This window comes from Pyrgilauda ruficollis, unplaced genomic scaffold (genome assembly GCF_017590135.1).
Source record: "Pyrgilauda ruficollis isolate IOZ18807 unplaced genomic scaffold, ASM1759013v1 scaffold21, whole genome shotgun sequence".
NCBI classification, from domain to species: domain Eukaryota; kingdom Metazoa; phylum Chordata; class Aves; order Passeriformes; family Passeridae; genus Pyrgilauda; species Pyrgilauda ruficollis.
This window is the reverse complement of record NW_024520318.1, coordinates 347487-408434: the sequence shown is the minus strand read 5'-3', so window position 1 is coordinate 408434 and position 60948 is coordinate 347487. Positions and strand designations below refer to the sequence as shown.

Here is a 60948-nt window from a genome sequence, read left to right as displayed (position 1 = left end):
CCACAGCAGCTGGCTAAACTGAACTCAGGGAAAGGAGGCACGGCCCCCTGCTCGGGCACTGGGTGTGCTCAGCCTGAGGCAGCTGCTGGGGATGGAGCAGGAGGTGTGGAGCACCACGAGCAGAGGCTGTGAGAAGCTCCAGAGAACCAAAGGAGAGCTGCAGGCAGTGGCCAGTCTGGGACCAGGAATGTTGCTGTTTACAGAATGCAAAACTCTTAATCCGTGCCAGCTGGAGAGGGTGGCAGGTTTTCCTAAAGAAGGACAGTTTTAAATTATACAAACTTTGCAGGATCAAGCAAGGGGCTGGCAAGACATGGCCTCAGGGCTAACACCTTTACTGTTTTTCCTAGAAAGAAGTGAAATCAGACTCCAGTCCATTACATTTACCTGTAACAAATTTAGGAGAAAAGATGTATTCACACTCAAAAGAGGAACAAGGGCTCCCCATTTTCCCCTCCTGGGACTGCTCCTTTTGGCACAGCACTGTGATTTCCCTGGGTTGACACCATCATGTACACACAAAACTGCTGACACACACCCAGCTGACAAAGGGTGCTCGTGGTTCTGTGCTTGTCTTACCTGAGTGACTTGATTGTGCAGGGATGCACGGAGCCCTTCCCTTTGCTCATCCTGACCCTCAAGGCAAGTGAGTACCAGTGACAGGAAGGGCTGCTGGCTCAGCAGGGACCTGCTTTAGGAGAAGCAAACACAGCACTTCATTAGTGAAGTTATTTTGATACTTCCCATCCTCGCTCCCTTCCCTGTTTTGTCTACCCGCTTTCCCCTCCAGCGGCACTGCTGCATCTCTGCATTCTATTTCAGTCGGTTGAAGTCCTGGCAGAGGCACTCAGGAGCATTCAGGAAGGCAGAGCCCCAGCCAGCCCAGCTGCAGGAGCTGCCACTGAGATCCCCCAGCTCGGGGGCCCTGAGGGAGCCAGAGCTGCCCCACGCCTGAAGGCCTGACCCAGGAACACAGCAGGTTATCCCAAGGCTGCCCTGACTAACCAGGGATGTCATCTTGGTGGAGATAAGGCAGCTAAAGTTTCTAACCCATGCTCATGGTCTGAAGCAGGTCCCAAGTAAGTTTCCCCTAAAGGCTCTGATTAGAACAAGAGCTGCCCTGCTTGCTCTAAAATTCCAGCATGGACTTAATTCAATGGAATGTCTAGCATAACCCCAAGAAAGTACAAACACATTTCAGTCATCGTGGAAGAATATTTTACTGCAGGAAAGTCAAAAACCATTAAGTAATTAAAATTCTCCTACATTTGGAGCTAGAGATAAGCTTAAGCTAAATTCCCAGCAGGAAGCAAGTGACATGACAATGGTGGGAGCTTAACAGCAAGGAAATCTCCTACAGCCACAGGAGGGAAGAGACAACAAGTGCTCTAACTGTTCCTTTAATTCCCCAACATTCCCCACCACCAGGCCCAAAGCAGCCCCTGGCAGGTGGGTTACAAAGCTGCCACATTTCTTGCTCTGAAACCAATGGCATTTCACCAGACCAAACCACATCTGAACCCTCAGCAAAGCCCTCCACAGGACTGTTCAGCTCCGTGTGCAGGGGCTCCCAGTGCCATTCCTCCTTTGTTTCTGTCTGTCTCTCTCCTTTACAGATGGCCCCAAGTGCTGCCCTCTCTCCAGCTCCTCTCCTGCAGCTCTCACGGCCCTACCTGGAACTGAGGGGGCAGTTTTGCAGTCAGGGGGGCACCAGCCACACTCCTCACTCAGAGGAACTCGCAGCAGAACAAACTTACTTCAGCCAAAATATTTGAGCCGTTCTGTAAATGGTTTTAGCTGTTACAAGACTGGGCTGCTTCAACACAGCAGTGATAAAATGCCTTTGGAGCCACCAGTGAGGACTGAGCAGCCACAATTTCCCATGTGCAGAAAGTTCAAGAATAGCAACTACATCTATTGTTACTCAAAAGTAAACAGAAGGAACCTCAGGTAACCATTTCTGTAATTCCTGGCTCAAGTGCAAAACAGTCAAGGCAATCTACACACAATTAAGCATCATGTTGGCTAAAAGAATTAAAAGGTGCTATAAAAATACTTTGGGAATGTCTTTTTACCATTCTGTCTTGTATTACTTGTGTCAGCATTCCCAAGAGAGTTTGGACAGAAGAGGCCTATACCAGAGCTAGAAGAGTTATTGTTTAGCTCAGGGGCTGCTGGAACACCTCCCCTGTGGCCTTTGTGATGTTATCCAACAAGCTGCTCATTCCAGCCACAGCCCCAGGCAGTCAAACACAAGTACACTAGCACTTTCATGGCATGTTTGCTCATGGACTCTGTCAACATTCAACATACTTTTTTTTTTTTGCATTAAACATTTAAATCAGAAAGTTTGGAAACCAGTACTCACAGGGTTCTTCACTGTTTGAGCAGGAGCTGCAGCTCCAGCCAGGACTGCCACAGAGTCCACTGGTCTAAGTCCTAGGGAGAGTTCACATTACAAATGTTAACTGTTAGTATTATTAACACTAAAGTCAGCACTTTGCAGGTCTGAAGAAAATAAATAAATTTCATCCTTTAACACAGCATGTGCAGAAACCTCCTCTTACAAGCAATCATCATAACCACTGATCTTTCTAATAGTTAATGGCATGCCAGAACATCAGACCAGGGAGGAACAATGTGCACTCCCACACCTCTCAGCTGACACTGCTGCTCAGTACTCTGAACCAAGCAGCAGGGAACACACTGCTCTCAGATGCCCTTTCTCCAAGGGCTCTCTCTCCCTTGGATTTATTAACATTCTGTATCCAAGAGGTAAGTCTGACCAGTGGCCCCTCAGTCTCACTGCCAGCCCACACCTTTACCCAGGAAGGACGAGAGGGAAGGAGCTGGCAGGGAGACAACACAAAGAGCAGAGTGGCACGAGGCCACCTGAACCCAAAGCCATCCCAGAAAGTTCTGATAAAACTGGAGCTGCCTCCTCAGCTCAGAACTGCAACAGCTACCATTTATCTGACGCTTTTCTTCAGCAAAGCCAGTAAAAATTTTGAATTACTAATGCAGGGTGCCAACGAGCTGAGCCAGTGCCAAACCAAAGGCAGTTCCTTGTTTGGGAAGTCACACTCACCTTTCGTGGAGAGCTGCTCAGAGCGATGCTTTTGCAGCTTTTTTCCACAATGGCAGACACCCAGGATTTGTGGCAAAAGACAGAAAACTCACCCTATTTCCCTTCTGTATTTGAGAGGGACTTGCCTGGGTTGAATTGTACTGGGACTCGGGGGTGGAGGTCAGGGTCAACATCTGCAACAGCCGCATGTGCCCACGGCCTCTGCACTGGGGAAATCCCCAGGGAATCTGCCTCTGACCAGGAGCCTGCCCTCCCCACGTGCTCCCTGCAGGACACCCGCATTCCTCCCTCCTTCTCAGGGCTTTCTTTCCCAGGAGCATTCCCCCAGAACTGAACTAGCACGGGCTGTTTCCCACACAAACACTGGCACAGACACGTCACACAGCACTCTGCACGCCCTTACCAAGCACCAAAATTGCCTGCAGGACTGCAAACACAGCCCCCACTTCGATGCTGTTGTGAGCAGCAGCCAAGAGGTGACAATCACGAGAAGAATGAATTCCAAAAAATAATTTCTCTGTGGCAAGAAGGGGAAATCTTGTAAAAAATGGGTATTTTTCACCAACTAACATTTTCTTTGTAAAAATCCTCCTCCATCTAGAACAGCTACAGAAGCTCAAGAACTGAAGAAAGAACTGAATCTTCTGACATTGAAAGTGCAGCCTAACAGGTAAGTGATTAATTCAGCTGGGGTTTGTGGTTATGATGGATTAATATCAAAATAAGCTGTGGGCACTGAGATAGACAAAGGAGCCTGTTGGTTCACTGTGTCCATGTGACCTTAACCACAATGAGACACTGAAGTCTATGTTGGTTTTGACACCACAGATTTAGGAAATTACTTCCCTTACCTCACCTGCATGACAAATGAGGCAAAATTAAATGATGTAAATGCTTGAAATCACACTTACTCTTCATTTCCATGTAAGGCTCCCAAACAGCACAGTGTGTGTCCCTGTCAGTGCCTCTGCCACTGCCCTTCTCACACTGCCAGCTGCAGAGAATTTATAAGCTCCAGCAACTCCCTCTAGCTTTACCTGCACCCTAACCATTTCCCAAATAATTAAGATTACTGGTATCGACTCCTCAGTAGTGAAACATCTGCAATTTTCAGCTTGCACTGTGGATATCTTCACTGAAATTACGCAGCCATCAAAGACCAACTGTGGGCTCACTTTCCGCAGCAGGAGGATGAGGGAGCTGACAGCTCACCTGTGTGCTGGGGAAACAGGCACACCTGGCTGTGCTGGAGAGGCACACCTGGGCTGTCCTGGAGAGGCACACTGGGCTGTGCTGGAGAGGCACACTGGGCTGTGCTGGAGGGGTGCAGGAGAAGCTGGAGGTCACCCTTGCCCCAGGCTCCCCACAGGCTGTGGGAGGTGGGACATGGACACAAGGGTCTGCCCAGGACCTCACGAGCCCCAGTGCCAGCCTGGAAATGTCCTTCCTCACAGCCCCATTTCAGTGGAAATGCAATGATTTCAGCGACGGGAATTAGCACTGATGGCCCTGAGAAGAGCAGGAAGGTGTTTGAGGAGCAAGGGCGCGGGCAGGGGCCGGGCTGCTGGCAGCAGCACAGGGAGCAGCCGTGCCCAGAGCCCCGAGCCTGCAGGACCTGCTGGGCACCGGCACCGCCGCGGCTGCCCGGCCCTCCTCGGCCAGCAGCAAGGCTTTCGTCCCGGGCTTGTCCCTTGGAGCTTCCCTGGCAGCTGCCGGGAGGGAGGGCAGTGCCGCGGGAGGACAGCATCCTCCGGGGAGGAGCGCTGCCGGCGGCACACGGGCCGGGGAGGCGGGGCAGGACAGGTGACTCACCTGGGGGACAGCCACACACCTGCGGGGACAGCCACACACCTGCAGGGACAGTGACACAACTGTGGGGACAGCCACACACCTGCGGGGACAGCCACCCACCTGCGGGGACAGTCACACACCTGCGGGGACAGTGACACACCTGCGGGGACAGTCACACACATGGCAGGGACAGGTGACTCACCTGGGGGACAGCCACACACCTGTGGGGACAGCCACCCACCTGCGGGGACACTCACCCACCTGCGGGGACAGCCACCCACCTGCGGGGACACTCACGCACCTGCGGGGACAGTCACCCACCTGCGGGGACAGCCACACACCTGCGGGGACAGCCACACACCTGCGGGGACAGTCACTCACCTGTGGTGACAGTCACACACCTGCGGGGACAGCCACCCACCTGCGGGGACAGTCACACACCTGCGGGGACAGTCACCCACCGGCGGGGACAGCCACACACCTGCGGGGACAGCCACACACCTGCAGGGACAGTGACACAACTGTGGGGACAGCCACACACCTGCACACCTCTGGGGACAGTCACACACCAGCGGGGACAGTCACACACCTGCAGGGACAAGTCACACCTGCAGGGACAGGTCACTCACCTGTGGGGACAGTCACACACCTGCAGGGACAGGTCACACACCTCTGGGGACAGTCACACACCAGCGGGGACAGTCACACACCTGCAGGGACAAGTCACACCTGCAGGGACAGGTCACTCACCTGTGGGGACAGTCACACACCTGCAGGGACAGGTCACTCACCTGGCAGGACAAACACTGCAGGGTCTCGCGCAGCAGTGCACACACCCCGGGTGTGAGGCACCCCTCCCCAGCTCATGCCACTGTGACAGGTCACTGCAGGACCCTTCCCCCTGCCTGGCCAGCACTGCCATCAGGAGGGAGACAAGCCACAGAATCCATTGGCATTAAAGAGTTTTACTTCAGAGATGCCATACGGTGTAATGTGGGATTTGGGGCATGATTCAGGTTTATGTAACAGCTTAACAAACAGCAGAGTTGACTCAGCCCAGTGCAAGTTATGTTCTCTCTACTCTAGAGTGAAACTCGTTTGGCTGCATTTAGATGTTCCCTTTTGTGCTCTTACAACACTGCTTCCTCTCAGCTGCTCTGCCCTGCCAAGGATGCCCCACACTCCAGAGAATCCCAGACTGGTTTGGGTTGGCAGGACCTTAAATCCCACCCAGTGCCACCCCTGCCATGGCAGGGACACCTTCCCCTGCCCCAGGTGCTCCAGCCCCAGTGTCCAGCCTGGCCTTGGGCACTGTCAGGATCCAGGGGCAGCCACAGCTGCTCTGGGGTCTGCCCACCCTCCCAGGGAAGAATTTCTCTTCTCGTATCCCATGTAAATCTAGTCTCTGCCAGTTTAAAGCCATTCCCCCAATAAAAATTCATATTACTTTTAACAACCAGATTTTTCGTAAACCTATGTAGACTTAATCCATAAATTACACATTTAATAAACAAAACACCCATTGTAACAGTAGGCAAGGACCTAATGCAGAACCTGCCCTCATTTCCAGACTTCAAACAGGCAAAGGTTGTCCTGAGCTGTTCAGCCTGGAACTGCACAGCTGCTGATACCAAACTGCTCCTGTCTGACAGCGAGCGCCTGCTGCTCCTCCCTCCCTTCTGAGAACCTGCACAGACTGATTCAACAAACTAACTGAGAGTGCTTTACACATTTCCAGCACAGGGATGAAAGTGACAGCGATGGCAAAGGCAAGGCACGGACAAGCAGGCGGCAGGGATGCCTGCAGAGCCCAGCAGGGTCACCTGCCCAGCCTGCTGCCCTGCAGAGCCCAGCAGGGCTGCCTCGGCACCAGGACCTTGCCCAGCACCCAGGAGTTAATGCTGGGGGCTGAGGGCTCTCCAGGAAATCCAGTATGAGCTCCGGATCCCGCTGCAGGCTGGAGTTTGGGGGCTGGATGTGGCTGCAGATCTTCTGCTCCACCTGGGAACGCGCACTGCTGGGGACCAGAACCTGAGCTCTGCAAATGCACACGGCAGGAAAGCTGCTGCATGGCAAACCCTGCCTGGTTAGCACTTCTCACACATGCCCAAACCCTGGCTGGTTAGCACTTCTCACACGTGCCCAAACCCTGCCTGGTTAGCACTTCACACACATGCCCAAACCCTGAGTGGTTAGCACTTCTCACACATGCCCAAACCCTGCCTGGTTAGCACTTCTCACACATTTTCAAGCTCATTTTGGATAAGCAGCATCTACCAGATAATAAGGCTGATACACCTAGTTCGTTCAAGTTTTCCTGCAAACAAAGCCTTGAACTTCCAAATCACTTCTTGGACACCTCTAGGACTGAAATTGTGAGCAGCTGGGTAAGGCTCCTCAGCCTCCTCCCCAGCACCTTCCTGGGACATCAGGTGTCCCTACAGGCACACAGCCTCACTTCCCAGCACTGCCACCCTCTCCTGTGTCATGACCCAGGGAGCTGCACTGGGGCAGAGGGTATTCATTAAGGAGAAATGAGAAAATTTATCCAAATTAAAGGCTATATTTGATAATAAGATGATGTAAGAAACAGGGTCTGGAAATCAGTAAATAGAGAAAAGACACTTGAAGCTCATATTTTGACATTAATGATTAGACACAAGGGCAAGAACTGTCCCAGGCCAGGAACACCACTATGTGAAGTGGAGAAAAATAGGTGTTAGTGAGGAATGCAAATTTCACACCCAAAATATTCCAGGAGTGTTTGTCTCCAGCACAAAGTTTTATGTCACAGGGACAAATGTCACTAATTAGCCCAACTGGGAAGAGTTCCTCATTACTGAAAAGAATCTATGAATTGAAGTTACCTTAAAACATCTCCTGCAGCCCTGGGACCCCCGTCACTGCCAGCCCTTGCATGCTGCTCCACATCCTGATACCCCAGGGCAGGAGGACGAGGTCATTAGCAGGGTAATTAATTACAAGGACAGTGCCTGATGTCAACCCTCTGCTCTACAGCCAGTGCAACAGCACAGACAGAAATCCACTGAGTGTTCCACTCTGAGACACACGCACCAGAAGCAATACTGAAGGAGTGGTCAGCAGACAGAATCTTTTCAAAAAGTGAAAGAATTCTTTCAAAAGAGGAAGTTTAGGGAAGATAAGTAACTGTTCCAGGCACACCAAACCAAACACACCCCTCCCTCACTGACACGCTCAGAAGACACTGCAGAGGAGAGCAGGGCACCGCAATCCACAGAGGGTGAGTCTCTAAATGTGAGCATTTGTGAATTGTAATTTATTATTGCCTCAAACTGACTGAGGGAAACAGCTGGGCTTACAGCAGGCTAGAAAGGAGCTGAAAATGTTACTGTCAACATGCACGGGGGCTGGGTGCTTTGAAAGGAGACCAACAAGCTGTTTCAAAATGTATACATAAATTTTAGTAACAGTTTTCAGGAATTTCTAACTCCACTTGACTAAAAAAAAGGTCCTTCCAAACAAGTTCTGTGTATGATATCTTTAACAAATTCTTTAATATCTTGTATCATTACTAGAGCCTGTTCTGACTTGTTATTGTAGATCAACGTTAACAAAACTTATTTTTGTTGTGTTACTGAAGTTTAGCTTGTAAGCAGAAGAAATTAACATAGAGCTCAGACACTTGTGCAGTTCTATATTTCCTATTTCTTTTTCCTGGTGTTTCTGATTAAACCCTACTGCTGCCAGGTGTCTGTAAGCCTATTAAAATATTATTACTGAGAAATACTTTCCTGCTCCCTATGAAATGGAACCACAAACCTGAACTCTGCAGAGCCCAACTAGGGACACAAACCAGGAGGGGAAACGGCAACTGGGGCAGTTTGTGAGCATCACAATACGTGGATTTGCATCTGAAAGTTTTCCATTCCTCCTTTACAAAGTCAAAGCCAAAAATATGCCATACGGGAACCTAATTATTTTTTAACTTAAAAACCAAGGAACCGAACACCCAAGCATAAAGCTTCACAGACTCAAACACATTAGTGCCTCTCCCCGCATCAAAGGAAGCCCTTAGAGAGCAGTGCAGCGGCGGCAGCTCTTCCAGCCAGCGCTGCCTGCGCTGCAGCCGAGCTGCCCCAGCACCGAGCCGGGCGCCCCCAGCCCGCGGGGGCAGCGGGGTGAGGGGCCTGATGCCGGGGCTCGGCTGCACCGAGAGGGTCCCGGGCTGCGGGCAGAGCAGCCCCCGAGCACAGCCCCCGCTCCCCGAGCACAGCCCCGGAGAGCGAACATCCTGCGGGACCGAACATCCCCCGGGGACCGAACATCCTCAGAGACCGCACAGCCCCCGGGACCGCACAGCCCCAGAGACAGAACATCCCCCGGGGACCGAACATCCTCCAGGGACCGCACAGCCCCCGGGACCGCACAGCCCCAGAGACAGAACATCCTCCAGGGACCGCACATCCTGCGGGACCAAACATACCCCGGGACTGCACAGCCCCAGAGACCGAACATCCCCCGGGGACCGAACATCCTCAGAGACCGCACAGCCCCCGGGACCGCACAGCCCCAGAGACAGAACATCCTCCAAGGACCGCACAGCCCCAGGGATCGCACAGCCTCAGGGACCGAACATCCTCTGGGGACCGAACATCCTCAGGGACCGCACAGCCCCAGGGACCAAACATCCCCCAGAGACCGGACATCCTCAGGGACCGCACAGCCCTCAGAGACAGAACATCCTCCAGGGACCGCACAGCCCCAGGGACCGAACATCCCCCAGAGACCGAACATCCTCAGGGACCGCACAGCCCCCGGGACCGCACAGCCCCCAGAGACAGAACATCCTCCAGGGATCGCACAGCCCCCGGGACCGCACAGCCCCAGAGACCGAACATCCTCCGGGGACCGAACATCCTCAGGGACCGCACATCCTCCGGGCGCCGAACACCCCCCAGGGACCGCACAGCCCCCAGGACCGCACAGCCCCAGAGACAGAACATCCCCCGGGGACGGAACATCCTCAGGGACCGCACATCCTCCGGGCGCCGAACACCCCCCAGGGACCGCACAGCCCCAGAGACAGAACATCCTCCAGGACCGCACATCCTGCGGGACCAAACATACCCCGGGACTGCACAGCCCCCAGAGACCGAACATCCTCCAGGACCGCACAGCCCCCGGGGACTGAACATCCTCAGAGACCGAACATCCTCCGGGCACCGAACACCCCCCAGGGACCACACAGCCCCAGAGACAGAACATCCTCCAGGACCGCACAGCTCCCAGAGACCGAACATCCCCCGGGGATCGAACATCCTCAGGGACCGCACAGCCTCAGGGGACAGAACATCCCCCCCGACACCGCACCTACTCAGGGATCGCACATCCCCCGGGCACTGCACATCCCCCCGACACCGCACCTACTCAGGGATCGCACATCCCCCGGGCACCGCACATCCCCCGGGCACCGCACCTACTCAGGGATCGCACATCCCCCGGGCACCGCACATCCCCCGGGCACGGGCAGAGCAGCTGCAGCAGTGAAGCGAGGGCTGCAAAGACCGCGGCGTTTCCACGGGATGCAAAGCAAAGGGAAACCGCAGCAGCCCGCACCAGCCTGTGGGCGGGGTGACAGCAATTCCTTCAGCACCCACCCGAACAGGTCTCCAAACGAGCTCCTCAGGCGGCTGCAGGGCACGTACAGGTTGTACAGGTAAGCTAAAACATCGTTCTGGAGAGGAACCCCCAGAGGGACTCACAGCGTGCTCACCGCCCCACACAACCTGCAAACAAAAGCACCCCGCGTTTGCCCGATGCACCCGAGAATCGTGTCCCAAACTGTCACAGATCCCACCGACCCCTCTGTCCGCTGGGGAAGGTGACAGCCCCGGCCTCACAGCTGGTGCCACCTGTGGCAGAGGCCCCAGGGAGCCAGAGGGGGCCAGGGGCAGGAGATGGGGATGCACACCCCCTCGCTGGCCAGGGCTAAAACGGGGGGGGACCCAGCAGCCCTGGCAGTGGCCACAGGCTGTGAGACACGGCCCTGAGCTCACCTGCAGCACTGCCACACCTGTACTGAACCCAGGGGCTGAAGAGAGAGCAAACCCCTTCTTCAGAGAGGCACAGCTGCCAGCAGCCCTCGGAGGAGCTGTGCAGCTGCTCGGAGCTGGGCAGGAGCAGGAGGAGGAGGAGGAGGAGGCCACCATGCTGACACCCAGCCCGTGGTGCAGCTCAGCCTCCAGCAGGCTCCGCTCGCTCAGCAGCTGAGAACACACACCAACAACAAACTGAAAGTAGTGCCAAGTATAGCACCTAAAACAGGAGCAATAACAACCCCCAAAACACACTACGGATAAACTGTGTGGCAACAAAAAATGCAATTCACTAGAAAACAAGGAGAAGAGGGAGCCAAATAAATGGTTAAAGTAGAAAAACCACCCCTCAGAGCTACTCCTCAGAAATCCACAGCATTGCAGGCAATCAGATGTGTTAGTGAGTAATATCATGGTTTGGTCAAAAACAGCAAAGCCCATCCTAACAACCTGTGTGCTAAAATAATCTAGAATTTTATTAATTTTGAAAGATTTAAAAAGAAAATGCATGTATTGATTCCCCACAGCTATCACAGTACCAGAGAAAGGAGAAGTGCCTGGCATTCTGTTTCAGAGGACAGGAAGCTGAAACAGACACAAGCACATGGCACCAAATCTGGGGAATTTGCAGTCCAGACCTTGGGGTTTTTCTGGCTTCGTAGAAAATGTACTGCAGCTTTGTCCTGGCATGACTCCTTCGAATGAGCTCTGCTCACCTGTTCTGCAAAGTCTGTGAGCCCATTGCTGCTCAGTGCTGGCTCCACGAGATCCAAGAGGAGCCAAGGGCAGGTGGTGCGACGTTCCTGAGGCAAAGCTGGGCATCTGCTCGTGGAGATTGCTGGAGGTCTGGGAACAGGAATGCCAGAAGTCAGAGGTGACTGAGGGCCCCTCAGGTACAGCAGCACCCCGAGGGTCACCGTTTGCCACACTACCTGAGATGGCACCTGATGTTCAGCAAAGTAGGACAACTGCTGCAGTTTTGTGAGCTGGTCTCCTCTGGTTTGGTCTTCCCGGCCTTCTGTCCTTCACCCTCAACTGAACAGATATAAATGGTTACCTCAGTAATTTTATATTTCATGGAGCCCTAGCACGTTTCCATTGTTACTGATTTAAAAGGCAATAAAAACCTTAGTAAAGGTGTACTCACGACTAGACAAACCCTCCTTGCCCCAGTTTTCCATTATAATTGTGACAGACACACCAGAGCATGAAACGCTGTCAGAGCTACCATGAGGTTATCCCAGAGCAAAGAGGTGACAGTCCAGAAGAGCTGCAAGTGCCACCAGGAGGGTAAGGGACATGGATCACTCACATTCCAGGCTTCAGCCCGCACACACTGTTTGCAGCCAGGTGCTTCAATGGAAAACTGGGATTTGTGGCAGCTGCTGGTCATCCCCAGCACCATGGGGCAGGGCAGCAGCTCAGCCCTCTCCCCGTGACTGCCAGGAGGAGAAAACCAAATTCTGGGATGGATCAACACTCTGCAGCAGATCAGCAAACAGAAGACAGAGGATTAGAAGCTGACACTTACTACATACAAATCCATTGAAAAAAAGATGCAGATCTTAAAGTGGTGTCTTGCACATCCCAAAGAAATTGAAATGTGTAGTTTATTTCATTGTAACTGTTGTTTATTTCATTGTAACTGTTTATATTCAGTCTTTCAATTACATGTATATATCATATAATGTTGACTTACTGTATGTAGCTTAAAACCTGAAGCACTGCCCTACAAGTCACATAAGGAAGAAATATTTCCTTAAATAATATTCCCCAAAGAAACAAATCACTACTTCTTTCAAGTGCTTTAAAAGTTTTAAGGAACAAGGCTGTGTACAGAAATAGCATTCAGGACTCACAAGGCCAAAAGGGACAGACAGGAACGCAGCTCCGTGCTCAGAAAAGTTGCACAATCTGACAAATTCCCGCTCCCTTTATAAATAGTGCCTCTGGGAGTCAGTCAAAGGCAGGAAGCAATCTGCTAAATATTTCTTTGAATTTCATTTCTCTCTCTTTTCTGCAGAAAACAGAAGCAGAAGCGCACGGTGCATCATCTGGAATCGGGAGCTGTCTCTGGCCACGACCGCCGCCCAGAGCCGGAGGCAGCTCTCAGCCCCAGGCCTGGCATCTGAGCTGCTCCTCCTGCCTCTGCCCGCTCCCAGGGCCACGCTGGAGGGCTGCAGGGCTGCCAAGGACCCCCTCGCTGAGAGCAGCCCTGCCAGCAGCTCCGGCTCCTCCCGGCACCTGCCCCGGGCTGGGGGCACAGCCTGCCCAGCTCTGCCCACAGCACCGGCCTGCCAGAGCAACCTGCTCCGTTCTGCAAAGGAAAAGACAGCTTTCAAAGAAAAAGCTGGTTTTTTCCTACTTCCTAGGAAGAAATTAGACTTTGTCAGGGATTTGGGCGTCAGCTGGGAGCACATCAATTCCCCTGAGTGCCTGTTTTACACAGGCAGAGGCCAGACACAGAAACTGGCACAGAGGCAGCTGCACACCACACACCTGAGAGCAGCCCACCAGCAGAGTGCATTTGTTCACAACACAGCCATTCAAAACTGACTGAAAAGGCTGAAGCCTCATAAAAGACAAAACTCTCAATTTCTTTTTTTTCCTGTTTTTTTTTTTTTTTTCTCCAGGCAGAAGAAATAACCACAATGCAAATGAAAGCCACAATCCACTTCAGCTCCTTCAGGAATGACAGCAACTGCACCAGCGACAGCAGGATCAGCCAAGTCATCTTCCCCTTACTCTACACATTTCTGTTCCTGGTGGGGACCACGATGAATGGCCTGGCAATGTGGGTCTTCTTTAAAATATCCAGTAAATCCAATTTCATCATCTTCCTCAAGAACACTGTGATTTCCGACTTCCTCATGATCTTGACTTTTCCATTTAAAATCCTCAGTGATGCAAAGCTGGTGTCCTGGGTGTTGCGGGGGTTTGTGTGCCAGGTCACCCAGGTGGTGTTTTACTTCACCATGTACATCAGCATCCTCTTTCTTGGTCTGATAACTATTGATCGCTACCAGAAGGCCACTTCCCCTTTCAGAACATCAACTCCACGCAGCCTTTTAGCTGCCAAGATCCTGTCCACAGCAATCTGGGTGTCAATGTTTGCTCTCTCGCTACCCAACATGATCTTAAATAATAAGAAGAAAACACCCAAGAACGTGAGGAAGTGTGCTCTCCTGAAATCAGAGTTTGGCTTAGTCTGGCATGAAATTGTGAACTACATTTGTCAGCTCATCTTCTGGGTGAGCCTAGCAGTCATAGTGGTATGTTACATCCTCATCAGCAGGGAACTGTACAAATCCTACAAAAGGACACGATGCACAGGGAAGGCATCTAAAAAGACTGTCAATTTCAAGGTTTTCATAATAATTGCTGTGTTCTTTATTTGCTTTGTGCCATTCCACTTTACCAGAATCCCCTACACCTTGAGCCAAACGAGAGATGTGTTTGACTGCTCTGCTCGGAACACGCTGTTCTACCTGAAGGAGACCACGCTGTGGCTGACGTCCCTCAACGCCTGCCTGGATCCCTTCATATACTTTTTCCTTTGCAAATCATTTAGGAAGTCCTTGCTGGACATGCTGTGCAAGCACAGGGCAGGGGCAGGGCTGGGGGCACAGGCCAAGGGGCAGAACGAGGGGGATGACACCGACGAGACGCCGCTCTAGCTCTCAGGGCTGCACGCCCCTTCCTGGCCACAGACGCTCACCGAGGGTGGCAGGAGCACAAATCCAGCAGGAGCACCCAGAACTCCACCCATTTCTCTAGAAACAGCCCTGCAGATGGAAGCACGAGCCCCCTGGAGCCACCACCACTCCTGCAAAAATAGAGAGCTACATACCAGAGGAGTCCCCCGGCCCCAGCCCCCAGCCTTGCCAAACCAGGAGCTCCCAGACCCCAACGCCTGTCAGGACTGCTGGGAACAAGTCTGAACTCAAAGGTGGAACTGTCAGGAAAAACCTAGAACCATGAAATGCTACAGATGATACCATGAACTGTAAAGATTTTGCAAAAATAGCTAAACTTGGGCCAGAGTAAAGTTCACGACAACACAAGACCTGAGAAATGCAGATAAAATCCGCAGTAGATGTGATTTTTCAATACAGGGAGTTGTCACCTTGTATGCAACTGGCAGACAAACAGAAACTTAGAGACAGCCATTTGGGCAGATTTTTGGTAACAGAATAACACTGCTTATCTCATTCTATGCTTGCAGTTCCTAATCCATTGACCAATAATTAATAGTTGTATTTCAGAGGAAATTATTTCATAATCAGGCTTATCTTGATATTACTAAATCCCCAAATCCTTCCCTTTACTACATAAATAAACAAAACTGTATGTTTTTACAGAGAACTTTATATCAGAAAACACAAAAACACTTGATTTACATCATACTGAGATCCTGGGGAAAGACAGGCTCATGGTAACTCCTTTACTGATAATTAAGGGCAGCTTTTTCCACTATACAAAATACTCACCCACTTCCGTTTTAGCACTTGGAAAAATTGAAAAAAGTCAGGGAAGTATTTTTAAGTACATGACATTTTGAGGTATCACAGCAACTGCACATGAAATAGATTGTGGGCTATTGGGATATGTTGTGGTTCATTTATCCCCTCTGCAAACAGCTCCAGCTGAGCAGTGGGTGTCCCCACCACACAAGAGCTCATCCTGCCAAAGCCACGGCCTGTCCATCCCTCCTGGGACATGTCCCTGCCTGCCAGGGCTCTTCTGCAACCAAAACACAATTTCCTAAGAAGTCAAAAGGCAGCTCACTTGTTGCTCACCTACCGCCACCCTCGGCCTTGGGGTTTGTGCATCTCTCCAGCCCGCTGGGATGGATTCACCCTGCCCCAAACTGTGCCCGCTCCAGCTGAGACAGACCGTGCCTGGGGTGCAGCCAGAGCACCAGCACTGCCCTGGAACAGTGCCCAGCCACCCCAGAGCCTGCTCCCCCAGCAGCCCACAGGCCCTGGGCAGGTCAGCTCCCAGTAGTGCCCAGGGAGGGAAGTGCCACATGCCCCACTCCCACCCAGAACTCATTCTGCACCTATTTTGCACCTACACGTGGAGAGAGAGTGGCAATTAGCCAGGAGCTGCTTTCCCTGGTCAGGTGAGCTGTCCAGACAACAGACACCACACACACCTGTCCCCAGAGCCACCACGGGTGGGTGTGCACAGGTACCTGCTGCCTCTGACAGCGTCAAGGGCTCAGCTGGGAAGAAAGCACGGAAGGCACTGCCTTGGACACCAGTGCTGGGCACTGCAGGGGATGTGACACCCTTACCTGGGCACCAGTGGGGAGCAGAAGGCAGGTCTGGTGGCCAGGGACACATCACACTGGTGACAGTGCTGAGGGTGACTGAAGCCACCCTCAGGGCTCCTTGCTCTCAGCAGCCTTTTGACACTGACACCAGCACCCACATTAACCAAAATATCCCAGGTCTGATGCACAGACTCCCTGCCACAGCTGCAGCCTGAGCAGCTCCTGGAGCAACCCACACCTGCCAGGAGATGGCTTGGACAGGAGCCACTGCCCCCGTGGCAGGAGCCCTGAGCCAGGGCTGGCCCAGCAGCAGGAAGCAATAAACCTACACAAACAGCTCTGCTCAGAGAAATGCACCCAATTCCAGCCTGTACCCAACAAACACCACCAGACCACAGCTCTCCACGCAGCAGCAGCTCCTGCCAGCACCAGGAAGGGGCTGTGAGCAGCACGGAGCATCCCCTGCCTGCATGGGCCAAAACACCCACCAGGAATCCCCTCTGGAGAGCCAGAGCCGAGCCCTGGCCCCTGTGTCAGGGCAGGAGAGGGGCAGCCCCCGAGCACCACTGCCAGGTGGCTCTGAGCAGACTCTTGTAACGCTTTGGCAATGACTGGTGCCATCCAGAACGTGGAATTCACACACAAACTACAGCTAGGAGCTACATTTGAGGGTTATCCTGTGATGCTGCCAGGAAACACTCTGTGTTTGTTCATCCTACCAGCCCAGGTGCAGCAGGTCTGTCCCACGCACACACAAACCCAGAAATGTGTCTGTCTTGAGAGGCAGGGTCAGGTTTCCTTTCCTAGTCTGGGAGCAGATGGTGTGCTTTCTCACGCAGAGCAAAGGGAAGAGACAGAAGCAACAGCAAATGTGACTAACTCAGGCGACACTGGAAATGAGGAAGGAAACCACACACCAACAGAAAAAGGTCTCATCTTTCTACATTTCCCCACTGTTAGCACTTTGCTCGAGGCTTCTGCTGGCAGAGGAGCAGCGGATGAGGTGGGGACAGCCACAGAGGGCTCTGTGACAGCTGCTGCAGGTTTGTCCAGGTACTCACAGGGTCAGGGTGTTGGGGTGGCATGGGGTGCTCGGGCAGCTGGGCTCAGGGCTGGGAGCCACCTGTGTGCATCTGATCTTGGAAATGCTGCCTAAAGCTGTGCTGAGGAAGGAGAAGAGTGGGTGCTTGGAAAGAATTACCAGAAGTCCCTCACCCAGGAATGGCTGGCTTTTGGGCCACAGCTCTAACATTTCCATTCAGTGCTAAAATACATTTCCATGGAAAGGCCCACAGTGCTCCAGGCAGTCTGTTCTCATACCCTGCTGACAACACCCTCAGCCTCCAAAACAAGTATGAACCTTTTTAACTCTTCAGCGGATGCTAGCTTGCAAACAATTTAAATTTCAGCAAAGATTTAGGTTTTCCATGAACCAGAAGATGAATTGTTTGGGCTGTTTAACACACGCTGGGGTTTTGTGTTTATTCGTGCAAACCTGCTGTCACTGTAAGGAACATGTAATACTACCTACAGAAGGTTGTGTTTTGTGTTCTCTCCCTCCTTTTCACCCAAGTCTGTTTCCAGCCATGGGAGACCCTGCAAACACGAGCTCTGTGGGTAACAGCAGCGGGGCACCCTCCCCTGCACAGTGCCACCGTGACACCAGCGTCACCCACCTGCTCTTCCCGGTGCTCTACAGCCTCATCTTCCTCCTGGGACTCGTGCTGAACAGCCTGGCTTGCTGGGCTTTCTTCCACATTCCAAGCACATCAACCTTCATTGTCTACTTGAAAAATATCTTGGTTTCTGATTTTATAATGACCCTGATGCTTCCTCTGAAGATCCTGACGGACTCTGGCCTGGGACCGTGGCAGCTCAAGGCCTTTGTCTGTCGCTTCTCAGCCGTGATATTCTACGACACCATGTACATCAGCATAGTGCTGCTGGGGCTCATTGCTCTCGACAGGTTTCTCAAGATTGTGAGACCTTTTGGGAAGTTCTGGGTGCAAAACCTGACCTCAGCAAAGATCCTGGCAGCTCTGGTCTGGCTCTTCTTCCTCGTTCTCTCCCTGCCCAACATGGTCCTGTCCAACAAGAGAGCGACGCCGCAGTCCGTGAGGAAGTGTGCCTCCTTGAAGAGTCACCTCGGGCTCAAATGGCACGGAGCTGTCAACTATGTCTGCCAGTTCATCTTCTGGACCGTCCTCATCCTCATGCTGCTATTTTATGTCATTATTGCCAAAAAGGTATATGAGTCCTATGTAAAAACACAGAAGACAGGCAACAGAAGCGAAAAACGGATCAAGGGGAAAGTATTCATCATTTTTACCGTGTTCTTCGTGTGCTTTGCCCCCTTCCACTTCAGCAGGGTGCCCTACACTGTGAGCCAAACCAGTGCCCACATGGACTGCCACCTGCAGAACCAGCTCTTCGTGGCCAAAGAGAGCACCCTGTGGCTGGCAGCCACCAACGTCTGCATGGACCCCCTGATCTACATGTTCCTCTGCAAGCCCTTTGTGGAGAAGGTCTTCTACAGGAGGGTAAAGGCTCTTCAGAGAGCAGTCCAGACAAACCCAAAAACAGAACTGGACACACGAGTGTCTCCTACTGAGTCTTGATTCTGCAGCTGCACGCTCTGCTCTGCGTGTTCATAGAGAACTTGAAAAATAGTTTGGTTTACTGCTGCTGAAGAGCACAAAAGGGTGTTTGCCAAGTAACATTAACATTCAATAAATGCAGCAAAATGGATTTTCTAAGAACACCCACTGCACAGCCTTAATGGCCAACAGATTCTTGTTCAAACCGCCCAAGACAATCCACAGGTTAATTCTATCTGCTTTAAACTAAAACAACTCACTTGCTAACACCTGAGCAGCTTACTGACTCTGGCTGCTCCGAAGGGCAGTTCAGCTTTATTTGGGAGTAAACCCCGGATCTGGTGACTGTGTATGTCAGTAATTCCTGCCCTGAGTGTCAGCCTGGCTGCACATCAAGAAGAGGAGGAGCAGAGGGAAGGACTCTGTCCCTTCCCCTCCCTCCTGGCCTCTCTCACACATGCCATTACTTTCCTGTTCACCACCTTTCCTCTGCTCCCAGAGCACCCTGCTGGAGGGAGGACAGTGCTGGCAGCACCCCTGTTCCCCAGGTTCCTTGTCTGGGTGAGCAGAGCACCCCGGCCTGCATCCCCCACCCCAGAGCCATGAGGTGCTCTCACCAGGAACACCCAGAGATGTCCCCCCTTGGTGGCACCTTCACCCTTCCCAGTCCCGACAGCAGGCAGGGAGCAGGGGACACTGCCTGAGCCTCCCCATCTGGGGAATGCCCCTCAACAGCTCACCAGAGCACTCACACAGCTCTCCCCTGGTGTCCCACAGGGCTGTGCCTGCACTGAAACTGCTTTCTAACCCCAGAATTTGTGTCACTGTTTCAAGACAGCAGCGTCCCTTATCCCAAACCATCCTTCCCCTCCAGCTCTCCTGCCAACGTTACCCTCTCTCACACGTGCCAGACACTTTGATCACCACTTGACTGCTATTTTTAGAAATTCATTGTTTACAGCAGCCTAATCCAATCCAGCAGGTTGCTCCATAAAGCTTGATTTTCTCAAAGCTGCTTTAGATTGCTGTGCAGTAATTATATCTGCCTCTGGGGTTCCCCAGCCTCTGCTACACAGGGAGATGTACGTCTTATTTAGCAACTCCTACCCACTGCATCTTCTTCACCAGGCATGTTGCATACCTTCCACAGCTGTAACACCCTTCCTAACTGAAAACTGAACTAAACTCCAACCAGCTTTCAACTGGTTCTGAATTTCCCAATAAATCCGTGTTATCTCAGCCATTGTCTACCTCTTGCATTAAATGCTGTTGCACTAAAGGCTCTCCCCACACACATACACTGTTAGCAGGATTAACTTTGCCCCTTTAGGAAAAGTAAATAAAATAAATTCTTAGCTGCTGAAATAGCCAGCCCTTCAGTAACTGCTTAGAGGAACATACAGGAGGCTGGAAATGCTCCTCTCAACCTGCTGACACAGCGTGGCAATTAACAGAGGGGCCTGGGCTAAACACTGGCAGAAGAGGGTCTGCACACCAGCCGTGGCCTTCCACAGAGCACAGCTCACACAGAGGTCCCAGGGACTCCCAGCACTGGCTGCATCCAGCTCTGCATCTGCAGAGCAGTGTGGCAGTGAGAAACTAAGAAGATGAAGAACAGAAATTTCTTTTACTTCAATTTCTGCTTGTGATCAAGGCTCATCCAGCACTGCACACACGCTGGCAGCTCACACAGCTCAGGGCTGAGAGCCTGTGCGTTAGGGTGGGTGTAACCACAAAATGGGATGAGTTGGTCCTTAAATAAAGGGTGTGCCAAAGGTTTCTGAAGAGCCTTAATCATCTGTTTTTCAGCTGTTGCTTCTCAGGCAGGTAAAAGGGAGCCAAAGCCACCAAACTCTGCAGCAAAGAAGTGAAGGTGACTGCAAGGACAGAACACCTGCTTGATGCACTTAGGGAAGAAAGCCCCTGAATACTAGCACTTGGGAATTTGCACACTTTCTCCACAAAGATTTAGACCACTGCCTCCAGATGGAGTAAAAATCACAACAGTCAGAATGGCTCAAAGTTTAGGTCTCTGTTTTTGAAGCCCCAAACAAACACCCCAGCAGTATTTTGCTTTGCACGTGACCAAGCAGAGCCGTGTTTGGAGAGCAGCTCTGCCCTGGCAGGAAGCCCAGAGCAGGGAGGGAGCCCAGCAGAGAGCTTGGGGCTCCTTCGCTGGGCTCCCCACATTCCTGCAGGGCAGCCCAGGGATTTGTGGAATTCTGCAAAGTTTGCCAGCATACTCCATACAGCAGTCAGCACTTTCCCAAAGCTGATTTCTCTCCCAACCCACCTGGAACGTGCTGGTGCTGCCCTGAGCAGACCCCTGGCTGTTCCCTGACACAGCCGCTGCACAGGGCACCATTCCCTGCTCACTCCAGCCCATCACACCACCAGGCAGCAGCAGGGCTCTCCCTTCCCACAGACAAATCTTCCCTTGTCCTCACCCCAGAAAACCTAGAAACTGAAAACTGGCACGAACCCTTTTGCAGAAATGACCCCTGTCCCAGGCTCCCATGGGCCAGCTCCACACAGAGTACTGACACTTGTCCTAAACATCTCTACAGGTCACTGGGTTACTGGAAAGGGAACTGCAGGGCACTCAGCAGGTGAGTTTAATAGGAAATCACTCATTTGTATACATAGAGGCTTATACAAATTTTTTATTTTCCTCGTGTTTCAGAAAAAGGAAGTATTTTATACATTCACCTAACACATGTGCCCTGCAGTCTTTGGACTGCCTCTCCTCAGAGGGACAGCCTGCTAATTCCTGGGTACCCAGAGACAAACTGCTCTTCAGAGACATCCTGACCACTGGCACAGCTACACACATCCCTCCATCCCAGCTCCCACAGCTCTGGGTACTCTGGAAACTCTCATAACGCACGGAGTGCTTCCATTAAATAGAAATGCAAACCAATGATTTGCATCCTGAACAAGAGCTGGGCAGACAAGTCAAGCAGCCGAGGTCTGACCCACATGATGGCACATGCACAGAGCCAGCAGGGCACAGGGGAGCACGGAAGGCACCAGGACAGACCCGAGCCTACAGACAGGTCAGCCAGCCAAGGGCTGCAACTCCAGGCTCCCTGTCAGCACACAGCGAGGAACTTGAGCACAGAGGGGAAAAGAATTGAGCTTTTAAAGTCAGTTCTTAGTTAGATACTTTCCTCCTTCTTTCCCTGTTAGTGACAGGCATCAGAGTGACTGGAGTAATCCACATCAGGAAAGGGGAAATGTCAGAAATGTCAGCTCTTCCAAGACTCTTCCCCTGACAAAAGCGCCTCCACCTTCACATCTGCAGCTCTAGCACTGCAGAATCCTCCCCGTGTTGCAAGCTCTGATCTTGCTGACACTTTTCTGCTCAAAAAACAGAATCAGCCCGTCCTGTGCATTACCCAGGTGATGAATCTGCTTTAACACAACCTTGCAGTTCACATTGCTAAATATGGCAGTGGAGACGTTTCAGAATGAAGCAACACGGTAATTGTTGTAATAACGTTGTTCGGGCTCTTGTGAAACCTGAGAGCTGCTCTCTAATCATCAAAACACCAAAAGGGACATCCAGCCTGTAAATAACGTGAACAATAGTTAAGTTACAGGTTACCTTCAGCTGTTCTTTACATCAGACCTTCTCAGTTCTGCGCTGTTTTTACGACGAGCTCCCCACACCGCAGCGCTTCGTGTGTCAGCTCGCCCTGACCTGCTCAGCCTGGCAGCAGCCAGCAGCACGTCTGCACTCAGCCTGCTCAGGGATGCCAGGCACCGGCTTCCAGCCCACCACCTCCTACTGGTACACCGAAACACAGAGAGTTTTAAGAAAAATTAATGTGCCTTTGCAACAAATTCAAAAACTGAACGAACTAAAACCACATCCTGGTGCAGATTTTATTTATTATTTGAGCATTACTAACACACCGGTTTTGGTGTGTAAACTCTACTCCCAGAGTGCCAACCCCTGAACACCTGGGTCTCTGTAAGCAACTAAATCACATTTTTTAAACATTTCAGTTTTCACTTTCAATTTCTTCTCTCTTTCCCCATGGCACGTCCTGCTGCGCTGGCTCTTAGACCACCAGCACTGGCAGAGTTGAAAAGCAGCAGCACAAATGTAGGCAACACATGCTGCTGTGCCATGCCTGGACTGCAGGAGTGGCTGCATTCCCTGAGCCCAGCTGTGCCCCCTGAGCCCAGCTGTGCCCCCGGATTCCAGCTGTGCCCCTGGATTCCAGCTGTGCCCCCAGAGCCCAGCTGTGCCCCCTGAATCCAGCTGTGTCCCCTGAGCCCAGCTGTGCCCCTGGGCAGGGACGCAGGAGTTGTGCTCTGCACAGCAGTGGCTCTGGAGCTCAGTGCCTCGTGCAGGGGAATGTTCCAGAAGGGGACAAACCCCTCTGAGCTTTGTTCCCCTACTCCAACAGGCAGCTGCCAAGCCCTGGAGCACAAGGGACAGACAAAGGAAGGAGAAGGGGAGCACACACTGTCCTACAGTCGCGTGCAAGGCAAAGGCTTCATCAAGTCTCCCCTTCCTCGCTGCAGGGAAAGCCTTCTCCATCCTCAGGGGGTGCCCGTGCCTGCAGCAGGACCATCCCTGCTGTCAGGGCATGCAGCTCCTGGGATGAGTTTGGCAGCCTGCAATAATAAAGCTGAAAACACCACGGAGTGAACCCGTGTTCCTGCAGCTTCATCTGCATGGGTGTGCTTTGCCTTGCAAAAGCTGGGCTTCAAAGGCGAGCTGTGCCAGCAGCCTGCTGCGATCAGGGACTGCGCCTGATTCTGGGGAGAGCTCCTGGGGCAAGAGGAAATTTCAGAGTCTGCCCACAAGCAGAAATGTGGGATTTAGCACAGGGTTCCCTGGACAGAGGCCAGCAGAAGCTGCTCAGCACTGCGGGGGCAGCAGGTGGGTCCTGCCCTGGCTCGGCCCCTGTGCAGCTGACAGGGCTCCTGTGCAGAGGGGCACTGGGAGCTCAGCCCCTCAGATACTTGAGAAAAAAATTTAAACATGTCTATGGAAAAGTCCAGGCAGAACAGACAGAAAATGGCCTTGGCAGCCACTGCTCTCAGAGCACTGGGATTATTTTTTCTTTTCTCCTGAATTTTTAATGAGAGAGATGGGAATTTGCTTTCTTTTAAAGAAGGCAGCAGATATGGAAAATTACCCTCTTCATCCTCCACTGACATGAAGCAGAACTTTGTCCCGGTAGAACAGTCCCAGTATAATATGTCCCAATTTTATCCCATGATTATTTCAGCGCTCTAAAGGCACTAAATTGTAAACATAAGTACAGCCAGGATCACTGAGGCAGGGCTGTGAGAGGCAGTGGGCTCAGCCTGTCCTAAGGAGCACTGTGGCAGGAAACACTCAGGGCACTTTAGCTGCAACTTTGAGTGACAGACCTGGAGTTCTACTTCCATCCAACATGCCATTTAGATGGAAGGATCTGCTCAAAGCACAACACTAAAGGCAACCTAAATATAATCAAATTAATAATTGACGAGAGAATCTTGATTAGTAGATATTTTCATCTATCCAGCAGCAGACTTTTGAGGCTGACACGAAATCACGGGCACGCTGCAGACGCCGTATGCCCCGGGAGGCAGAGGCAGGGCAGCAGTGAGCAGCCTGCAGCTCTGCACCTTCCCCAGCACGAACCCACCTCCCAGGTGAATCACTGTCTGCGTCCCGGGCGCCCCAGCTGCTCCGGAGCCAGGAAGTGAGCGGAGCGCTCACCTACCCTGGCATGTGAGTCATTCCCAGGAATGAGAAAGCCAGTTGCTCCAGTTGCTCCTGGCCAGGGGAATTTTGACTCTCTGAGCAGGTATCACCGAAAAAAAGCCATCGGAAGCCCAAAAATCCTACTGCCAGACATGGTTTGCTCAGCTGCCCTCTCCCAGGAAATACTCTCCTGCCCACTGTAGCTCCAGGACGTTCTGCAGGAGTCTGAGGCACTTTGGGGATGCAGCTCCGAGGCGAGCGGAAGGCGACGATGGTGACAGGTAAGTGAGCTCTGACCATCCGAAAAGCATTCGGTAACTTGTTCAGTGAATCTGCTAGCACTTTCTCACCCTTGGCTGAGAAAAGAGGAATTAAGATATAGTTGCTGGAAAGCAGACTTGGAACCATGAACTGAATGTTGGATCAATTCAAAGCGTGAAACGTTCTCAGAATAGCATGCCTTTACCAACCTTTTATTCACTCATACATAGTCCTCGTGGTGGCAAAAAAAAAATTGGTGCTGTCCCCGGGCCCCAGACCCCACACCGGGCTGTCCCGGGCTCCAGACCCGACACCGGGCTGTCCCCGGGCCCCAGAGCCGACACTGGGTTGTCCCGGGCTCCAGACCCCACACCGGGCTGTCCCCGGGCCCCAGACCCCACACCGGGCTGTCCCGGGCTCCAGACCCGACACCGGGCTGTCCCCGGGCCCCAGAGCCGACACTGGGTTGTCCCGGGCTCCAGACCCGACACCGGGCTGTCCCGGGCTCCAGACCCCACACCGGGCTGTCCCGGGCCCCGCAGACGCGGGGAGGGTGGCCGAGCCGGGGCCAGCCGGGCAGCAGGGCTGAGCGGGGCAGGATCCGGGACGGGGCAGCAGGGATCGGGCAGGCTGCTCCGCAGCACGGCAGGGCCCGCAGGCTCCTGCCCGCTCACCGCACAGAGCCCTGCAGCACACAGGCAGGCACCAGGCGCTGGGAATGCTCCTGCTCCTCGCCTGCTGACCAGTCCCTTGCTCGCCCTCTCAAAGCAAAGGTCGGCAAGAACCTCCTCTTTGGTCCAGTGAGCACCAGGAGAAGCCAGGCCAGGCCCTGTGCTCCACTACAGCGCTGAACTCGATCTGAGCAGTGTTAGCAACAGTTTGGGGCTGGGTGAAAAGGCACTGACACACACCCTGAGCTCCAGACCCTCTGCACGGCTGCCAGCTCCACAGGAGCCCAGGCTGCAGCAGACACCAGCCCCAGGGCTGCCAGGACAGCTCTAGAGGAAGGAGGCAAGATCTGTTCCTACATTTCAGCAGTCCTAATCCTTTCCAACAGAAAAAATTACCGTAACATCTTAGATGAATTGAAACATTGCATTGTCAATTACCAGAAGTTGGGTTTCCACTTCTGACCAACAATGAACCCCCACAAGGTACTGCAGCAACCACTGCTTCTGGCTCTTCCTCAAGAAAATGTCAGTGGCATGCCAGAGGGACAGCTGATGCTGAGCAGCATAAAGTGACTTGGACCAGCCTGTGTCACCCTCCCTGCAGCAGCAGGCACTGCCACTGGGCAAGGGGCCCAGGGCCGGTGGCAGGAGGAGCAGCAGCTCTCACAGCTGTGCCTGATGCCGTGCCCAGGGCCAGCAGAACTCTCTGGGCTGTGCATGAAAAAACGGCATTGCACCAGGCTGGACTTCTCCCTAAAATCCCCGTGTCCTTTTGCTTCCTCTTTCAAGCAGTGGTGCTGCTGCAAGTAGCAGGCAGAGCACGGTGTGGCAGCAGGATGTGCTGGAGCACAGAGAAACCAGCTGACACAAGCACACCAGGACTTCTTGGTGCTTCTGTGGTGTGAATTAGGATCGCATAAAAAAATCAATAGAAACTTCTTCAGAACAAAGGAAAATGCCTGAAAGTTAGACTGGAGTTACTGAAAGACTTAAATGGCACTGGCTATGTGCACATGCCAATAATTATTTTCATTTCCCAATATATTTTCTCGTAGTGGTCCCTGAGGGATGTGATAGAGGCACAACAGACAGAGGTCCAACAGATGAAGGTGCAGTGCTACCAATTACACAGCTGCATTTTTGTGTTTGTGCCCCAGACATCTTTATTCTTTTTAAAGCATCCTTTTGAAATTTTTGCTTAATGTTTATCACTGCACAGTACAAATGAGCAAACCTAAAACCTCTGACTCAAGCCTGGCCACCCCAGCCATGGCCTTTGCTGGTGGGCTGCAGAGCGTGGCAGCCACGGCTCCCCCCATGGCAGCCGTGGCACCAGTGACATGGCACGGGCACCAGTGACATGGCACAGCCACCAGTGACATGGCACGGGCACCAGTGACAGGGCACAGCCACCAGTGACATGGCACGGGCACCAGTGACATGGCATGGGCACTGGTGACAGGGCACAGCCACCAGTGACATGGCACGGGCACCAGTGACAGGGCACATGGCACATGATACCTATAACATGGCACAGGCATGTGGCACCAGTGACATGGCATGGGCACCGGTGACAGGGCACGGGGACCGGTGACAGGGCACATGGCACATGATACCCATAACATGGCACAGGCATGTGGCACCTGTGACATGGCACGGGCACATGACACCAGTGACATGTCATGACACCTGTGACATGGCACATGGCACCAGTGTCAGGGCTCAGGCACCAGTGACAGAGCACAGGCACGTGGCACCGGTGCCATGGCACTGCCAGCGCGGCACCGCGCTCCGCAGCAGCACCAGGGCCCCCCTGCTCACCTGCACAGGAACTTTGGGACCCCCCTGTGCCCGCGGTCGTGCGTGGGGCTGCACCTCGCGTGGTGAATCCTGGGTGGGGCCCAAGGAAAGGGCCCAGGCTGCTCCCACTGCCAGCAGGCTTGTGCAGCCACAACAGCAGCATCTTCTAGAAAGAAGCAAAGGAAACATTCCAGAGTTCCTTTCCCTTTGCTAATTAGAGGCTGCCTTACTGAGAAAACATTCATTATCCCAGCTCTGCCAACCACTGTGTTGGGCTCTCTTTTTTTTAACCCCCCCAAAAAGCAGCCAGCAATTGCAGCCCAGCTTTCTCTAGCACCAAGAGCAGCTGCCCACCTGCTGCCCAGGTGATGCCAGTCCTGTTGGCAGACCTCTCAGCCACTGCAGTGCCCAGGAGCTGTGGAGCTGCACCTTGCCCCCACCCTCCAAGCCCCCTGCCCAGAGGTGGCCGTGTGTGCTGGGCCCCTCCGAGCCCCTCCGCAGGGGCACAGCCCGGCACAGCCCAGCACAGCCCAGCACACCTGACAGACTCACGGGACCACGGGAGGCTCCTGCCTTTGCCCACGGGCAGGGCACCAGCTGGTCCCTAGTGCAGCAGGGAACGGGGAAGCTCCAGCAGCATCGCCTGGGAGCTACAGTGCCTGTGCAAGGGGAAAGGGAATTCGTGCTTTAGGTGCTGCAAATCACCTCAAAAACAGTCTCACGGTAACAATTAACAACAGTTACTAGATCTTGCAAACTCTGCACAGAAAATCCTGTTCAAAGTAGGTAGTATAATCCACGGACTTTTAGCAAGGAGCACTCCAAAACACAGAAAAAAGAAAGAATTTGTTAGCTCAGGCAACATCTCATGTAAGCTATCTCACACAGGGACCATTAGAGTTCATAATAAATCACTTGAAGTGAGAAAAAAAATTAATGGCTACATTTGGACAAAATATTCCACAAGTGGCTTTGAGAAAGTTAGATTTGCCCAAGTATTTCTATTTCTAGAAATACTATTTCTTTTTAAAGTGAGGAAATCCTGTAAACCTAGGGGCATATTCCCCCAAAATGAGAATTTTGCACACTAGATAGTATTATCAAATGCTTACTTCAGGTGCAAGCATACAACAACCAGCTGCAGGTGCAGACAGGCTGTGAGGTTTCAGCTGCAGCACAGGTAAATTCTGAGCACAGGCAGGGGCTGCCCTGACACCCTGGCACAGCCAGCCCTGGCACAGCCAGCCCTGGCACAGCCAGGCACTGGGGCCACCCGTGGCACTCCCAGCTGTCACAGGGGACTGGCCCACGCTGTCACTCGGTGCCTGTGTGGGGCTTTGCGTGTCACAGGTGACTTTTGGGCAGAGCCAGGCTGGGGACACTGGTCCCTGCCACAGCGTGTCCCCGCACAGAGCCAAGGCAGGGCTGCTCCTGTGTGAATCCCAGCCTGGATGCCAGCCCCGGGCCCGGGCAGGGGCCTGACCCTTTATGTCAGGTGTGCCCTGACCACCGCCCTTCCCACCTCTCCTGCAGACAGACAGACAGACAGACAGGGACAGGGTCCTGGACCAGCAGCCGAAGGCAGAGGGAAGGCAGCTGCGCAGCAGCTCCCCCGGGGCAGGATGCTGCCCCGAGAGACATGTGAGAGGAGAGCTAGGCTGGACACGAGGGGAAGTCCGAGGAGGAACCTGAAACACAGGAGGGGGTGCTGTGCCAGATGCTGGAGCAGCTCTGAGCAGATGCAGGTTCCTATTTCTGGCCAGGCCTAAGGAGAGGGGCAGCACGAGCCACAGCTGGGGACAGCTGTACCCCTGTCCTTCCTTCCAGGCTCTGCAGCATGGCTGCTTGAGCAGGGCAGCTGCTGGCACCTGGAGCCTGCCCACGGTGCCTCGCTGCCAGGACGGGGGGCACGGGGGGCACGGGGCTGCTCTCACCCTCTCCCAGCCCAGGAGGGGACCGTGCCAGGTCTGGGTCTGACACCCCCGTGCTCAGCCAGCAGCCCGGGGTACTCGGGGGCTGCAGCACTGCTCAGAGCACGGGGGACCCCAGGAGCTGCCACCCCAGGCCAGGCAGGGCCAGTGCCAGGATGTGCTGCTACAAAAACACCAGAGCCATTGGAGTGTGCAAAGCCAAGACAGCAAGGACAACTCACCGAGGCAGGCAGCGATCCAAACAGGAATTTCAGGTTGCTCCACTGCGCATTACCAGCTCATTAGCATATTCCTTCACCAAAAGGGAGATGGACCATTTTTGACAGAAGCCTCCAAGGAAGGGAAAGGTGGCAGTGCCATGGCTACTGGGACTGGGCTTGTAGTGAGCAAGAGCCAACACTCAGACAAAGAAAGAGATGCAGGCAGGGCAAACGAGAACATGGAGGCTTGCTCAGGGAGCATGGGACAGGAGCAGGCTCAGGGGACACCCACAGGTGTGGGGCGACACAGAGACCCCAGGCTCATGCCTGCCTGCAGCAGCTTCATGCACACATGCTCTTGCCCTGCACCAATGCTTTTCCCCCTACATCTTTACAAACAACTCAGTGATTTGGTTCTGGTGGGCAACAGGCAAGAAGAGCATTGCAGTCAGCCTACAGCAGGTTTAATATCTGCCTCACATGTCTGTTGCTGCATTAACCCTGACATTTACCCAGCCCTGTGGTGGTGAATGCAGAAGGCAAGGAGGCAGACATCAACAAGTTATGGGCCCAAATAAAAAACATTGCTTAAGACTCTGCAGCCCCATGACCTAGAATAGCTGGTCTAGGTCACAAAGAGAGTTTTCTAATTCTAAAAAGTTTTAAATAAGATGAAAAAAGATTAGATTTCAGAATATACAATTTCTTTAAACAGGAAGGTAACTTTAAGCCTTAGTCACTAGAAAAACTCTGCAGTCATTCTCTATCCACCTGACACTGAAGGCTGCCATGCAGCCTATTATTTCATTTCTACTCTGAGGTTACATCAGTCATGCACATAAACCAGTCTGTCCACATCAGCAGCAAGAGATTATCTCATCAACCACGGACAAAGTGCAGAAGCTACAAGAAGTAAAATGTATTCTAGTTTACAAAGCTGCCTGGATAAAGGAGCAGCTTCTAGTGCATCTTCAAAGCCTTCCAAGCAGAATATATTTGTATAGCAGACTGAGGCAGCTGCTTAGGATAAAATTGGTGAGGAAAGTGTCCAGAAAACTGGACAAGGAGAGGAAAGCCAGCGCTGCCAAGCATGAAAATACTGTATTCAGACAAGTAAAAAATCCACAGCTAGAGTACACAGTCAGTGAGCATCTACAAAGTGCCTAAAATACTCTTCAAAGAGAACACAAGTCTTCATCTCCTGTTGCAATAAAATACATTAAAAAGAGCGAATTCTCCATATAATAAATTTGTTTCTACTCCTGGAGTCTGCAATGTAGCGGGCTTTGTTGGAAAGAATGAAGCTACAGGGTACAGATACCCCAGCTCTACACTTGATCACCTACCCCAGTATGTAAATAATGAAGCCACAGCTCTCAGTGCTCTGCCCACCACAGCATCCCTCAGCCTGACAGACTTTGGTAGAAAGCTCTGGAAACACCTTTGGATTGCTGAGTCTGAGCAGGACCATGGCTGTGCATCCCACCTTCCTTCACACAGCCAGCTCTGTGCAGCAGGACCATCCCAGCTTCCATCACACAGCCAGCTCTGTGCAGGACCATCCCACCAGCACAGCTCTGCACAGACCCGTTTGGTGAAGCCTTTAAAGCTCTGAGCTGCAGGAGAGCCTTTGGTGTGTGAGGAGGGCAGTTGCAGGGGTAGCCTCTCTCCTCCACCCTGCAGACAGCAGAGCCTCTGCTGAGCTCAGGTGTGCTGGCAGGGCACGGAGCCCAAAGCTCAGCTGGCACAGGCTGCAATGGTGAAGAATTTGCTGCTTTCTTTTTCCAACCACGGTTTGTGGAGATAATTTTGGAACATATTCTAACATCAAAACCATCACGAAGAAGAAGACACAGAGATGTGTCCATGCAAAGGCTTGGTCCCACCTGGCCTGCACAGCAGTGTGAGCCCAGGGCACACAGAGGATCCCAGCAGTGTGAGCCCAGGGCACTCAGAGCCATCCCAGCACTGTGAGCCCAGGGCACTCAGAGCCATCCCAGCACTGTGAGCCCAGGGCACTCAGAGGGAAGAAGAAGACACATAGATATCCATGCAAAGGCTTGGTCCCAGCTGGCCTGCACAGCAGCACACAGCTCCCAGGGTGGCTTCCCAGTGTCCTGGATGTCCCTGGGCAGTCCCAGGGTGGTCACACCTTCACTGACCAGGGACACAGGTGGCAGGGCTCCACCCTGGCCTGTGAGCCCAGGGCACACAGAGGATCCCAGCACTGTGAGCCCAGGGCACACAGAGCCATCCCAGCAGTGTGAGCCCAGGGCACACAGAGGATCCCAGCAGTGTGAGCCCAGGGCACACAGAGGGTCCCAGCAGTGTGAGCCCAGGGCACTCAGAGCCATCCCAGCAGTGTGAGCCCACAGAGCCATCCCAGCCCCAGGAGTTCTGCAGCATTCCCAGCCTTACAGGGGGCACACAGCAGCCTTCTATTGCTCTGCCTGGAATCCCAGGCAGCACATCCAACACCTCCCTCCCTGGCTTCTCTGCACTGAGGGTTTCTTAGAGCACTTGCCTGAAGAGCCTGGGAACAAGGAGTTTTCCAGGGGCCAGGAATTATACAGACTTAAAAGAAAGTCAGAAAAGCAGGGAAATAAGCACCTTATTTACATAACGACTTAGATATGCATCTTTTCATAAAATCATGTACTCTTTTGATCTCTGCCTCCTGGGCAGAAAAGAGAGCTGCAAATCCTCAACAACAGCAAAACATGATGGATTACTGCTGCTCAGACACACAGAAAACAAAGTACCTACAACACCTTTGACAGTCCTGTCACTGTCAGAGCAAACAGTGCCAGGCAAGAAGCCAGACTGATAAAAAGGTTAAAATATCCAAATTGAAGTTTTTTACTGATGCTTTCACAGACCATTACTTGCTTTGGTGCCATCTAGTGCCACACAGTACAGTTCCTGCTTGGGGATGGCAGGAACTGGCACCTAAAACAGGTTCTGATCTGCAAAACGGCCGCAGGAATTCCATCCTCTCTTCATTCCCATGAGAGCAGTCAGGTCTTGTGGAATTGGTGAGATCTGAACCATTTTTCCAGTTTTCCAAAAAATGAATCCCAGAAAAATTACTGCATTTGCATACTGATTGAGGAAAGACCAGTTTGGAGCACAGCCTTACAAACTGGTATTGGCAAAATCCCTTTGAGCAACATGAAACATTGTGATGCCATCATGGCATTAATGAGTTTCTGCAGGTTTCAGCATTCCTTGTGTACCAATTTCTATGAAAAAGGAACAGAAACTTGTCATTTCCACCATTTCCACCACAATTTGGGGGATACACTATGAAGTTATACACACATGTCTCATAATTACTGATAAATTTTTTTTACTTCAAGAAGTGAGTGGTGATTTAAAAAAAATACCTACCCATGGTCATCCATCACTGAAATGAGCAAGAAGAGGGCAATGAAGACCTGACAACACAACCACTGTGCAGCAGCCAGTCCTGAGCCACCTCAGCCAGCCCTTCACTGGCAATTCCAGAGGAAGCTCTTTCACAAGGCTTCTCTCCATGCAGGGGACAGGAAAGTGGGTTCCTCTATTTTCCTTTGGTTTTAATTTGGATTTTTTTCCCCAGAACATCATCCTGGCACAGGCCCAGCTGCATCCCAGCTCCACGGCTGTCAGTGGGACTCCTGAAGAGCATTGCAGCTGAAAACCTACAGCAGCGCCAAGGATGGGGTACAATTTGTCCTATGGAAAACTGCCAGGTAAAATAGCAATGGAAATGTAAGGGATTGATAAGTGTTTGTTTTATTTCTGTCAGTTCCTACCAACATTTGAGCGAAATTAATCACTGCAGCACGGGCTGTCTGAGCAGTGCCCAGCTCTGCCCCACAGCCAGCCTGCTGTGCCTCACCAGACAAGGTCAGAGCAGAAACAGCATGAAACAAAACTTATTGCCATTTTATGGCAGAGTTTATAAGTTTGTCACAAACATTTACATATGAAATCCTAAAATCCCCCGGAGACTGCGGTTTTTAAATACATCTAAGTAAACTGAGTTTAAAGTCAGGTTTTGATGGGCCTGAGGAGTCCCTCCAGAGCCCTGTCCCGTGACAAACATCTCAGATCACAAGTCACACTGTCAGGGAAGCCAAGGGCTGATTTACGGTTCACCCCAGCAGCCTCAGAGTGCCCAGAGAGAGGGCAGCTCCAGACTCTGTGGAACTCCAGAAATCTTTACCTGTTGCTTTCCCCGCTCCCGCAGACGCCGGCCTCGGCCCGGAGAACGGCAGCTCTCCCAACGGCAGCTCCCCAGGGCAGGACGAGTTCACCACCATCGTGCTGCCCGTGCTGTACCTCGTCATCTTCCTGGCCAGCCTGCTGCTCAACGGCCTGGCCGTGTGGATCTTCTTCCACATCAGGAACAAAACCAGCTTTATATTTTACCTCAAGAACATCGTGGTGGCAGACCTGCTCATGACGCTGACATTCCCGTTCAAGATCATCCAGGACTCGCGGCTGGGGCCGTGGCACTTCAACTCCTTCCTGTGCCGCTACACCACGGTGCTGTTCTACGCCAACATGTACACCACCATCGTCTTCCTGGGGCTCATCAGCATCGACCGCTACCTGAAGGTGGTGAAGCCCTTCGGGGACTCCAGGATGTACAGCATCACCTTCACCAAGGTGCTGTCAGCCTGCGTCTGGGTGGTGATGGCCTTCCTGGCGCTGCCAAACCTGATCCTCACCAACGGCTACCCCACCAGGAGGAACGTGGACGACTGCCTGAAGCTGAAGTCTCCCCTGGGAGTCAAGTGGCACTCGGCCGTCGTCTACATCAACACCTGCATGTTCGTGGTGGTGCTGGTAGTGCTGATAGGCTGTTACATTGCCATTTCCAGGTACATCTATAAATCCAGCAAGCAGTTCATCAGCTCGTCCAGCCGAAAGAGGAAGCACAACCAGAGTATAAGGGTTGTCGTGGCTGTGTTTTTCACCTGCTTTTTGCCCTACCATTTGTGTCGAATACCCTTCACTTTCAGTCATCTGGACAAAATTTTAGATGACTCCGCACACAGGATCTTGTATTATTGTAAGGAAATGACACTGTTCCTGTCCGCATGCAACGTCTGTCTGGACCCAATCATTTATTTTTTCATGTGTCGATCATTCTCACGAAGGCTGTTCAGGAAATCCAACATGAGAACCAGGAGCGAGAGCATCAGGTCCCTCCAGAGCGTCAGGAGATCGGAGGTGCGCATCTACCACGAGTACACTGACGTCTGAAGGCACCACAGAGACTTTGCTGGCTTGTGAGAGTGCTTGTATATCATGTAAATAAAATGTCTCTTTGAGTATCTGACCACGGAGGCTCGTTAAGGGATGTGCAGACGTTCTGCTCTTCTGTGTCAGCTCACCAACACCCACCTCAAATTCCATCCCCGCAGGGACCAGGCTCGCCCGTGGGGCGGGGGGTGTTTTGGCAGGCAGGTTTTAGGCAGGCTGGCTGGGTTGGGGTTGGCTGGTTTAGGAAGCACCCCCAGGCTGCCTGGGCTCGGGGAGCAGCCCTGAGCTCGGGGGCTGCGGCCAGGGTGGGCTGTGCCCTCGGAGCGCACAGCCGGGAGGAACCGGCTGCCCCGGGGTCTGGCAGGAGCAGCAGAGAGGGGAAGGGGAGGAGGTGGCACAGGTCCCTGGGGACGCTCGGTGTCAGCGCAGGGCTCTGGGGGCACAGGCTCTGGGGGCACAGGGCTCTGGGGACACAGGCTCTGGGGGCACAGGCTGTGGGGGCACAGGGCCCTGGGGGCACAGGGCTCTGGGGGCACAGGCTGTGGGGGCACAGGCTCTGGGGGCACAGGCTCTGGGGGCACAGGGCTCTGGGGGCACAGGCTCTGGGGGCACAGGCTCTGGGGGCACAGGCTCTGGGGGCACAGGGCTCTGGGGGCACAGGCTCTGCGGCTCCGTGTCCCTACGGGGCAGCCGCTCCATCGCGCCCGGGGCTCGCACCAGCCCTCCGCACCCGCCATGCTCGCGTGGACCACTGTCCTGGACTCACCGGGGCTACATCAGATTTGTTCAGAGCAAAAACTGCTGGGACAACAACTAAGCAAGCTGGTAAAGGCAGGCAGGGCACGGCAGGAGCCCTGAGCAGTCTGCGCTCGCAGCCAGCCCGGGATGCAGTGCAGCTGCAGCAGCAGGAGATGGCAACAGTCCATCGGCCAGTGCCTGACACACACAACAGCTTTCCTTTCAATACACACCAAAAAAAAAAAAAAAAGGTTTGACAAGAAAACCCTGAAAATGCAGCGCTCAAATGACAAGGTTAAGTTCTGCATGAGAACATCTTTCATAAAGCTTTCCACTGAAAAACGGGTTTCTTTCTTCTATTTTTTTTAACGCTATTGATTTAGGTTTAGATTTTGGTTTATGAATAATTAAGAAGTTGAAATACAAGTATGATAATATTTGGATTAATGCGAGTATTATGAAACCACTTACATGATCAGGAGAGAACATTTCTGGAAAGGAAGACAGAATACTTTGGGTATTTATCCTACTTTAAATAAAAATACTTTAAATAGCTAAATACCACAGACAAACCCTGTTTCCCAATCAGCTTGGCAGAAAACTGTTCACTCACACCAGACAAGTTCTGGGAGCAGATCTGCCATCTTGCCCCCTAAGCAGTCCGTGCACATACAAAACCATGTTTAAAGAGCCAGTTTGGGGCCTGGGTTGCATAGCTTAAATTCTGACAAGCAGCAGATGAAGCTGAATGATATATAGTATTTAGGACCGAAGATCAGCTCTGTGTGCAGACATTGCCAACCAAAGACTGTCCTCTCAGGTCTTATATGGTTAAAGCAAATCAAGGCCAAGTGCTCTTGCTCTCCCTTTTACAAGAGTAAATCACCAAGGGTTTATGGCTTGTTAAATTGTGCCTGGTGATCGCTGTGTTAAATTCACAGTGACCTTTTCCCAGGTGGAGGGTGGACTGCCCCCACCAGCCCAGCAAAGCCCGAGGAGCACTTCAGGGGCAATATCCCTGCTGGTCCCTAGGCAGAGGGCACTAGGGGCAGGAGAGGAGGCAGCAGACCAGGGCCTGGGGCTGGCACCGTGCAGGGGTGGCTGCAAACACAACCAGAGGGGCTGCTGCACCCCCAGTGCGCTGCGTGCCCCCTGACAGGGTGCACACACACCACCCTCCTCACTACCCACGAATTTTCAGCTGAAGGATGGATTTCCATGGTGTTTGCTCCTAGGAGAGACACTACTGCTGATCCCTCCTAAGAGCTTTCCACCAAAAAATCGGCCACCCAAAGCAGCCACACTTTGGTGCGATGGGATGATGCCCTCCCAAGCACAGCCTGAAATGCCCCTGTCCAGGGAGCAGAGGGATGAAGCAACCAGCAGTTTCTGGGAAGTGTCCAGAAGTGGGGTGTCCATGTGCAGTCTGGAAGGGGAGCCAGGGCCCTGCACCCCAGCTCCCAGGCCAGCCTGCAGCAGCCCTGCACTGCAGCCTGAGCCTGCCTGCAGCCAGCACTGCAGCTGAGCCTGCCTGCAGACAGCACTGTAGCTGAGCCTGCATGCAGACAGCACTGCAGCTGAGCCTGCCTGCAGACAGCACTGCAGCCTGAGCCTGCATGCAGACAGCACTGCAGCTGAGCCTGCATTCAGACAGCACTGCAGCCGAGCCTGCCTGCAGACAGCACTGCAGCTGAGCCTGCATGCAGACAGCACTGCAGCCGAGCCTGCCTGCAGACAGCACTGCAGCTGAGCCTGCATGCAGACAGCACTGCAGCTGAGCCTGCATGCAGACAGCACTGCAGCCTGAGCCTGCCTGCAGACAGCACTGCAGCCGAGCCTGCCTGCAGACAGCACTGCAGCTGAGCCTGCATGCAGACAGCACTGCAGCTGAGCCTGCCTGCAGACAGCACTGCAGCTGAGCCTGCATGCAGCCCTGCACTGCAGCTGAGCCTGCATGCAGACAGCACTGCAGCCGAGCCTGCATGCAGACAGCACTGCACTGTGCAGCCCCCAGAGCAGCTCGCCCTGCTCCTCGGGGTGTCTGTGATAACCCTGACTGCTGCTTTGGGCACTCTCACATACGTGACAGCTCTCTGAAGATGCTCTTTGTGAAGTACTTTCCCAGGGCTAAAAATGAATCATACAACAATATCCAAATCCCCAAATACCAGATAACTATATTTAATTTATCCAGATTTGACATGGAATTTTGGTCTCTAAGAGTTCATCTTGAAAGGAAAAGCTCCAAGGAAGTTGTACAGAAAGTCTCAGGCCCTGACCTGTCACTGGCCTTTCAGAGAGCCACATCAGGGCAGACGTGGATTTAAACTGTGGCTGTGCAGTCCCAGAGTCCCATTTTTAAGAGGAAACACAGTTTTCTGGTGGAAATACAACAGCAGATCCTACCCAAGAATGCAAGGAGCAATTCCTGAACAATTCATTAACATTTGGGATTTTTTACATTCAGGAAGATTTGCATTACAGTGTTTGTAACTCAAATGTAATTATATCTTACATATTCTGATTCTCTAGCCAAGGCAGAGCTCTCCATGCCAGGGCATTATTGTGGCAGAAATGTGATTTGAACCTGTACTCAGAGCCAGCTCCAGGTCACTACTGCTGCAGGACTTTTGTCATCACATTTATTTTGCACTCTGCCTCTGTGTTTTTTCTACTAATGACCTTTCCTGTGACTTTATACCAACGCAGATTCACAGAAATCCTAAAAAAGGAAACTAAACCCACTCAAATTTCTAAAAATCTGTCTTTTCATTGTCACCCAGCACATGGAGATGAGATGGATTAAGCAGAGGGAAAACACCAATGAGCAGAGGGGCCGTGGCAGGTTCACCCAGCCTGGTCAGGGCTGGAAGCACAAAACAGTGAAGAAAATGCAAAACTCAACATGCCATGGAGCCTGTGGGGCAGACCCCAAACCGGATGGAGGTCTTGTGGTCTGTGTTAGCCAGAAATGCTCTGTGAACCACACCCACCCCTACCTGTACAAGTGTTCTGTAAAGCACACCCACAAGCAGCGAAGGTTTGGCTGCAGACCCACGCACAGAACCTCGCACATCAGTGGTGTCCAAGGGGTAAAAGGTACCCCAAATGTGCATCTAACTGGGGCAGGAGAATTCAACACAGAATTGCAGGGACAGATGGATGGGTTTGTCCTCCTCACCCTCCCCAGAAGAGACTCTCTGATAAGTTTTTTGTCCTCGTCTATGCCCAGTGTTGACCCAGATAATAGGCTTGTGGTCACACTTGTGACCAGATGTTAACCTTGAGACCAGAAATGGTGGAAGGATAAGAAAAAGGCAGTAGAGAAAAAGGTAAAAAAAAAAAAAAAAGAAAAAAGAAAAAAGTGGAAAAGATAAAGGAGTTATTTGTGCAGTTTTTGAGGAGAGCTTATCTTGCACACAAAAGGAAATCAAAAGATCCTCATTTCCTGAAAAGGCTACAGATATAGAATGTGTGATTCTGAAGTCAGAAAATGAGGTACTTTAAACACAATTGTCTTTTGAGAAAGAGACACAGGAGAAATTGCAAAAATTATGTCAATGGTCTTTGAAATACAAATGTGACTAGAAAAGCTGCTGTCTGTGGCTGAAAGGCAAGAGACCCATCTGCAGGAAAGCCTACTTTGACTGAGTAAGGAAATTTACCTGATCAAATCCCACATGAAGCATTTCCTAGCTCAGTCCAGCACAGTGCCCTCCCTCAGCACCCCTCTCCTGCCACCTGTAAAGCCAAGCATCAGCCTGGGAGCAGCAGTGGTGCCACCTGAACGTGGGCACGGGCTTGATGGGGAGCTCCAGACAAATCCTTGTAAGGGCTCAGAAGGCTGTTCCACGAGGATGCACAGACATCCACTCATCACCCAAACAAAACTGAGCAGAAAACATTTGCTGGCAGATTTGACAGGGCAAAAACCCGACTAGAAGTCCTGCAATACTTCTGTAATTAGCTGGCCTTCCAGGGGGATTATCCTAGGAAAATATTTGTTTTGTTCATCCTGCTTTTAGCAATTCCCAGAGCTGGCCACTGGTGCCCCACAATCTGCATGATTTTGTGCTCAGTGGGCTGGGGGCACTGGCAGCTCTGCCAGCAGGGCTGGAAAGGGCACAGGTAAGACCCGTGGGCACAGACACCCCCTGCACAGTGCCATGGCTTGGTGCTGCAGGATGCTGCCCTCAGAACTCGAGGCAGGACCCACCAGCCCCACTTCTGCCAGCAAAGACTGCAGAGCTGCCAGCCCACCCTGCGCTGCTGGCACCAGCCAGGGGAAGAACCAAATCACCCCCATTTTGTCACCAGAGCTGCGGGGACACGCCAGCAGTGCTCTCCCTCTCTGGCTCTGGGACACAAGTCCTCAGCAGGGTCATGCAGAAGGATTCCCTTCTGAGGCCCTCAGCTCACACTAAGGGTTAACAGCTTCTCTGAGTGAGACAACCAGCAGCTGGGAATTTTGGGTTTTGGGGGCAGAAGCAGACTTGTGTGGCTAAGGGCAAAATACATTATCAGTTTGTTCTTCAGCCACCCAAGGTGCATGGCAAAGCCCAGGGCCTTCTAGTGACCATGCTCACTGCCTGCTTTCTAACCCCTCAGAAGCAGCAGCCATATCCTGAGGTCCTTAAACACTGGGCTTGGCTGGCATGTTGGAAAAATCCCCGTGTTTGTATAACAGAGCAGCCCCTCGGTTTGCCCTGGTGGCCAGAGTCATTCCAACGGGGTGAAGCTGTACACAGAGCTCAGGCACCCCACCCACTCTTTAAGCCCTTAATCCTCTGCCCTGGACAACTGCTTACTTGTCACTGCAAAAAATGATCTGTGCTGCAACATTTAATCCATCACAGACTGGCATCTTACACTGGAGAGCACTGCACTGCCTCTTCTTTGGGGCTTCCCGTGCTCCTGATCTTAGAGAGCCATGGCTTTTAAACCAAAGCCTCATCTGATTCACTCCTCCCATCCCTGCTTCAGGAAATGACCACAGGGTGCATGGAAAGAGAGGAGAAGCTTGGCTGACTGGTGTCTTCAGGGAGCACCTGAGAAGCCTCGTGCACTGTTGGTTCTGCCTGATCCAAGGGGAAAGTACAAAACTGTCAATGAAGGCAACGCCCAAACCCATCACCCCAAAGCCATGGATAGACCACTACAGCTCTGGGCTTGAGTCTCAGAGTCGAGAGAGGGGCAAGAACACTGGCAAGAATGTGCAGACAATTCTGCCTCTCAAGATACCCCTTACTGAGATAGTCAATGAAATTTGGGGGAAGGAAGGGACTGGAGGCTCAGGGTAACTCACAGTGGCCCCGTGCAAAGCACGTGGCTATGGCAGCAACACGCAGGGAGAAGGCACATGTGTTTCCCGTGCCTTTGGGCCCTTCTTCTACACAGATAAACCCTCACAGAAGCAAAGCCCATGAGGAATTGTGTATTTTCTGTAGGGTTTAGGTGACACACTGTCAAGCAGAGCTCAAGTCCTGCACTAAATGTTTACTTATTCTAAAGTACACAATGTACATATTTCGCAGTTTTTAAATAAACATTTAAACCTCGATTTATCTCCCCAAACCTCAGCTCTCTCTCAGAATATACTCCTTTCCTACATCCACAGAGACAATATTAGCTTTTCTATTAGCATACATTTCCACTAATTCTGTGCTTGATTTGAAAGCCTCTCAGAAAACTTTTGGGAGGAACCAGAAAGGAGGAAGCCAAGCAGGTGTTCAAGCTTAAAAGAAAAGAATAGCACAAGAAGAAGAGAGAGGAAGCAGCCGAGCACCAAAGACCCATCGCGTATGCCCAGGACCCATGTGCAGCCCGAGCAGGCGCACCGAGCAGGCTCCGTTCAGCCCTCCCTGCTCCGCGCCGCGGCTTCGGGGCAGGACGCGTCACAGCAAAGGTCGCAGCCAGCCCTGGGAACAGTTTGGGGAAAGCGAACTCCAGCGCAGCAGCTCAGCCTGTGGCTGCTGTGCCAGCTGCACTTGCGTCTGTCCCAAAGCCGCCCGGCACTGCCCTGCGGCCGGGCCAGCTGCGGGCCGAGAGCCCGGCCACAGCCGGGCAGGGGCACGGCCAGCCCCGCCAGCCGTGCCAGCCCCGCCAGCCGTGCCAGCCGTGCCAGCCCCGCCAGCCGTGCCAGCCCCGCCAGCCGTGCCAGCCGTGCCAGCCCCGCCAGCCCTGCCAGCCGAGCTGATCCCGGCTGATCCATCCCGGTCCCGGAGCGGATCCCCGCCGATCCATCCCCGTTCCGGAGCTGATCCCCGCCGATCCATCCCGGTCCCGGAGCGGATCCCCGCCGATCCCCCGCAGCCGCCAGGGTCCCAGCTCTCGGGGCCGCGCCGCCATCCCGCACCGAGCCCAGGTGAGACGCCGCCTCCGCCACCGCTCCTGTCCCCCGAAAACGCCCTCCAACATCCTCGGGTATTTTTAAGTAAGTGCCACCGCAATTTTACTTTTTAAATTGGAAAATAAGGCGAGCCTCCGCGCGTTCTGCAAACCGCTAACAACTAATAGCACAAACGAGCAGTTTTAACTAACTAACTAACTAACTGACTAACTAACTATCTATCTACAGAAAGCGGTACAGAAACTACTGTTTCAGCCATGAAGCAGACTCCAGCTGTGCCAGCAGACAAAGCACCGGCAGGCAAGGATTCTTCTTGTCTGCCTTAAAAAGACATTTTTCTTAAGCAACTGCTTTTGTTTTATGACTGAGAAAACGCAGCTATATGAAACTCATAGTTTAAGACATCAGAAACTAGAATTTAAAGTAAAATATTTGAATGACAAATTCTACGATTACAATATAATATTAAAGGGGAAAACTTTCTTGACACACATTTTACTACTTTTAAAACCCCAGTTTTAGGAAAATGGAACTAATAATCATTAAAATGTTTCATTGACCCAGGGCTCTGGTTTTAGCTGGGATAGAGTTAATTTTCTCCCAGTAGCTGGTACAGAAATGGGTTTGGGATGAGCACGATGGTTCTCTGATGAACCCTGATGGTTCAGCTGTTGATGAGCAGGGCTTGCACCAAGTCAAGTGCAGCATTTCATGCCGTGCCAGTGCAGAAGGGCATGCCAGGAAAGCTGAGCCACTTGTTTTCCTTGGGGTTTATCTCTCTCCTTGTTATTTTCCTTCATTACAATCTATTAACATTATTATTATTGTTATTATTATTAACTTCTTCTCTACCTGACCTAACATTTTCTCTCACATCCACCACTCCCTAATTCCGATATGACAACTGATGTGAGATAGGACGGATCTCAGTGGAGGAATTTTGAGACTTAATTTTTAAAACTGAGTCTGAATTAGATCTGAAAATTGTGCTGTGTGCAAAGAGCTCAAAGCATTGCCTAAGTTTCATCTGAGTATCAGGTTTTGCACAGATATGTTACAATCTACAATCTTTTAAGGTTAAAAGCGTGCTCAGAATAATGCATACTCTTGTCTAAAAATCAGAACTAAAAAGAGAATGAAAAAATTAGCTGATGAGGAAGACAAAGCAGTTAAATTTCAGATACAAAAGAGCACAGAGGCTGCTGGACAGGAAGAAGAAATGAAACAGTTACTGGTGGTTTTGCCAGACAGAAATGCAATTCTGCCCTTGAGGTGTCCTGACACTGTGCCCAAAGGAGCCCTGGCTGCAGTGGGAAGTACAGAACCTTATCTGCCCGTGCCGTGTCCCTGCTGGCTCTCTCTCCGTGTCCTTCAGAGCCCCAGGAGCTCTGCAGGTGCCAGGAGAACATCGCAGGTGATCTCTCTGGTGCAGCACCTGCAGTCACCCACTGCTGCCTCCCACTGCAGCATCCCGGGTTGGCCTTTGGGATCACAAGTGGGATGTCCTGTTAGCGGGGACAGAGGCAGCCCCCCTGTCCCCCCGTTTCTGACTGCAGCTGCAGACAGAGCACACCCCCAGTGCCACCAGGGCCCCACGTCTGCTCCCAGCCTGTCACAGGCAGCCCGAGGAGAGGCACGGCTTTCTGCATCCTCTGTCCTTGCACAGCACACTCAGGGAGCTGGGGGGCAAGGGCGAGGCACACCGTGGGTTACTGCTGCAGCGGGCACTGCCCCGCTGCCTGGAGCCCTGCCAGGAGTGCCACCTATTCCCTGTGCCATCCTAGTTCATCCCAGTTCCACCACGGCAGGTCCTAATTACAACAGGAGTGCCACCTGTTCCCTGTGCCGTCCTAGTTCATCCCATTTCCACCACGGCAGGTAGCCACCTATTCCTTTTGCCATCCTAGTTCATCCCATTTCCACCACGGCAGGTCCTAACTGCAATGGGAGTGCCACCTGTTCCCTGTGCCATCCTAGTTCATCCCATTTCCACCACGGCAGGTCCTCCCTCACTACCACTGGAATGACACCTATTCCTTCTGCCATCCTAATTCATCCCATTTCCACCACGGCACATCCTAATTACAACAGGAATGCCACCTGTTCCCTCTGCCGTCCTAGTTCATCCCATTTCCACCACAGCACATCCTCCCTCACTGCCTCCTACAACAGGAGTGCCACCTATTCCTTCTGCCATCCTACTTCATCCCATTTCCACCACGGCAGATCCTAATCACAACAGGAATGCCACCTCTTTTTCTTCTGCCGTCCTAATTCCAGCACTCATCCCGTTTTCCTCCACTACGTTCTGTACCAAACAAGAGCAACTACCACCCAACATGCCATTTCCAGAGGCTAAAATATCCCATTATTTTGCATACTTTTATTCTCCTAAGTATTAAAGCCCAGATATCGCCCTGTGAGAAACGTCATAATGAGAACAGTAAATAACAAAATTTTGGTCTCTTGGCAAACTCGCAGCAGTGAAATGCACCAAGAGATCTCCAGTCACTGCGAGCAGTGCCCTCCAGAGGAGAGCAGCAATTCCAGCCGGGAGCCCTGCGTGTCTGCACAGCCCACAGCTGCCAGGCTGGGCTCCTCTGGGGACGCAGCAGGCTCAGAGCAGCCCTGAGCACCCCCAGGCCAACAAGTGTCCCCAGGGCTTTGGGGAGGTTTCCCTCAGCCTGTCGGTGCCCAGCACAGCCCCAGAGCCCTGGCCTCACCCCCTTCTGCCCCACGGGACAGCCACAGCAGCTTTCCCACTGCATTGCACCAGCATGGACAGCACTGCAAGTTCCACCAGCACCAACATTCCTGCCACATTAGAGAGAAAATCTTAAAATAAGGTTCTTCTTTTAGCACACTCAGCACAACTTGCTGCAGTGTGTGCTGTGCTTCTTCCTTCTCCTGCTTCCCCCTAACACCAGAGGTGCCCTCCAGCGTGATCACCCCCCTGATTAACTCCATTTTGCAGTTCAAAAAAGACTTCTGGCAGTAGTGACCACTGTCACCAGTTCCTGACCCAGTAACTGTATTGCACATTTATTAAACAGCTGCATTAGTTTCCATAAATAGCTGAAGGGTGTACTTGGAACAACACAACCTCTGGTAAATTCAGGGTAAATAAATAAATAAAACAACTTATAAATATTATTCTTATGTTCAGTAAAGCAGGATGGACTTTGAAACTTGACAGCCATGTCACAGAAGTCAAGAATTGCCTTAATGCTACTGTGGAAGAGTCACAGGGGACAGCACAAGACTGACCTCAGAAGGGACAGAGCATTTCTAATGGTTTCTGCAGCTTCCCTTTTGTGTGTTGTGCCAAGACAACATGATTTGCACACTGAGAAAGTTCAGAACTTTCTTATAAAATATAACCCAACCAATTTTGGTCATCTGGTGAATCAAGTTTGCTGGTTTTGTACAACTAGCTGACATTATTCACACAGAATCAAGGTACTTTATGCTGGCCCAAGCATTCAAACAAGAGCAGCTGCTTGAGTATGAAAGGCTGTGCACCACCCTTCCCAAATAGCACTAACACCCCCCTGTGTGTGCCCCCCTCCCAAATCCTGGCACTAACACCCCCCTGTGTGTGCCACCCTCCCAAATCCTGGCACTAATGCCCCCCTGTGTGTGCCACCCTCCCAAATGCTGGCACTAACACACCCCTGTGTGTGCCACCCTCCCAAATCCTGGCACTAACACCCCCCTGTGTGTGCCACCCTCCCAAATGCTGGCACTAACACCCCCCTGTGTGTGCCACCCTCCCAAATGCTGGCACTAACACCCCCCTGTGTGTGCCACCCTCCCAAATCCTGGCACTAACACATTCCCTCTGCCTCTCACCAGCAGCCACTGCAGGAGCCACCCTGGGCCCCCAAGTGCAGAGAGTCCTGCTGAGAGCCTGGAAGGAGAAAGTGAACAGGGACACAGCAGAGAGAACAGTTTTTAAATACAGTGTGTTACTATTTAAATAAAAATGCCATTTGCTATTAGTGCCTTTCCGGATGCTTCTGATTTCAGCAGTGTCACCCCAAGCTCTACCCACATAACCTCCCAGCTCTAACACACCTGTTTGTGTGCTAGTTTAATGCCTGCTCTCCAAACCATCTTGTTCTTTTAAAACCCCAGCCAAACAAAAACAAATGCCTTGATGACAAAGAGAGGGCAGCTGCTGCTGTGCAGGACGATGAGCAGGACGAGGTTCAGGGCAGGCTTTGGGTGTGCACAGGGTAACACAGCCACCCACGCTCCTCTCATCCACACAGGGCCCAGAACACACCTGGGCTGGTCAGCCTCACCCCATCTGCAAGAGGTCCAGGAAACAACGCACCAAAGGGAACCATTTTGCCTATTTGAGAAAAAATGTCAATTTCTAGCTATTACAATGTTGCATTCAGGCTCCAACCCACTCCACAGAGACATCAGCTACTGACTCAAAATGGAGATAAAAGGAAATTCTTTATTTTCTAAAAGACACGGTGGGGTTTTTTCCCAGCTCCAAGGCACATATTTTCCAGTTGCCGAGGGTTTCACTTGCCAAATACAGCAGCATTATATTTATATCTACATTTGTTCTGCCCTCCCCACAGAGGATAATCCACCCCCACAAACATTCTGGCAAAGAAAAGCAGACAGCAGATGTGATTCCTTCTTGGAGATTCCTTAAAATGTAAATCTGGCTGACCTGAGAAGCCAGCTCAAGCTCCCACGTTACAAGCTCACACAGAAACACTGCTGTGTGCTGGGCTGCTGGAAGTTTGAAGCAAGCTCTGCCAGCTGCACTTGCAGGGGAGCACGGGGATATATTGCCATGCACTGGGTAACTCCACACTTGACTAACAGGAGTTTTTACAGAGCATTTTGACCAGGAATATTCATATCCCTCGTGTTTCATGGTAAATCAATGTTAAAAACTCATACTGAATGTTTAAAAACCACATTTCATTAACCCTGAGCCACCAGATCGCTGTGGGTCGGTCCCAGCTCACAGCAAAGGGGCAGCCCTGGAAGGCAACGGGTTAAAGCCAGACAGAGCAGCAAATGGATCCTCTGTTCAAAGCAACAACGTGCCTTGGGGCATCACCAGAAAGGGAGATGGCACTGCTCAGACAATTCTCTGCGCTCCCTGCTGGGAGGGCTGAGGGGGAGCGTGGTTGTTTCTGAGGGGCACGCCGAGCTGGTTTGGAAATGGGGGCAGAGAACCCAGAGCAATTAGCAGAAAGCCCAGCACCACCCTGTCCCAACTCGGCACTCTTTTCTCTGCTTCCAGGAATGAAGATACTGCAAGATGCTCAACTCCAGCACCAACTCCTCAGGAAGCACCTGCAGCCACAGCACGGTGGTAACCACGACGGTCATCCCGCTGCTCTACTGCCTCATCTTCCTGGCAGGGCTCTCGCTCAACGCCCTGGCAGCCTGGGTCTTCCTCCACGTCTCCAGCACTAAGAGCTTTATTGTCTATCTCAAGAACATCGCTGTGGCCGATCTCCTCATGAGCCTGACGTTCCCGTTCAAGATCCTGGCGGATTCGGAGCTTGCCCCCGCGGAGCTCAGCCTGTTCGTGTGCAGGTACTCGGCCGTGGTGTTCTACATGAACATGTACATCGGCATCACCTTCTTCGGCCTCATCGGCTTCGACCGCTACTACAAAATCGTGAAGCCTTTGTTCACCTCCTTCGTTCACACCGTCAGCTACAGCAAGGCGGTCTCTGCCGTCATATGGCTCTTGTTAATGATTGTGTCGTTTCCAAATATGATTTTAACTAATGAAATCGCTAACGACAGTTACTCCAAAAAATGTATCGGTCTTAAAAGCGAGCTCGGCAGACAGTGGCACAAAGCAACGACTTATATTTGCACCGGGATTTTCTGGATTGTTTTTTTTCTGCTAATTGTGTTTTACACTTCTATATCCAAAAAAATATTCAGCTCTTACAAAAAATTCCGGAGGAGCTCGGACATGGCCAAGAGAAAAACCAGCCGGAACATATTCACCATCATGTTTGTGTTTGTCGTTTGCTTTGTGCCCTACCACCTCTGCAGGACCCCTTACACCTTGAGCCAGACCAGCTCCCAGTTCACCTGCCAGTCCCAAAAATCGCTGTACTATGCCAAGGAGTTCACTCTGGTGCTGTCTGCAGCAAATGTCTGCCTTGACCCCATTATTTATTTTTTCCTCTGCCTCCCCTTTAGAGAAAAGCTGTATCAAAAACTGCACCTCAAGCTGAAAGCTTCAAGTGAGGTGGAAATTTCTAAATCCAGAAGATCAAATACGCTTGGGGAGAGTATAAACATAGTGTAGGTTTGTGTCTCCACAATAATGCACATTTCAGGAAGTTATTCATGAACACAAATGTCCCAAAGAAACAGAGCACACGACAACCAGCAACAAGCAGGAGAGGGGCTCAGCAAAACACCAGGTGCTGCTTTTCTGCCTAAACCCAGTACTGCCTGTGCCAATATATGCACTACGTGCTGTGCCAGCCGATGCCCTGGGTGCCTTAGGGTGTGGCACGACCCATCTGGATCCCAAAATCACAGAGGAGTGCCTGGAACAGCACATTCTGGAGCTCCAGGCCGTGGGTCTCTGACAGCACCGTCCAACAAAACCACACCAGCCTGGCTCCTGGATCCATGAACAGAAACATGCCCACACCAAACTAGCAACTCCCTCCCTGCTGCTGCTGCAGAAGGAGGCAACAGCACCACAGAGACATCTGGGAGCACACAAGTGCAGCTGTGTAAGAGCTCTGGTACATTTAAATCCAGAAAGAGTGGTTTGCTGGTTTTCCCGTATTTTTACACAGCAGTAAAGCATTTCTGCCTCTACCAAGATTACAGCTGAAAGCCACTGACCTGCACTATGCAAATATAATCTCTTTTATAACTTTATTTTTCAGATCAGCTTTTTCTTCTGATTGATTTTATTATTGTACAGGAAAAACATAGCAGGGCCTAAAGCATCAATTAAAGCTTTCAGAGAGTGGCCCTGGAGCTGAATGTCTTCATGTTACTTAACAGAGAAGCTACAGAAACAGAAATAACAAGTCCCTCACCTTTCTGCCACTGCTTTTTGTTTTAGTCCAAACAGACCTCAGGGTGAAAAATGTTTAAACATTTGGTCCTTGCACCTTCTCTAAGGCTGTGGGTAACTTCTCTTGGTCTGAGACCACAGGTCAGCAGGATTCTACCACTCTGCAGGATTGTACTCCAGCTGAAGGTCTGGACACCTCCACTGGGTTCACACACAGCCTTGGAGCAATTTCAGCTCCATGTGTTCCCCAGCCTGATCCCAGTGAGCACCAGTGCCCACGCCTGGGGCAGCCTGGGTGTCCCTGAGGCTCTGGAAGCTGGGGGTCACCACCCTGAGCCTGCCCACAGGGACTGCAGGGGAAGGCTGTGTTCTGGTTGTGTTTGTTAAAGAAAATACATAAAAGATATTTATGTGGTTCTTTCAGAGCTCCCTGGCTCTGTCAAACTGAGGCTCTGCAGGCTCTGCCCTCCAAGCAAGGGAACCAGCCTGCTGGGAAGGGAATCCAGTGCTTTGTGGGAGATCTTTTGTCATTTATGGCAAAAGCATTCAGATCCCTACATGGCAGGGCTTGGTACTTGCCTACCTAAAGGTACATAATTGCAGCTGTGAAAGGTCACTGGCACAGACAGATGGAAACACTTCCACAATATACGTTTGAATAACTTTATAATTGCTTTGCAAGCTTTGAAAAAGTTATTTATATTGTGCCACTGTTTCACACCTCACCAGATTACTGGTATTAGAACAAGAATCCACATGCAGGCACCAGGGGAACAGATGCTGATCAAAACCTGTGCTCCAAAGGGATGCCACATTTCCAGCTTTTTGTTCGTGTTGAGAATATCCTCCTCCAAGAGCAACCCTAGTCAGGAAATGGTTCCATGCCCCTGATCCTGCTGCAGTCCCACCCTGTGGGTGACAAGTCCCAGGGAACACCAGTGTCAAACCAAGCCTCTGATCCAGCTCCTCAGCCTCCTCCTTACTTTGCTGGGTGAGCTGAGGCCATTTCCTTTTCAGCACTGGGCAAATGAATCCTTTCACATCTTTCCCAGCTCATCAGGCTGGGCTCAGACAGCCCAAGCCAGCTCCTCACACACTCAGGGAGCTGCTCTCATTGCAAGATCTGCTCTCTTCCCACAACACTTCTGCAGGAAGAGCAGACCATTACTCAGGAAAGGTTTACCAAACCACCACTTTGTCTTTTTAGACCTGGAGAAGTTCCCTGATCTGTAAACTGACAGAAAGGGAGAGAGTGACTGGCAGAGACACACAGCCAGAAACAACTGCCAGTGCTGCAGTTTGGGCTTAAGAAACAGCCCTACAAGTACAGGAAGATCAGCTTTGCATGGGCAGAACTCTACAAAATGAGTCGATGTTTGCTCACAACTGGACATAGGATCATTCCTGATTATTAAACTTTGCAAACATTTTGACAAATATGGTCTGAACTTTCAGCTCATGACTAAACCTAGAACCAGACATTCTTCATCTGCTCCTCCACAAAGCTCTGGTGCAGGGTTTGTAAATTCCTGTGGATTCTCAATTACAACCAAGGGCCACCAGTTGGAGTTTCAGTATTGCTGTCAGTACCTCACCCCAGCACGGTGTCAGATCTTTTCTCATGGCTTCCCAAACCAGCCAAACAAAAAATAAAGATTTCCCTGACCTCCTTAATGTGTCATCTTTATTTTTAATAGCCCTTGGAAAATATCCAAAGATTTAGAATGTTCATTGCAATCAGCAGAACCCCTAGGTGTCTTCAGATTTTCCAGCTAAGCTGTAACTCTAAAACAAACACCATGAGACTCCCTAGAATTTCATGCAGGAGCATTGGAACAAAACAGCTCCATTGCAAAGTCCTGATTTCAGATGGATTTTAAATGTGAGATCCGTGTGGGGAAGGGGGGAAGCAGAGTTCCAGACTTACAAAAACAAAAGCAAAGGAGCTGATGCCCAGCAGTTACAGCCCCCCACTCGCCTCTCCCCAGAACAGGAAGGAGAGGGCTCTGGGCTGTTCCGTGAGCACTTATTTCTTTCTGTCCCTGCTCTTCTGGGTAATTTCCACGTGGTTCAGCCGTTTGAAGGCTGAGTTTAACTGCGTCAGTCAGCCCCTCTGGAGGCAGCCCGGGCAGGAGGGGACACAGAGCCACTCGGGGACATCAGACCTCTGCAGAGCGCCCAGAGCACCCCGGGCCACCAGGACAGGTGGGTGCCTTCAGTGTGTCTGCTACAGCCTGGTTAGACCTGCATGGACAGCCCAAACCCAGCTGCCAGATGTTCCAGAGGTGGGGCTCAGCTTTTGGGCAAGCCCTGGCTGTGGCAGAGCCCAGTGCACGGGGCACAGCCCCGGGCTGGGTGTGCTGGGTACCCTGCCCACGAGGCAGGGACGGGGACAAGCCGGGCTGCCCCGTGCCAGGAGCTCAGCCCGGGGAGCCAGCTCCAGCAGCACTGCCTGCCCTCACCCGGACCCTCTCAGCCCTTCCCAGGACCAGGGACACCTGCACAGGACCAGGCTGCTTTCTCCAGCATCCTAAACCACTGGAGTACCTGCAATCATTTCGCTTCACAAACTGTGCAAATCTGGATACAATTTTTTCTACTTGCAACATTTACTGACTTGTTTGCCTGTGCTCTTTCTGCTTGGTAAAAGCATCTTCTTGTTTGAGGTGGGTTGATCCTTTGCTCTAAGTCATAAAAACTCCCTTCTAACTCACATACCCTTTGGTTATCCAGTAAGACTAGCTCAGCAATTCTTTTCTTCTATATCAAAATTTGCTTCCATCTCTATTCCTTCCTCAGCTTCTACATTCAAAAATCTTTCTGTCAAGCATCCATATCTGTGAGACTTTCTTGTCAAACTTTTATCCTTCCCAGCAATCAACCTCTCAGAATAATCAGGCTCTGGGTTTGTCTCATCTGGGGTCTGGCACTGCAGCTGGTCCAGCCTGGAAGAGCACAGAGCCCCAGAGAGCAGCAGCAGGTCACAGGGAAAAGCAGGCTAGAAGCTGTGTGCTCCTCTTAAGGTCACTATCAGTTACTTGAGCCACAGAATAAGTTTTTTCATTCCAGAGAGATTTTGTACTTTAACTCCTTTAGATGAGCAGGAACCTGGTGTTGGATTCGCTAGAACAGTTAAGGATGAAAACACCCAGACAGGTAAATAAGCAATTTGAGCAACCAAAGCAATGCTAATTGCATTATTAAAACTGTTACAAGACTGCTCAGAACATGCTCTATTTTCTCAGTGCTTGGGGAAACAGACTGATTCTGCAGATATTATTTTGCTCATCTTGTCTCTCTTTGCTGTCCCAACACAGTCAGATTTGGGTCTCTCACAAATGTAGTTACAAATGTTAAATGGAAGCTCTGTGACTCCCAGACCCATCAGAGCTCCTTTCCCACAGTGGGGTGGGGAGTTTTGTTTGTCTATTTCCAGAAAAGTGATCTCAGAAAGACAAATATCAACTCTCTGCATTTGTCACAAGCCCCATTCGTGAGAACCACATTCAAAACTGGAATTTTTCACTCTAAAGTGAAAAACATCTGTAGACATCATAAGAATTCAGATGGACTTCAAAGACAACAGCAGAAAGAAGACTAAACACAAGTGCAGAGCCCTAAGCCTTGAAGGCAGAGACCTAAGTGCAAAAATATCCATGGAGTTCCAGGATTCTACATAGTGATTTCAAGAAATTCAACATCAGTCCTTAAAAAAAAAAAAAAATCGATCACTTCCTTCTGTCACATCACATTCACTGCTGCACACTGGCCAGAAAATCCTGCCACCAAGCTGCATGACCAGGTTCCCCCCACTGCTGAGGGGCATTTTAAGCTGTACTTAACCAGGCTGTATTTTGCTACACAGGAGACTGACAAGTTCAAGAGTTTCACCAACCATTCTAAACGTCTTCAAATGGATTAAAGAGGTGAAAAAGCCACTCATTCTCAGTTCCCTTCCATGGTGGCACCTGTGACAGACTATGACAGATAATAAAATACATGTAGTTCAAATGTTACGTGAAATTTGAGTGGGTTTAAGCCCTAGGAAAGTGACAGGTGAGCTCGCAGAGGAGCTGTTACAGACATGAGAAAGTCACTACAGATCACCCTTCCGAGGACTCTGTTTCTGCCCAGATCAGCTCCTGCCCTCACAGGGACTCCTTCCCCAACTGGGGCTGCAGATGTGCTACAGGTGTTCCAAGTCTGGACTGGTGTAATAAAATTTATTCCAACTGAAATTGACAGTAGCAATACAGACTGTCTACTGGATTTACACCTTGACAATAATCACCACTGTGCAAATCATTCTGGAGCTCTGCACAAGAGATGATTTGAGTCAAGGAAATGTCACATGGAAAATACTTCTGCGTGGCCAGAAATAAGGTTAGTAGTTCTCTGCAATCCCATCTAAAAAGAAAGTGAATTTACTGCTTTATGACACAGAATAGATTTCTAGATTTTGAGTCCTCCTACTCAGGCAAATCTCCTGAGGAACCCACACAAGTCAGAGAGAACCAGAAATGAGAGGTCCTTCCATTGCTCGGTGCACATGGCCACATCCAGCAGGCAGCAACCCTGTCGTGTATTCATTGTGATGTTACACCTTTATGGGCCATCAGACCTTCCCACCAAAACAACTCAACACTGCTGACATTCTTTGAACTTCATGAGCAAGGAGCTGAGCCTCTGTCAGCTGCACAAAGTGCTGGGTTTGGGCTGCATGCAGCCTGCTGGGAGCCCCTTGCCTGCAAGGAAACCTAAAGAGCCAGCTGGGACAGAACCACAGAGTCATGCAGGTTGGAAAGGGCTTCTAAGATCGTCCCCTCAAACCATTAAGACAGCACTGCCAAGCCCACCACTAAAACACGTGTGATCCATGATAAAGGCTCAAACCAAGATACTAAAACTGGAAAAACAGACAGGAAACAAAAACATGCTTCAGTTGGGCTTACATCAAAACACAGGCAGCGGACAGCTGTCCTTCAAAGAGCATTTTTAACAACAATAACAATGTCAGCAGGCAGATGTCCTAGCTGTGGACATCCTATTTATAACAAAACAAAAATCCTTACGGGCTTACACGAGCTGCCGGCTGAAAACAGTGTACAGCCTCGTGACTTACAGCCGCTTCTGCCAGGGAAAAGCAGAAGTTTACCAAGGGGAAGGAAACAGCAGACAAAAAGAAGACAAACAGCACCGCGCGTGGTGACATCGCTGCAGCGCGGGGAGCGGCCGGCATGCAGCGGCGCTGGGCGGGTGGGCAGCCTGCCGGGGCTCGGGACCCTGCCCGGGGCTCCGGGACCCTGCCCGGGGCTCCGGGACCCTGCCCGGGGCTCGGGGCTCGGGACCCTGCCCGGGGCTAGGGACCCTGCCCGGGGCTCGGGGCTCGGCACCCTGCCCGGGGCTCGGGGCTCGGGACCCTGCCCGGGGCTAGGGGCTCCGGGACCCTGCCCGGGGCTCGGCAGTGCCCTCCCCTCACCCCCGGGCCAGGGCAGGGCAGGGCAGGCAGGTGCTCACCACAGCCTGCCCAGCAGGTGACACCTGAACCTGCACTGGTGAGGTGGATGTGTGGGTTCCCTGACCACGGCAGGAGGACGGAACTGGACGATATTTAAGGTCCCTTCCAACCCAAACCATTCCCCTTGGCTTTGGAAGTTCAAATGTCAAAATGCACAGGCACCATCCATCAAGCACTCTGCACCAGTTTCAAAAGTTGAGCTTGAGCCAAGCAAGAACTGAGTCTTGAAAATTCCAGAGGTGGTTAAGAAGCTGCACATAATTTGGCAGTTTAATTTCTTCTCAGCTCCAGATCTGGTAAGGTAAAGTTAAAACTTTCAAAGCTCAGTTTTCTCTCAGAAAGAAGTCAGCACCTTCTCTGCTTCTGCTCTCGCTCAAATCTTCTGTGCCTGCTGTGCAAACACAGGCACGCTGCTTCCACGTCCAACAATTCCCACTCAGCATTCATTGTACCTCACAGTACAATGTGGTGCCATTCGAAGATTTCCTGCAAATCAGATGGACACACCTGCATAAAAATGTCTGGTGCCCTGAGCTGGGGAGCGCAGCTCTAAGGGGCCAAAGCAGCGTGTTTCAAAGTGACCCAACCTCAGCTCACAAAGCACCACTGGACAAACAATGGCAGAAAACCCGAATTAAGAACAGAGCAATGACTTTCGGAAGTTTCCCTACCAACACTGCCTTTTGAAACACAAAGAGAGAACATGACTACAATTATATCTGGAAGTCACAAGAACTTTGGAACACAGACAGAGAGAAGGAAAAAAGATACAAATGCATGTGCAACAGTACAAAACCACAAAATTTGGCTCCAAAAGCAAATAAAGACAAAAAGCCAGCACCCAAAAGATATAGCATATCACACCCCACCTGCTGAAAACCACAGCACATCCGTGTGCCAAAGTCCTGATGTCATCCAGGCATTGGGGTTAAGAACTTTCAGAAATTTCCCCTGCCTGCTGTGACAGCTCTCCTTCCTCAGTTTCTCTCTGATTACCATAAAAGTGTATTGGGAACACAAAGACAACCCTGTCAAGTATTTCACTCCAGCCCACCTGCTCTGAGCTCCACATAATGCCTTGCTGGCACATCTATCTGCCTGGAAATGCTCCCAGACGTGCCATCCCTCAGCACTACATTCTGCTTGTTTCTGCAAAGCCCCTGAAGCCCCGATTGATGGAGCAGGTCTGTGCAGAGGGTCCTGAGCTGCGACCATCCCTGGCTGTGTGCACAGACACTGACAAAACACGGGCAGAGTCACAAAACAGATCCACTTATACTTTCCACTTTCAAATTTTACTCCAACAGTGTATTTTTAAAGTCAGATATTTCTTCTTTTCTCCAAACACCTTCTAATGAAATTCAAGGAGTTTGATGTTACAGAGCAGATAATCAGATAGATCAGTCAAGCTCGTCGTCTGAACCCCCAACTCATCCACTCCCCGGGGGCTGGTACGAGCAGAGCACTCATCAAATTACAGAGATCTGTCATCCTAAACCCTCGCTATCAAGTGACAGGGGATGCACTGAAACATCTGCAAAGCTGTACGGAAGGACACAGGGAAGAAGAGCCTTTACAGCACCCTCCAGCCTTTACAGCACCCTCCAGCCTTTACAGCACCCTCCGGACGGGGCTGGCCGGGAGCCGGGGCTCTCGGACGGGGCTGGCCGGAGCCGGGGCTCTCGGACGGGGCTGGCCGCTGCCGGGGCTCTCGGACGGGGCTGGCCGCTGCCGGGGCTCTCGGTAGGGGCTGACCGGCCCCGGGGCTCTCGGACGGGGCTGGCCGGCCCCGGGGCTCTCGGCCCCGGCTGCTGCGGCGCTCGGAGCTGGCACGCCCCGCGGAGCCGTGTCCCAGCCCCGGTGCAGCATGCCGGCGCAGCAGAAGAAGCTGCTGTTCTGCACAGCCGGCGTGCTGAGCCTGGCCTGCGCGCTGGGCGCGGCGGCGGCCGTGGGCAGCCAGCTCTGGGTGAGGGGCACGACCCTGTGCAGCACCGGAGCGCTGCTCGTCAACGCCAGCGGCCCCGAGCTGCACAAGTTCATCGGCCACATCCAGTACGGGCTCTTCTCCGGGCAGCGAGTGCGGCAGTGCGGGCTCGGGGGCAGACCCCTGCAGTTCTCATGTGAGTACCCACGGCGTTCGAGCTGGCCGAGCCGCGCCCCGCAGCGTGCGCTGATCTCCAGGGTCAGTTACTGATTTTATGATACCGATACAGCCTGGCTAATGTTTCAAGAATCTATTACTGCAGTCACGCAGATAGCCACATCCCAAGAGATTTATACTGTTTCTTTTAAAAGAACATTTGGGGGGTTTCATTAATCTCTGTTTTCTTCCTCTGTGTGCCAGCATTACAACTTTACCTCCGTGCTGTCAAGAGCCTCAGGAAAGAGCAGGGGCACCGGCTGCTGTTGAGAAACAAAGCAGCCCAAAAGTTTGCAATCTGTGGCACTAATTGGAAGAAGGACCGGGGGAGGCTGTCTGGGGGATGCTGGCTGACTTGGTACCTGACACACAGAGTGTCAAAGTATTAGTAATGGCTTCACTTTACATTCATAATCTATTAATCTTCAAGGATAAGAAGATCGATAAAAAAATTATGAAGTGAGACACAATTGTATCCAGCAGCAGGCAGAACAGGCAGTAAAAGCCAGTTGCTGTGTGTACAATCCTATTAATCTTCAAGGATAAGAAGATCAATAAAAAATTATGAAGTGGGACACAGTTGCATCCAGCAGCAGGCAGAACAGGCAGTAAAAGCCAGTTGCTGTGTGTACAATAACTGCAGCACACAGATCGCAATTATTCTGCAGCACACAGATCGCAATTATTCTGCTACAACAGCACATGCAAAGGCCAGTTGCTGTGTGTACAATACCTCCCCTGATCACAATTATTCTGCAGCACACAGATCACAATTATTCTGCTACAACAGCACATGCAAATTGCTCACACCTGTGATTTAATACAAGACTAGGTTGCCAGACTAGGTACCAGAAATTATTTACTATGTAACATTTTCCAAAAGTAGTAAACCAAGCTAATTTGATATGGTATCAGTATTTGCTCTCTCTAAATTCCATCACTAGTCTTTTTGTACTGCTGAAGTTCCCTGCTGTTGCTTGGTGTGCCATCCCAGTGTGCAGTTATTGCACTGTGGCCGTATTTTCAGAGGGGTCTGTGCAATCCAAGGATTTGGGTTGTGCTGTAGGTGACACTTATGACCCAGGGCTGGCCCAGCTGCCAGCAGCTCTGGGACTGACGCTCAGGTTCAGTCAGTGACAGCTCTGAGGGGTCAGGAGCATTCACCTCAGAGAGAACTGAGGACAACCTGCTGATCCTGTTCCCTGGGGCTGCAGCAGCCCCCTCCCATCACCTCGGTACCCTGGAAGCTCACCAGCAGCATTCCAGAAAGTAGGATCAACTTATAAAATACACAGCCACAGCTTAACGCACTCGCTGCACTGCAGCACGTCTGAGGAGAACAGACACAGAAAATAGGCTAAATGATTTAGTTCTGTGCTTGTTCCCATTAAGTGCTCCCCTCTGACCACTGTATCTCTTTTAATTATAATAGGAATTTGCTCTGCCAGCAAACCCAGTTCAGCTGGGGAAAACTTCTGCTCCATTTGTTCCCACTCATTCCCATCAGTTTCTAGGTCAGTGGTTCATTTTCTAAAGGTCTCTGCCATGCACAGCAGACATGGGTTCATTCAGGACCATGAAGGAATGTTTAACTTTCAAGACAACATTGCTTCTGGAATTAATTTTTCCTGATACATCACATATAAAATGTTAATGACAGAACCAGCTATAGAGGCAGGTGCCCAGGGGAAGATTCAATACCACACCATAACTTGTCTTCTTAAAACAAACCATACAAAATTGTATTATTAAACACTCAGTTTTGCATGTTTTCCCAAAGTATCAGACAGTGCCACAGGAGCTAATGCTATTCCTTGTAGGAATCCTGCAGAGGGAAGCACTGGAAGGGCTCGAGGTCTCCCTGGAGCCTTCCCTTCCTCAGGCTGTTGTTTTGGTGTTGGGCGCCCCAGGGCTGGGGGCAGCCCTGCAGATGGAGCCCCCCCTGAGCAGGGCTGGGGCAGAGTCCCCCCTGCCCTGCTGCTCACGCTGCCCGGGGCAGGGCAGGCTCTGCGTGCCAGAGCACCAGGAGCTTCTCACCCTGCAGCCCCCGTCCTTGTCCTCGGGCAGCCGCAGCATTCCCCACAGCCCCAGTCTGTGCTGGGATTGCCCTGGCCCACACGCAGCACCTTGCACTTGGCCTGCTTGAACTTCATGGGTTCTGCAGATATTTGTTTCATTAATTTCCCTCTCATTTAGTCAGGGAGATAAATGGACTTGGTACCCCATTTCCTGCTGCCCTGTGCTCCTGCATGGAGCTGCAGAGCAGTTTGCTGGTGCAGACTTTACACGGAGGAGTAATTGATGTGAGGCTGCTTTACTCTCCACACATTAAACCACAGCAAAGCAGCATCAGGCGTTCTTACCTCACTTTAGTCATGCCCCCAGAAAGCAGGAGCAGTGAAGTGTATTTCACAGCTCCTTCCAGGACACCTCCTATTTGCCAAACAAACAGGAATTTTTAAAAACCATTCTCTTGCTCTCTGAATGTCTATCTCTGTGTCCTAGACAAACAGGACCACAATTTGTAACACTAGCTTAAAAGCTGCATAAAAATATTTAGAATAAATTATTCCTGAATTTGCGCAACCACAATCACAGCATAACTTCCTTTCCCACGTTACAACCCTTTGTGGGACCTCATGAACATGAATGAAAAAAAGTTTCCTCTCCCCAGAGAGGAGGGATGGCTAAGCCTTCAGCCAAGGGAGATCAGCCCCATAACACTGGCACTGGAAGAGACCTGGGTGACACCTTGTGCCAGACCTGCCCCTCAAATACAGCTTCCTGGCTTGCCCCAGAAGATGCTGTTCACAATAGGAGCAAATAACACCCTCAGGAAGGGGAGGAGAGGCTTTCCCTGGAGCTAGCCTCTCTCTCTCCTGGCCAGCCTATGCTTTTGAGTTTCACAGAATTTTTCTGCCTCTAAACAGCCACGAAAAGCCATTTCTAGTGAATTATTTCATCTGGTTGCATTTAGAAAAGCAGGACCCAAAACATCACTACGAATGAGCAGGAACCCCCAGCCTGACATCAGAGACAGCCTTGCTTAATGTGTATAATAATGTTGTGTTTGTTTTGTTTTCAGTTTTTCCAGATTTGCTCAGAATCATCCCTGCAAGTATCCACGTCAGTGTCATTGTCTTCTGCACAGTGCTGATTGTCTTTGCCCTGGTGGGCGCAGGGTTCTTCATGTTCAATGCCTTTGGCAGCCCCTACGAGACGCTGCACGGCCCCGTGGGGCTGTACCTGTGGAGCTTCATCTCCTGTGAGTACCCAGGCTGGGCTGAGGCTGGCACTGCTCAGCATCACCCACTCCTCAGCAGGGGACAGCGGGTTAAACTGTGGCTGCATTGGCTCTAAATTGGCAAAAGCAAACCAGGAGGAAGGTGGGTGGCTCTGCCACATGAAAACATGTGTCTTCCAAATTGAAATTGAGAGAGAAAGTGGGGAAATCCCTCGGAGGGGGGTGGCAGGATGGGAATGGGGAAGCAGATGCAGGAAGTCATGGCAGAAGGGCCCCAGAGTGGGGTGGCATCACTGGCACCCCATACACAGTCAGAACCAGGAGCCATCCCAGGGGAGGAAAAGGGGGGGAAACAACCAAAATATGCCAGTGAAGCAGCTGGTTTCACAACAGGAGGGTTCCAGGCAAGGTCAGCACACCGAGCAGCACAGCCTTGCCAAGGACAGGAGAGCTGAGCAGCCAGAGGCTGGCAGCAGCTCGTGGTCTCCAAGAACCACTGCCATGCAGGGATAACAGCCACACACCTGCTCCCTGGGCTGCTGGCCTGGCTGACAGCAGATTTACCCTGACTTCACAAGGTGTTACACATTACAACCATAATTTAACAGAGGACTTCAGAACATGTTTGTGTTCAGGCACGCAGAGAGCTCCATTATGCCCAATGGGACAATGAGCAACTTAAAGCTGGACATGAGCACAGATACTTCACTAGCTCAGGGCACTAAAGCAGCCATGATAAATATTCCTGCTCCTGAGCCAAATTCAATTAGAAAAGCTTACCCATTTCAACAGCCCTTGGCTTGGATTTCATAAATAATCCCTGTTGAAGCTATGGGGCCATACAAACACTCTCCCTGTGGTATTTGGCTGCATACACATCATGCAGCACGGCTGAGGGATTGCTGAGGTGATGAGCATCTCCCCCTCCCTTTCAGGTTCCTGTGGTTGCCTCATCATGATTCTCTTCTCCTCAGAGGTGAAGATCCACCACCTTTCAGAGAAAATTGCTAATTTCAAAGAGGGAACTTTTACATTCAAGACTCACAGTGAGCAGTTTGCAAATTCCTTCTGGACCATCCTGGTTTGCTCCCTGGTGCACTTCCTCAATGCCCTGCTAATCCGATTTGCTGGATTTGAATTTCCCTTTTCAAAATCAAAAGATTCAGAAACAACCACAGGAGCAGTTGACTTGATGTATTAAAATGATGGGATTTAAGAACATTTCAAGCAGAGAAATTTGTCACTATTACATCA

The 60948-nt window shown here is 51.6% G+C and overlaps 5 protein-coding genes across 7 annotated transcripts in view; all 5 read left to right on the top strand.

Annotated features, from left to right (window-relative positions):
- The first annotated feature begins 3530 nt into the window (after nucleotides 1-3530).
- On the top strand, nucleotides 3531-15273 carry P2RY12 (purinergic receptor P2Y12). 2 transcript variants are annotated; one of them, XM_041468042.1, is made up of 3 exons: nucleotides 3531-3564; nucleotides 3690-3758; nucleotides 13590-15273. In XM_041468042.1, exon 3 carries the CDS (start codon nucleotides 13608-13610, stop codon nucleotides 14631-14633), a length of 1026 nt encoding a protein of 341 aa, XP_041323976.1. In that variant the 5' UTR covers nucleotides 3531-3564; nucleotides 3690-3758; nucleotides 13590-13607; the 3' UTR covers nucleotides 14634-15273. The 2 variants fall into 2 exon arrangements, with proteins under 2 accessions (XP_041323976.1, XP_041323975.1); XM_041468041.1 differs by lacking the exons at nucleotides 3531-3564; nucleotides 3690-3758 and adding an exon at nucleotides 10359-10577 and having other exon boundaries at nucleotides 12980-15273.
- Nucleotides 15274-17214: 1941 nt separating this feature from the next.
- On the top strand, nucleotides 17215-19170 carry P2RY13 (purinergic receptor P2Y13). The gene is made up of 2 exons (XM_041467868.1): nucleotides 17215-17287; nucleotides 17808-19170. The coding sequence occupies exon 2, from the start codon at nucleotides 17821-17823 to the stop codon at nucleotides 18850-18852; it is 1032 nt and encodes a 343-aa protein (XP_041323802.1). The 5' UTR covers nucleotides 17215-17287; nucleotides 17808-17820; the 3' UTR covers nucleotides 18853-19170.
- A 5645-nt stretch (nucleotides 19171-24815) lies between these two features.
- Nucleotides 24816-34663, top strand: GPR87 (G protein-coupled receptor 87). Its single transcript, XM_041467978.1, has 2 exons — nucleotides 24816-24825; nucleotides 33642-34663. Exons 1-2 carry the CDS (start codon nucleotides 24816-24818, stop codon nucleotides 34661-34663), a joined length of 1032 nt encoding a protein of 343 aa, XP_041323912.1.
- A 6968-nt stretch (nucleotides 34664-41631) lies between these two features.
- P2RY14 (purinergic receptor P2Y14) lies at nucleotides 41632-50448 on the top strand. 2 transcript variants are annotated; one of them, XM_041468044.1, is made up of 2 exons: nucleotides 41632-41834; nucleotides 47029-50448. In XM_041468044.1, the coding sequence occupies exon 2, from the start codon at nucleotides 47047-47049 to the stop codon at nucleotides 48058-48060; it is 1014 nt and encodes a 337-aa protein (XP_041323978.1). In that variant the 5' UTR covers nucleotides 41632-41834; nucleotides 47029-47046; the 3' UTR covers nucleotides 48061-50448. The 2 variants fall into 2 exon arrangements, with proteins under 2 accessions (XP_041323978.1, XP_041323979.1); XM_041468045.1 differs by having other exon boundaries at nucleotides 41672-41765.
- A 5598-nt stretch (nucleotides 50449-56046) lies between these two features.
- CLRN1 (clarin 1) overlaps nucleotides 56047-60948 on the top strand; it is a 4984-nt gene continuing 82 nt past the window's right edge. The window contains exons 1-3 of the mRNA XM_041467908.1: nucleotides 56047-56430; nucleotides 59536-59715; nucleotides 60630-60948. The exon at nucleotides 60630-60948 is cut by the window's right edge and continues 82 nt beyond it. Coding sequence (XP_041323842.1) covers nucleotides 56178-56430; nucleotides 59536-59715; nucleotides 60630-60895 — 699 coding nt within the window. The 5' untranslated portion in view covers nucleotides 56047-56177 and the 3' untranslated portion in view covers nucleotides 60896-60948. The remainder of the gene's footprint in view (nucleotides 56431-59535; nucleotides 59716-60629) is intronic.

Coding starts and splice junctions, on each gene's coding strand:
- P2RY14 (XM_041468044.1), top strand. CDS start 47,047: ATGCTCAACTCCAGCACCAACTCCTCAGGAAGCACCTGCAGCCACAGC.
- P2RY13 (XM_041467868.1), top strand. CDS start 17,821: ATGGGAGACCCTGCAAACACGAGCTCTGTGGGTAACAGCAGCGGGGCA.
- P2RY12 (XM_041468042.1), top strand. CDS start 13,608: ATGCAAATGAAAGCCACAATCCACTTCAGCTCCTTCAGGAATGACAGC.